The following is a 70600-nucleotide window of genomic DNA, read 5'->3' on the forward strand; positions in this document are numbered from 1 at the left end:
TATATTCTCCATATTTCCTGAGCTCGATGCTTGCTAGTGAATCTGATTCTGAGATAGATTGGATGATCGTTGTCAGAATATTGATGCCGAGCGGCCAAAGTACTCTTACGCTTCGAAGAGTCGAGCACAAGCCATTGCTTTAAGTTTCGGTGATGCGGCAGCGAAAGATGAGTCTGCGCACTGTAGTCGCCATGGTCAGCTGGTACGTCCATCAGAAACAACACATCCCCACCACCTCTCCGTTCTTCTTCCCACTGACGCAAACGAACAACTCGTGATATGTTCTTGGGATGAGGGTGCACACGCCCCACCAAAACACCACCCTGAGATGGACTGACTGTATCTGATGCCTCTCATCAAGATCTGCTGGCCATAGTTTTGGAGTTACTGAAACCCCTTCTTGACAGCATCTGCGTTGGCGCACGTGACCTACGGATGGATCCAATTGTACTGTACCCATCTTGTCGTTGGTTCTTCGTTCGATGCATGGAAGGGGTCAGCATCACGACACCCAATAATTTAAGCCTATGTACTGATCGCCCTTTCCTGTGGCTCACATCGTTCTCAGATCCTCTCCTCTTCCAATTTCCATGCAGATGTCAACGTTTAACATGTCAATTCTCATTTGATCTCCTTCGCAGAACCTGTAAATTATATATATATATATATATATATATATATATATATATATATATATATATATATATATATATATATATATATATATATGCTGTTGTTTTGCAGATCTTTAGATAACTCACTGCGGTTTCCGAAAAAGATTCAAATCATTAATGCCTTGTTTGTCACTGATTGGAAGTATGCAGAGAAATTTTTGTGGCGGGAGGATGACAATGTGTCCAAGTAAGAGGAAGAGACCATCACTGTTATATGCTAAGACTGATAGATACTACATTAATTGTAAGATGAGGTCCAGTAAACAAGAATACACTTCCGATTACAAATACTTAACTGTTTGATATATGATATATGATGAGACGAGGATTGTCGCATGGGCAAATTCTATTTGGTATCCCAATGAAGACGAGATCTTTGGTTAAGCGTTCCTCATGCACTGTTCTGTTCTTATAGAAACTTATAGAAAGATGATGAAGAAAAGCATATATTCTCGTTATATAAATTGTGCCATGTTGGTATCTACTCATTCCAACACATTATTCGGCCTCGTCGTCTCAATTATCAAAATTATGCTAATCATAATATCCAATGATTTGATAAATTTATGATGAAATAATGATCGATAATTCTATTATTTGACTCTCACATTAATAACCGCTTACTCTAGTTCATTACCAGAGATTTACTATATGTGAATAATATATCTTCTATTTTTTCGAATCTATTGATTTACTTGTTAGCTTAAGCATCGTATAAACTTTATAGGGTATGTCCCAATATAGTTTTTTAAAAAGGTCTTGTCGAACTACCTTAAACTCTATCTTCTTGGTCTTGGATTGGCTCCGAACCCCTCAACGTATCATACAAATCATAATTTATAATAACTATGATAGATAATTAGTAATTAAGTGCTTATATTTTGATTTTAACATTATGATGAGAACACATGCCAAAGTCAACTCTAAGTAGAAATAAAATTGATGACTAATGTTGTCAACTCAGCTCTCATGCACCCAAAGAATTAACTAACCTGATGATATGTAATCGGACCCCCGAAAGTCATCATTTATCTTCACTAGTTTGAACATGAAGGTTCATGAGAAATTTTCTATGTTGGATAAGTCCATATAGTTTTAATTTTTGGAGATAAATCTTAAGAGACATCTTCAAAAGTCAACGATGACTTTGGGAGTTATAATACTTTTATTGTGGTACTCACTCGATTTTTAAAAATATCGAGATAAAATTTAAAATCCTCGTCTTATGCATCTATGATCCTTCGAGACTATATATCATATTCTGATGAGTTTGACACATCCAAATGTGGTGTGTGAAGAAAGAAAAACTCCATCACGAACGATAATTAATCATGTTTCCATGAGTTTGACACATCCTATGGAAGAAAGAAAAACTTCATCTCACAAAGGATAATTAATCATTAATCATGTTCCTATGAGTTTGACACATCCAAATGCCGTGTATGAGGAAAGAAAAATCTCTATCATGAGATTTGTTTGTGATATGATTTGGAGGATCCCGATTGGGTGCATTGAACCTGTCACGGATAGGATACGAGATGAGGACGAACGTAATGTGGTGGTTTTTTCTTCGTTTAGTACTAAAAAGAGAGTCGACATCGCATTCAATCATCCTCAAAACTTGTTCGATTCGGATCGAAGAACACGCAACAGTTCAAATCACGATGAGTGCGAAGAATGAGTAGGTCTTGTCCCTTGTTCTTGGTTGGATGCATCGTGGAGATGAACGTCACGCTCCCGAATAATGCCACTCCCACCCCAATATTTTATGCCTGGCTTTTCGGCCTCTCTCATGCTCGTATCGTGTGGCTGGTTGTGACTCTCGCCGTGGCTGCGCCGACAGCAGCGTTGAAGCGAGGTGATTTCTTTTTATTAGAGTTTTCTCGGAACCCCAAATGGACAAGCAACAGTTAGGTTTTGATGACAACAGATTAAGCCGATTCTTTTATGTATTTAATTTTTTTACAAAATAAATAATGAAGATGAGATTTGATTTATCTTTAGATAAACTTTTTATCATATAAACTAGTTAATATATTTTATTTATTATTTGTCATCGATGATGCGAACACGCAAGCATAGTTTTTTAATTGATGTCCTAAATGTCTCTCATGGATCTTGAGGCATTCATCAACGGTAATACCGTGCTGTTATGGGATTGATTCTTGGGAGATAATGAAGACGATTATGAAGCTTCATCAACGATAATGTCGTTATGTCATTGACTTAGTTAATTTTTCCTAAGTCATGTTGCACCCTTGTGTATTCATCCGCAAAGATTAATCTTCCCGAAACCTCTCATGGTCCCTTAGGACATACAAAAAAGAAAATGGGTTAGAGAAAACGTCTCACTCGGGATCCACAAGCAAACATTCCAGAAAATACTTCATGGACAATGTAAATTACAAACAGACTTTACAAGCGCTCTGAACGATTGCACAACAAAAGGTCAAAATGATACATTATAGATCGAAGAAAATACTTCATATACAATGTAAATTACAAACAGACTTTACAAACGCTTTGAACGATTGCACAACAAAAGATCAAAATGATCCATTATAGATCGAATATCCTTCACAAATGTCCACATGACATAATCTTTATTTACAAACCTAAAAAGACCATCAAATCCAATTAAAATAAGACTTTTAAACCTAAGAAGGCAACCACAACTTTCTTTCTTTCTTTCTTTCTCTCTCTCTCTCTCTCTCTCTCTCTCTCTCTCTCTTTATTTTTTATATTAGTTTAAATTAAAGAGAAGTGAAGTTGACTTTCTGGAAGTTACCAATTCGAAGAAAGTTTGGTTTTCAGTTGATGTTGATCCCAAATTATACCTATATATATATAGTCAACTATTTGCTTGATCATCTTAACCATCACCATTTGTCGTGCCACATTTATTCATCTATTCACAAGCAGACCTTTCCATGCAGAACATTTGCATGGAAAGCTTGCTAAATGTAGATTACACGAAGAATCATACCAATGTAACATTGAACATTACAAAAGGTGCCATTTCGCCATTCCACTTGAAACATTTTGCCTGCTCCAAAAACCACAAGAACAACAGAGGCACAAAAATAATAATGTACAGCTTCAGGTTGCTCGACTCCTCGGTCAGTCGACACTCGCAATACTCGGCTGTCAGCAACTCATATTCCTATTCTTCTTCTCTCATGATGAGTTTCCTTCACATTACAGTATCGAATAGGCACGGACCACCTCAACGATGGGCGCACGACACAACGGACACTTGCCACCACTTCGGATTAATTCATTAGCACATTTCCAACAAGTGCACATGTGCCCACATCTGATGAAGCAGAAGGGGGGGGGGGAGAGGGGGGATTAACAGTAAGTTGCAACCAAGATGCATATACCCAAAGGATGTAAGCGAACCTGTACAGAAGGGAATCTATCTGACTATCACAGCAGATACAGCAGGTGCCCTTCCTAACTTGACTCCATTTGGATCCATCATCGGATGACTCCTCACACACACCTGAAAACAGACTCATTTCAGTCAACAAAATATCAGAAAAGTGCCAAAAAGTTCTCTATTTCAAGCCAGAATATGCTGAGTCAATCTGAATATTCTGAAGGGAAAAAAAGACACTCTAAAAACGAATCAATCTACAAATATGCTACAAGAATTTTTTTGGTCTAAAAGAACATATTCTGCCCATGATGAAGGCCTCAAGTTGACAAAATATAAAGACGAGCATAACAGAAAACACCAGTACTGAAGAGGGCATAATGACAAAGTGGACAGACGGTTGATCAAGGGCATTTTGATGCTTCCACATTATGATAACCTAGGCTATTTCCAGTCGTACAGTCATGGTATAGCGTTGGAGAGAATTGAGCATGCTTTTATATGAAGCAGAAGAGAATGGCAGTGATTTGATCATCGGCTAAATGGGAGTGGCTATGATTCGACAGTTAGCTATGTGGCCACGGGCAGACATGTAATCCATACTGAGTGCAGTAGCTACATAATCTAGAATCCATATGTGAGACATTCAGAGATATTGATTAGAAGGAAAAAATGCAACTGATTAAGAAGGTGGATGTATCGACAAGATGACATTTGGATTTAAGCACCACAGATATTTCATTAGAAATGCAAATGATGATTTCAATGAAGAAGTGACATTGACCTTGTCTTCCAACAGCACGATTCAAAGCGGCAGAAACTTCCTGTCTAACAGAACGCTGCAACTCTAGTTGCATGTCCATGCAAGCCTCCAACATTCTCTGCATATTGCTCATCCCTTGTTGTAGTCTAGCCATGTCAGCCCTTAAATCACTAATAGCATCCCACTCCTGCATCAATAAAGCAACTTCAGGTAGGAAACAATACCATAATATATAGAACAAGCATGAGTAAAAATAGGACAATATTAGACATGAAAATATAGATCAAAATGCGTCAATGTGTTACTCTCAGATGAGGTACAGTTAGAAATTACTTAGCTAAACAGTCCAACTTCAGTGGCTACACAGATGAGTGAAATGTGGTAATTAAGCAATAAAATTAATAAATTTACATGGTGGTAACATCTTGGAAGCATCTCAAGAGATTTTGTACTTAAATTAAGAACGAGGAAACTATACATAGTAAAAAGCGTAATGACTTCTTAAGTTAGTTTTGAACCAGTCTATGCATCGAGATTCATCTTTTAAAATAAAAGGAATTTGATTGATAGCAGGCTTTAGGTGATGAATCCACATGTTACGGGCAAGATAGCGCACAATTTCCGATCGATGCATGTTTTGTCTGGACCAATTGTTGTGATGTAGGCCTGTGCGCCATATAGGTTGTCGGGGCGGCAGTGGTGGAGGTGGAAACACACTTTGAGGTCTGTCTACAACATCCTGAATTTCCTGATTTAGATCATCATCTTGGTTGTCCTCATCTTCTGGTGAATTCGGAGAAGGCAAGCTTCTTTGCAGATCCCAATCAACAGGAGCTCTGCCTTGCCGTTCAATGTAGGACTGTATCAATTGGTCTAGGCTTTCACGAAAACCACTATGAAGAAGATTAGAAACACTTCTCCTGCAAGGTAGAACAACTGATTCAGCAAATCATAACCGAATAAGAAAAAAAATTGAAATTAGCATGAAATCAAGCTCAAATCTTTAAGATAACCAAAACTACCTGCTTAGGAGTTCCCTGAGTTCCATGCTATACACATTTTCATCATCAGGTGGAATAAATCTACTAACTCTTCTAGTTGGACTTGATCTTGGATCTCTTAAATCATCAGACTGTTCATCATGCCAGGTCTCTTCAGTATCATGAGATTCATCTTCATGCCATTCCTCGTGCACTTCTGGAAGATGGCTGTCCTCTTCATCTCTGTTCTCTGATGTGTCATGTGACCAGTCTTGGACTACATTTTCCTGCCTGTTTCCATCAAATTCATCTCCAGCATCTGCATGCCACTCACTGAAACCAACCTCAGTACTTGCTTCAGAATCTCTCGTCTCCTGTGCTGCTTCTTCGTGTAAACCAGCCAACTGAGTACCAGATTCCTCCATGTTGATAGTATTACCGGTACGGCTAGTCTCCAATTCGGTTGTTGCATGTGTTTGGATCAGTTGATGCGAATTAATGTCCTCAGTTCTAGATTGGTTCTGGTGCTGATTATCATTAGGTAGCTCCAGGGTAGTGCCTTCTTGAGAATGATCAGTTCTAGCAGTAGCAAAGTTCTGACTTGCCAAAGCATCATTATGGCTGTTTGCTTGAACACGAACAATGTTCTCTAATCTGAAGCGAAAACCCTCTCTACATAGAAAAAATTGTATCTCTTACTATTTACACAATTCAGAATAGATCTTTATAACAAAAGCAAAACATGATATTCATAAAAGAATTCTTCTTTGAAAAATGAATAATTGAGCGATCAGCAATAAGAACATGTTAGATTCGCAACCTTATAGCTTTAATTATTATTGTTTTCTGATTTAAATGTGGATACTAGAACATCTGGACCATTTCTAATAATACAAAGTTCATGTGTCCAGATCTTGACAGGATTCAAATGACATATGACAATCAAATAAGAAAATAATGCATGGTGTCATGTTTTCTTTGCCAGATGAATATGATTTATAAAATTCCAGATCTGCAGAAACCAGTGCCCAAAGATTGATGTTCCACTTAATTGATTTGGAGATTACTGCATTCAATCACAACCAAATTAAAGCAAAATTAGAAATTAATATACAAATACAAATTAAGTAGACAAACAGCTAGGGAAAGCAAAATTGCTTGGGAGCAATAAGAAATTTGCTAAGGAATGCAAACACTTTAACTTCATCATGCATCATACTGAGAAAATAGAAACCGAAATTTCTTCCAAAAGGGCAGCCCAATGCAGAATTTATCATTGATACAAGTCTTTCTCTATCTGTACACACTCACATTAGACATCTAGTTCTGAACATTGCTGCCTTCTTGGAACCAAAGTCTTAAAGGGAAAGATTAAGTTTTTGTTTCAAGATGTGGAAATCCCCACTCACTTGATAAACTCCAGCAGAAGTTAATTGTTACATCATACCTAATAAATCTGTTACAACTAATAATTGCAAGTATTGAAGACCCTACAGGTTAATTGGTCCTTCATATATTTTCCCAAGAATTTGCAGAAAATCCTATATGGTCCTACTTCCACCTGCCAGGAGGCTAGTCGAACATCCCAGTTTATGACACAGATCAATTGAACATAACAAAACCTGAGCACATGTAAGAACCACACTTTGGTACTTACAAACACCAACATGTATTCTTCACTCATATATTGCAAGGCAAAATATCTGACACCTTGCTCCAAGTATGTTTGTTGTGCAAATGATACATACCCCATATTGTGATGATGGTCCCACATTCACAGGGACAAAAGATATTAAAATGAGATTTCAAACAATAAAATATTAAAGAGAATTTTCACTGATGTCAACTACTCAATCCAATAATTTCTCTCATGTAAGTTAGATATGCCACATATTATTAATAAGAAATGACTAAGAGGCACACCTTCAATCACAACTCTTCTACCTATAGCATACTTCTGTGCATTAGATAAGGTGATCGTTACATGTTCTTGCTTAGCTTACTCCACCTTTTTACTTCAGAATGTTGCCACCAACATATCTACTATTCTTTTTCTCTCCTAAGTAATATTCTAAGCTATCATTACAGAAAGCTAAAATCAATTGGACTAGCAAAGAGACCTTAATTCACCATGGTAACAAAATAATTGTAATTAAAATGGTTGAAGAACACATACCTTAGACCAGATACACGATGACGTTGTCTGAGCTGACCTATTTCTCTTGCTGCTACTGAAGGCTGTCTCTCTTCATCATCCTCACTTGGCCTTTCATTTCTTAAGAATCTACCTCTGAGTAGTGACTGGAAGAAGTAAAAATAATCAGACTTCTGCACCATTGTCATAAAAATAATATTTCTTGTGATTCATCAGATAATGTTTACAAACTCAGTTACCATTATAGGGCAGAAAATGCATAAAGAAAGATGCTACCATTGTAGGGAACATGTCTTAACTTTGCAGTAAATCCCAGATGGAGATATACGTAAAGTTGGTTAGTATACCTTTCATTGAAGTCTCTATGGTATAGAAGTTCAATGTTTCTTGTTAAGCGGTACTGAAAAATATTAAAATCTTGGAAATTGAAGACAGATTTGCCAAACTAGAACAAGGTTTCTCTGCAGAAGACCGTCTGCATTCAGGGAATACAGGCAACTGCAAGACTTATGTGCATCACTTGAATTTGAGTAACACAAGGAACAAAGGAGTCTCTGAATGTTTACACAACACACAACTTGAATATTCACAAATATAAATGCAGTAATACTTTCTTATTCTTATTTTTCTCTTGCACCATTGATCTCAAGCATATTTTGTACTTGCCTTTAAACTACATAAAAAAAATTTAAAACTAAGATAAATCAGAAATAGAACTTGTTTTACCTGGGGACATTAAATGAGGGCAGTACATAACAGCAACTGCAAGATATTTTGGTTATTATTACCTACTTTGCCTTCATTAGATCCACTGAATTAAGACTAATTAATATTATGCAAGTGAACTCAGATGAAATACCAACAGAGTTGAAATGAATCAGGTGAAACCCGTGGCATTTATAAACTCAACTCAAAAGTGAAAAAGAAAAGGGGGAAAGAATTGAAGCCCATTAAGTACTTCAAACTCCAAACTTGAAGTACGCAAGTATAACATAAAATTGTTACAGGAGTCCACCTAAACCAGGTCAATCGACATCTCAACTTAATCTAAAAGAGCAGTTTCAAGAAAAATTGGTGTTGTAGTCAATTTATTAAGTTCACATCCTTCTCTTAATAGTATACACTAAGATGGACTTAAATTCTTTTGGAAGAAAATAAAATGAAACATGTGTGCCAATTTCTGCTGTTTAAATGATAAGTGAATGAATGCATGAAATACAACTGTCTAACCTAGGATCCCAACACCATATTTCCAATTTCCAGTAAAAGGCAGATTGATTTAGATTGATATATTTGTTAAACTACAGAAGATCTACTCTGGTACCCAGCAATTTTGGGTGCTTACTTGAATACGACTACGATGAGCAAATTCGGAAACTGCATGATGCTCCGACAAGCTCTGAAGCTCCCTCTGCCTCTCTGCCATCATCCTCACGATCAGCTCAAGTCGGGCCTGCCGCCCTCGCAGCCTCAGCAACTCTCTTTGGACATGCTCTGGCTGGCCGTCCTCATGATCCGTGACTGATCCATCATGATTCCTCTCCCTCTCGCTCTCTCTCCTGCTAGTCCGAGCATCTCTCTGCTGCTGGCTGGCCATCTGCACCCACTCCCTCACCAACCTCACCCTCTCCCTTTCAATCTCCCCAAGCCACTCAGCCCTCTGGGTGTCGTTTCTCGGAGAGATTCTTGATTCGGTGTCCGACATCCCGCTCTCTGTCATCCATCCACGAACGATCTGCCTCACTCTCTCCCTCTCGCCATCCCCGAGGTCAGGTGATTGCTCCCTGCTCGACCTCTGATCGTCCTCCTCCTCACCCGGCCGTCGCGATAAATCCATGCCCCCATGAGTCCACCGGTCGTAACCGTTATACTCGCTCTCGCTCGCGGCCGCCGAGCTGCCGCCTAGCTGCCGGACGTCGCCGCGGCTCCGATCGCCGTCCACAGAGTCCGTCGCGGCATCCCTCCGCCCCCTTGCAGAAGCCGTAACGTGCTCCAGTTCGCGCCACATCTGGAGGATGGACGACGCGCGGGCTGCCGCGGGACGCTCCACCGGAGACGAGGAGGGGGACCGCCCTGGCTCCCGGAGGAAGGACGAGTCGAGCATGGAGACGGTGTGGAGGCCGGCGAGCGCCATCAACTCGGTCTCCCGGTTCCGCTGCTCGATGGTGGTGATCATCTCCTCGGCCTGGCGGGCGGCCCAGCGGCTGAGGATGCGGGAGTGCCGGCGCGCCGCCGCGGAGGACTCGGCGAGCTCGTCGCCGTCGAGGACGGAGCGGCGACGCCGCCGGACTAGCTGGTCGTCGTCGCCGACGCAGAAGGAGGAGGAAGAAGAAGCGAGGGCAGCGGCGGTCATACATCCGTCGAGGTGGCCGCGGACAAGCTCCTCCAGGAGGTTGGAGTCCAATTCCGCCATTGCCAACGAGCTGTGAAACGACTCCCCCTCAATCGAGAAAGGAAGAAAATTACCAAGATCGAACCCTAGACAAAGATCATTGAATAAGGGCCATGAGGGTTTCTGGTGGCGTGGGAGAGAGAGAGAGGAATAACAGGACGAAGATGACGAAGAAAACCCTATTAATAATTATTTAACAATGATACTATTATCATCATCTTTGTAGCTTTATTAAGGACAAACAATAAATTAAGACTGTTGTAGCGGATCCTAAGAGAAAGGGAATGAGATCATTTGCCACGAAACGTAAGCTTAGTTGAAAGAAAAAGAGGTGACTCCCAACTGGATATTTGTTCACCTTATTGGTTTCGATGACCTTACAATTCGCACATCATTCCTTCACGTGTCGGGTACTTGGTACAGTCAACGGAGGGTGGGCGTCTCACCATGAAAAAGTCGGTGCGAGTGGTGCCTTGGATGTCACGTCACCGATTTGGATGAGGACGCGGCGGGAAGCCACATGGACTTCTAGGTTTCGTCTCCCTTTAATAGGATCCCTCCGTCTCTGGTATTCGACAACGAACTCACGAGATTACCCCAGGAAGAGGGCGCCAGAAGAAAGCATCGGAGTCCAGATGGCGTCGATCTGACGGTGAATGGTATGAAACCAACGATGGATACTAAAAGAAGAAAAACCGATGGTGATGCGGTCATCGTTGCGTGGGCTTTGGGGACGATGGAAGTCCAACGCCCTCAAATCATCTAAAGGAGACAAGTAGAAGAGAGAGGAAGGTGAAGATTTGTCCGACTCCTCGATCTATTATTTGGCTGGCACAAAGGAAGGAAGGAAGGAAGGAGGAGGAAAGAAACCGTGACTCAGACTAAGAGCTTCGTACCGACAACGGAGTATGTAATATATTCGTATAACGGTGCGCTATTTAACCATCGGTGATCTGAAACCAAAGGGAGATGGAATTGACAGTACCGGGTAGCCGCGCAGTCAGTCACGGGTCACTTTGGCGTTCTCGTCCCAGGATGCTGTCTTCTCGCATCAGAAGCCGGGAACTCATTGCTTCGGAGTTCGGATTACTCTGGGCTCACGGTGCTCGATGGGACGATCATGGCGGTTAGTGTAAACAACTTTTTAGTCGTGACATCGGGGCCGACGTGGCTTGGTTCGGGTCCGGATGACGGGTCACCGATTCCTTCGGGAGGAGGTTCCTGGCCAACGCGCCCGGAGAGAAACGCCTCGCCTTCGTCCCTGCACACAGATCGGGACGAGGGAACTCGACCCGACCCCTCCGACGATCAAGTCAGTAAATAATCGTGGTGGGGTTGTTTGTTCTGTCTCCTCTCTTTTTCGTTAAGAATGCAAGGGTATTTATAGGGGAGTTCGGTGTTACCTGATGTGCCTGCCCGTAGGGGGTAGGATCGTACATTCTGATGACGTCTGACATTGCTATCGACGTAGCATGTGGAATCGAACCTGAGCGGTCGTTAATGGGCCTCGGTTGGCGTTTTGACCCGTGTCAGTCATGCGGTGTCGGACTAACAGGGGAGTGGGACGTCAGCGGGTGTCACGCAAGTCTTATCGTAATTATTACCCTCATCATTCTCCCCCCCAAAGGAAGCTATGCGTTAGTTGCCGTAATGGGGGGGGTCTGAGGCATGGCTTCAGCTTTAAAGAGCTTTCTTCGTCGGCCAAAGGCCGGTACGCCGCCCTGTGCGTAAACTCGTAGTGCTTGGCGATCGAGGAAGGTCGGGTGAGCCGTCACGGCGCTGGGTAGTGAATGGCCGAGGAACCTCGAAGAGCGACTCACAGGTCGGATTGGGCTCGGCCGTTGGGGCGGTAGCTCCCTCGAGCTAGTAGGTTGTGTGGGCGCAGTTTCGGATGTCATGAGGCCGAAGATCACGACGCAGGTGGCCGCTGCCGAGGAGCTAAACTCGGGCGAACAGGCCGCACGGGCGTGGTTTCGGACGTCGCAAGGCCGAAGAGCACGACGCGGGTGGCCGCTGCCGAGGAGCTGGACTTGAGCGAACAAGCCGCGCAGGCGTGGTTTCGGACGTCGTGAGGCCGAAGAGCACGACACAGGCGGCTGCTGCCGAGGAGCTGGACTTGGGCGAACAGGCCGCGCAGGCATGGTTTCGGGCGTCATGAGGCCGAAGAGCACGACGCAGGCGGCTGCTGCCGAGGAGCTGAACTCGGGCAAACAGGCTGCGTAGGAGTGGTTTCGGACGTCGCGAGGCCGAAGAGCATGACATAGGCGGCTGCTACCGAGGAGCTACTTCGATTGGAGTTGTTACGCTGTGTTGTGGGAGGTGTTGGTGGCCGAGTGCCCTTCGGTCTGTTCGGAAGTCCAGGGGTCGAACCTTTTTGTGAATCGCCAGTTTTCGAGGAGACCGACGACTCAAGCTCGCTGGTGCCACGTGTAACACGCCTGTCGGTCACTCTGTCAAGTTGTATTTATGACGGAATGACGTTTGTGTCATCCCGATGCGACGTGCCTGAGAAGAGAAAGGGTCGCTGTTCTTGGCGGGATTTTGTCTATAAATAGTGCGCGGCTAGCCCCTCGAATGTCTCCTCACTTGTCTCTATTCTGCCGTTCCGTACTCCACCGTTTTCGTTTGCGCCGATCGCTCTTCTTCGTTTCCCAAAGGTCGGTAAGGATGGTGTCTTCTTCCCCTACCTCTTCACCCTCTTCCTTGGCTAAAGATGAGCGAACGACGGTTGTGTCGAGCCCCAACTCGTCTTCTGACGAGAAAGCGACCCGGGCCCTTGAGGCCCTGATGTTGCCACACGACCTCGACTCCACCGTGAGCGAGTTGTCGCTCAGTCGTCTCCGGGACCTCTATGGCATCCCGGAGGAGTTCGCCCTCCATGCCCCGGAGCCCGGCCAACGGGCGTACGATCCGATTCCTAAGGGCTTCGCCCTTACCCTTGATGCTTTTGAGGCCGGGTTACGTCTCCCCTTGCACCCCATCATAAATTCATGTATCTCATGGTGGTGTATCTCCCCGTCTCAGATGGCGCCGAACTCTTGGCGCTATCTGGTGGCGTTCCTGGGGGAGTGTTACTATGCCGACATCACCCCGACCCGATCCCTCTTCCTTTCTTGTTTATGGCTTTCCAAAGGGTCGGGGGCTACTATCTGTCCGCCGGGTGGGCTTCCGAGTGAGCGGGGCTCCTTCCAGTAATAAGGGATGGAAGGGGCGTTTCTTTTTCGTCAACCGCTCGGAGGACTGGGGGTTCGGGCTTCGGTGGGCGGCGCGCGTGATAGACAACACCGCCCTGGGTCTGGATGATGGGGAGTACTGAGAGCTCCGGAGGCTTAAAGAAATCCTCCCAACCTCAAGAGCCATCCGGAATATGTCCAAGCAATGGTTGGCCGAGGCGGGTCTTAGCCCGATGCCTCGAGGTATGCCCTGAGGGGTAGCTTTAGGGTTTACTTTAGGGATCAATTTGCCAGCTGACCAATGTTGGTGTTTTCGTGCAGAGATGGTGCTTCTCCGAGACCTTCGTGGGGGCAAGACCTCGACGGCCCTGTCCACGTGTCTGCCGGCCGAGGCGAGGGCTGGCTCGAGGGAGGCCCCAGTGGACGTTGAGGTTGGTCGCCCTCGGAAGAAAGCGAAGACCTCGGCAAAAACCTCTGGGGGGTCATCGGCCCAGCCGGCGGGGGCTGTGGTTGTACCGACCGGACGGGCCGGGAAAAGCCTCGGGCAGGGCGAAGCCGACACGAGTAGGGATGTGGCGGGGAAAGCCCCTCGAGAGCCCTCTGTCCACGAGCTTTGCCGCCTCCAAGCCCGGGGGGAGGACGAGCCCTACCAGGCGCGTGCGATGGGCGATCTTTCTCCGAGCGAGCCCTCCGACCCGCTGACAGCCCATTGGGAAGGCCTTTCCCGGGGCAACCGGGTGTGGGCCGACAGGGATTCCGCGGTCGGGTTTATCTGCGAAGGGGTCCATCCCGACATAGCTTGAGATCTGTACACTCTGCCCTCGGAGGTTCTTCTTGTTAGGTCGGCTAAGTCGCTGCTATGGGTGAGTGTCGTTCCGCTGGTTCGGTTACGTGTGTCTGGGTAGCTCTTGTTCTGACCCGTTTGTCTGCAGGGCACCCACTATGCCGCGGCGCTGATGGACCGCGTTCGCGACGCGGGGCGAATCATCGACCTCCTGAGCGACCGCAATGCCGACCTCCGGAAGCAGGTGGAGGAGGTCCGAGCCGGGGCGGCTCCTGAGGTGGTCGCGGCGGCCGAGCAATGCGCCTCGGATTTGGACGTAGAGGCGACGCGCCTCCGGTCCGAGCTCAGGGCATCCGAGGAGAAGAATAAGGAGCTTCAGATGCATCTGAAGGCGTCGGTGGCCGAGGCTCATTCGACAAGGGGGGAGTCAGTCGAGCTGATCCGTCGGTTGGAGGAGTCGCGCGCCGAAGCGCGGGGGGCTGTCGAGGCCCTATCCATCGAGATTCGCCAAAGGCCGGAAAAGGACAAGAAATTGATCGAGGACTATAAAGCATCCTCGGGCTTTCAGCTTGGCCTTGTTCGGACCGGGCGGGTTTCGTATGAGTATGGGTACCGAATTGTCCTTGCTCGCTTTAAGGCGTGCCACCCCGACCTGGAAGTCACGGAGGATCCTTTCGAATCCTTCCCCGAGGACATGGACGTCGACATGCCGGACGAAGTCCCTTTTGACGACAGCCCCGACGCTCCAGAGGAATAATGTAGGCTCGTCTGTACATGTTTTTCCTTTTTGTTGTTTGGGTGCGAAATGTAATGGAAGAAAATGGTATGACTGTTTTTATTCTCATCGTGCTTGTTTGTCTTATGGTTTGCCTAACACGTTGTGTTTGTACTAACTTATGTTAACGTAACTTCCGCTTTGTTACGTCCGAACTCATTATATTACGGAAAAAACTTTTTGAGGTTTTGTGAATTCCAAGTCCTTGGCAAAGCATGGCCTTGCATTGTCGCGAGTCGGTACGCTCCGACCCTAACGACTTCGATCACCCGATAAGGGCCTTCCCAATTGGGAGCTAACTTCCCACGTGCTCGGGTTGGGTCGCTAACCTCGACCCTGTGTAAGACCAAGTCATCCAACTTAATTGGCCGAGGCCGCACCTTGCGGTTATAAATTCTAGCGACGGCCCTTTTATAGGAGAGATCTTTCAGGTGCGCATTAGCGCGCCGCTCCTCGAGCAGATCGAGATCGGCTCGCAGTCCCTGGGTCGAAACTCGTTCGTCATAGCTTGCCGTCCTCAGGGTGGGGAAAACCATCTCGGGAGGCAAGACAGCCTCGGTCCCAAACGAGAGGCTGTAGGGGATTCTCCGGTCGCGACCTTGGGAGTGGTTCGCAAGGACCACAGAATACTGGGGAGCTCGTCCACCCAAGCTGACTGGGCTGCTGACACCCTCCTTTTGAGTTCGTTTAGAATAGATCGATTAGTGACTTCGGCTAACCCGTTTGTCTGGGGATGGGCCGCAGAGCTGAACCTTAGCTGAATCCCGTAGTTCGCACAGAACTCCTGGAACCGAGCGCTGGTGAACTAGGGTCCATTATCCGTGATGATGGCCTCTGGCAAGCCAAATCGAGTCATGATGTTCTTCCAAACGAATTTCTCCACTTGTCGTTCCGTGATTGTCGCTAGCGGCTCGGCTTCGGTCCATTTGGTGAAGTAATCCACGCCCACGATGATGTATCGTCGTTGCCCCGAGGCCCGTGGAAAAGGGCCGAGGAGGTCCAATCCCCATTGAGCGACGGGCCATGCGCAGTCGATGGGGGACAAGGGGACCGCCGACTGCCTGGGCGTTCGGGCGTGCCACTGGCAGGGCCCGCACCACTGCACGTAGTTTCTAGCGTCTTGAGACATGGTGGGCCAGTAGTATCCTTGACGAAGGATTTTGTAGGCCAAGGTTCGAGCAGCGATATGCTCCCTGCAGATCCCCTCGTGGACCTCGGCGAGGACTGCCTTCACTTCGCTAGGCTCGAGGCATCGCAGCAGGGGCTGTGAGAAGGACCGTTTGTAGAGCCGTCCGTTCACCTCGGAATACCATGCTTGCATTCGGCGAATGCGGCGCGCCGCGGCTTCGTCGTCGGGAAGGACCCCGTTGCGTTTGAAGAGCAGCATCTCCTGTACCCACGTGGTGCGCGCTTCGGCCAGAGCTACAGACAAAACTGAGATGGCGCGGGATGGGAGATCTTCGATCGCGGGGCGGTTTCCGTGGTCCAGTCTCGAAGCCATCTTTGCCAATTCATCGGTTCGTTCATTTTGGTTCCTCGGTACCTTGGATAACGTGAAGCGGGAGAAGTTGGAAGCTAAGATTTTTACCTCTGCTAGGTACCTTGCCATGGTTGGTTCTCTGGCTTCGTACCCACCGCTAAGTTGCTCGGCGACGAGCTGCGAGTCAGTGAAGATGTGAATGACGTCCACCTGCATTTCAAGGGCCAGCTTAAGTCCAGCCAGGAGCGCCTCGTATTCGACTTCATTATTGGTGGCCCGGAACCCGAAGTGGAGGGATCGTTCGAATGAGCGTCCGTCGGGAGCTGAGAGTACCAACCCCGCGCCGGCGCTGCTGGAGGTAGCCGAGTCGTCCACGTGCAAGTCCCACGCCTCCTCCGTCTGCTCGGGGCTTCCATTCCCGCCATCGGCCAGTTCTGCGATGAAGTCGGCTACGGACTGGGTCTTGATGATAGTCCTTGGAACGTAATGTATGTCGAACTCTCCGAGTTCTACCGACCACTTGAGGAGTCGACCTGCGACATCAAACTTAGACAAAACCTGCCGGAGCGACTGGTCAGTGATTACCTCAATCGTGTGAGCCTGGAAGTAAGGGCGTAATTTCCGGGATGCCAGCACAAGTGCCAAAGTGAGCTTTTCGAGCGGCGGATACCGCTCCTCGGGCCCGTTCAGGATGTGGCTGGCGTAGTAGACCGGTAGTTGCTCCCCGGAAACTTCTTTGGTTAGGACGGAGCTGACCGCATGCTGGGAGGCGGCCAAGTAAACGCTGAGCTTTTCCCCGAAGACGACCGAAGCAAGGCGGGGAAGGTTGGCCAGGTGCCGCTTGACTTGTGTAAAAGCCTCTTCACACTGCACCGTCCACTGGAAGTCCTTGGGGTTTTTTAACGCCCGGAAGAAGGGGAGGCAACGATCACCGGACCGAGACAGAAATCGGGATAAGGCAGCAAGCCGTCCGTTTAGTCGCTACAGGTCTTTGACTGTTCGAGGAGCCTGCATATTGATGACCGCCTGCACCTTTTTCAGATTCACGTCGATTCCCCTTTCATGCACGATGAATCCGAGGAACCTTCCCGACCCGACGTCGAAGGTGCACTTTGTCGGGTTTAACCGTAGGCCATACTTCCGGAGTGTAGAGAATGTTTCAGCCAAGTCGGTCAGGTGGTCTGCCACCATGCGACTTTTGACGATCATGTCATCGACATAGACTTCGATGTTCCGCCCGATTTGAGCGGCGAACATTTTGTTCACGGCCCTCTGGTAGGTGGCGCTTGCGTTCTTGAGCCCAAAGGGCATGACTTTGTAGAAATACACCCCCAAGTCGGTGATGAAAGCCATGTGTTCTTGGTCTTCAGGCGCCATTCTGATCTGGTTGTATCCGGAGAAGGCGTCCATGAACGACAAGCGGGCGTGCCCGGCTATCGCGTCGACCAGCTGATCGATTCTTGGGAGGGGATAGCAGTCTTTCGAGCATGCCCGATTGAGACTCGTATAGTCAACGCACATCCTCCAGTTCCCATTAGATTTTTTCACCAGCACTACATTAGATAGTCATCGCGAGTACTTGATTTCCTCGATGAAGCCAGTCGCTAACAGATGCTCCACCTCTTCACGGACGGCGAGCTGCCTATCGGGGGCTTGTCATCGTGGTTTCTGTTTTACTGGTCGGGCGTCATGTGATATATTCAGGTGATGCTGGGCGGTCTCAAGGTCGACGCCGATCATGTCGGATGGCGACCAGGCGAAGACATCTGCGTTCTCCTGTAATAAACCGACGAGCTGCTCTTGCTCTTGCCCGGGGAGTTCCGACCCGACTCGGACCGTCCGATCCGGGCGATCCTCCATCAATGGCACGTCGCAAGTGGGCGCCATCGGCTCCGGGTGTGGCGTCGGCCGCTTCTCTTCTCTCGGGTCTTCAAGAGGCTGGTCGGTCCTCGCCTTTTTGTGCAGCGAGACCGCCGTCAGGTAGCATCATCTGGACTCTCGGGGGCTTCCTCAAACTTCACCTATCCCGGCGGGGGTAGGAAACTTCACCGTTTGATGATAGGTGGAGACTACAACTCTGATTTTGTTGAGGGTGGGGCGGCCGAGGATGGCGTTGTAGGCAGCAGGAAGATCCACCACCAAGAAGGTGGGCATCACCGTCTTTGTTCGGGGCGGCGCTCCCAAGGTGAGGGGCAAGGTGACAGTCCCCAATGGCGAGATGGAGTCGCCGGTGAACCCCGTGAGCGCCGAGCAGATAGGCTTTAGGGATTCTTTTGTTAACCCCAACTTCTGGAAGGCGTCCAGATAGAGCACGTCGGCCGAGCTTCCGGTGTCGATCATGATTCTCCGCACCTGGGCGTTAGCGATTCGAGCTATTATCACAAGCGCATCGTCGTGCTACGGTGGCTTGACGTCCTCGGGAGGGAATGCGACCTTGGGGTCGGGACCACGTTGGGGAGCGTCGATCCTGGCGGAACGGGCATATGCCTTTCTCCCCGATATACTGGTTCCCCCAGCCGCCGGTCCTCTGGAGATGACATCGATGTGGCGCTCCACGGGGCCCTCCGGGAGAGGCGAGGACTCCCCGTTACGTCGGATGTACTGACTGAGGTGGCCCGCGCGGACGAGCTCCTCGATCTGTCACTTCAGTTCGCGGCAGTCTTCGGTGTCATGCCCATTTTGCCTGTGAAAGCTGCAATGCTTGGACTGGTCGGCGAGCTCTCACGGGTTTTTCATCGGAACGGGAGCCCTGAGTAACCCTCTCTCTTTTATCTGGAGAAATATCTCCGTTCGAGATGTGCCTAGGGGGGGCAAAGGAGGCCTCGGAGTGGGTAGGTCGGATTGGTCTAGCCTGCACCTAGTCGCGGCAGGCTGTTGCCCGCGAACCAGCTCCGATCTAACCCTCGTGTGCTTTTCCTGCTTTCCGGCCATCCAAGCCTCAACCGCGATGAACTGGTTTGCCCGCTGAAGCATCTCCGGTACCGCGGAGGGGGGTCTCTCAACGAGGGACCAGAAGAATCGGGAATGTCGTAGTCCTGTCATGAACGCCTGCATCAACAGAGAGGGGTGAGCGTCGGATAATCCCCGGATCTACGTGGCAAAACGGTTCACAAAGTGGGAGAGGGACTCGTCCTCCCTCTGGTGTAGTCCGAGAAGCAAGGCAATGGATGGTTTTGGTCGCGCGCTGGCTAGGAAGTGGAGCTCAAAATCTCTAGCGAGCTGGTCGAATGCGGCGATGGTCCCGGTTCTCAGGCCGCCGTAGCACGTGCGGGCTGGTCCCCTTAGTGTTGTGGGGAACGCCTTGCACATCAGAGCGTCAGAAGTTCCATACAGTGTCATTTGGGTGCGGAAAGCGGCTATGTGGTCCGCTGGGTCGGTGGAGCCGTCATACGTGTCGAGAGAGGGGAGACGAAAATTCTGTGGGACCGTCTGATCCCGTATTTCGGGGACAAATGGGGATCCATGATGTATGTCCTCCCCGAGCTCTCCTCTCGACCTGCGGACCTCTTTCTGTACCTCGTCAAGCCGTTGACTGACGAGGAGCAACTGGGCTCGCAGGGAGTCCGTCGAGGCCGAAGGAAAGGCCTCGGGTTGGGTGTGGCCCCTCCGGTCCATCGTGACTCGATCAGTGAGCGGGGACGATGGGACCCGAGGCGAAGTGGGAAGCTCCAGGGGCTACGCTTGAGCCTGAGCAGGCGGCTCCTGCTGTCGCACTGGTTCGGTGGACGGGGGATGCAGCATTCCTGAGACGAGTGGAATAATGGACTGTATCATACCGGTTAGAACTTGGACCTGATGGGTGAGGTCGAGAAAGGCTTCGGACGAGACGAGCGGTGGTTCAGTGGAGGGGGCGTCGGGCGGTAGCAAGCCCTGGTCGTTGAAGATTCGCCAATAGCGCTCTGAAGTTGCAGCGGGGTATTCGCTACGGAGACCTATCTGCGGGGGATGTTCCCCTGGAACCCCGACCGGATGCGCCCCCTCGACTGCAGCTTCGGCTAAGTCGGCTTGGCGATCCCTCGACATCGACCCTCCTTCTAGCGCCATTATGTTAGTGTAAACAACTTTTTAGCCGTGACCTCGGGGCCGACACGGCTTGGTTCGGGTCCGGATGACGGGTCGCCGATTCCTTCGGGAGGAGGTTCCTGGCCAACGCGCCCGGAGATAAACGCCTCGCCTTCGTCCCTGCACACAGGTTGGGACGGGAGAACTCGACCCGACCCCCCCGACGATCAAGTCAATAAATAATCGTGGTGGGGTTGTTTGTTCTGTCTCCTCTCTTTTTCGTTAAGAATGCAAGGGTATTTATAGGGGAGTTCGGTGTTACCTGATGTGCCTGCCCGCAGGGGGTAAGATCGTACCTTCTGATGACGTTTGACATTGCTATCGGCGAAGTGTGTGGAATCGAACCTGAGCGGTCGTTAATAGGCCTCGGTTGGTGTTCCAACCCGTGTCAGTCACGCGGTGTCGGACTAACAAGGAAGTGAGACGTCAGCGGGTGTCACGCAAGTCTTATCGTAATTATTACCCTCGTCAATGGGGTAGGCATGCAGGTAGGTCGCTAGTGGAGCCTCTTTTTCTCTGAGTTTCTTTCTCTCTTCTGTCTGCATCTGATGAATCGAATTTAGTGTAGCGTGGGATTAGGAGTTAAACAGGAGGTCTCCCACGAATTTGTTCTGCCTGGGGATTGAAAGGGATAGCATCGAAACTCCGGTAAGAACTGTTCGGTAATCCAATGGCAGTCCATGATATTGAGGATATAGATCACGACGCATTCCTGATGGTCCCTGACATCGTTCGTTGCGAGCGAGCGCATCCATGAGGGTTTTTAGGTTCAAAAACGTACTGCAACTTGTTCGAAAGATCAAGATCGAGGTGCATTGATGTGTAAACATATCCTACCACCGCAATTCTAGTTAACAACTGTCGATAATGAGAACTTTAAATGTGTCGAGCATTCAAAGCTGACGTTAAACACCGACGAAAATTGAGTCTGATCCAAGTTAGTTGCCCGTCAATGTTATGTTAGTCATTGATGAGTCCATCTGATTACTTTAATGAGTCGTCACCTGGATGACGGCTACTAATATGCTTGCAATTTGTGTCCATCGACTACAACCGTACAGTAATTATTGCTTGTGTTAAAAAAGTCTTTCTTCTTCCGAGAGAAATTTTCTGTTAGATTTGGGTAGGGGCCGCGCGAACGCGAATCCCCCTCTACCACAAATTATGACATCCACTCTCCCACTTGGGGGAGATGGTAAGCCAGCGATCCTCCCACGTGCAATAGAGGCAGCTGGCTTAGGCCACGAGCCTTCTTGATCGCCCGTCGACCCTGTCCAGGTAAGTATGGTTTCCTGACGCGGGGGGCTCCCTATCTTATACACCTCTCGCCCCCTTACTGCATCTAATATAACCGATGTGGTACTATTTGCATCTCACAAGCACACCATTCTGAACTCGAATTCTTTTCCAAGAACACTTGCATAAACCCAAATGGTATCACGTCCTTTATCGATAAATTAAATCCAGAACAAACCACAATAACATCCTTGGAAGTATTTATTTGTTCTGACAAGCAATACTTGTTGTACTATTAACCATAGGTTTCAAACATATCAGGTAACTAAATCTACACTGAAGTCCCACAGTTTCTTCGCCAAGTCCACATCCTTGGCTTTTGAACTTGGCTCAGCTAAATTGCTGTCGCAAAAGTACCTGCCACTCACCTCCTTGACTTGAGGATGCAGCGCTACGTAGCATGTGGTTGCTGCCCCCTGTCAAGAAATTGATTGAAAAAATCACCATATAATCCAAATTAATAAATCAACTGAGTGATCTTTTTATGCTTCACTTTCTATCAAATGGACAACATGAGATAGTGATGACTGATCACTTCATATATCACAACGGAGTATCCATGAAACTGCAAAACTAAATCCGTGGATGTGCTTGTTTTCCTTTGTTAGATATTTTTATTTCTTTTCCAGCTTTGTTGAGTGTAAGGAACCTGGCTAATGATACTCGAGTCCTTGGAATGAACCAGATAGTGATCAGGAATGGATTTGATCATCTTAAAGTACTTCAAAATTATTCATCTCACACAAGGATTTATATAGAACAGAGTAGGCATTACTAGTAATTTATATTTTTAAACAAAAGAAAACACAGGACTGTATTCCTAACTGAGAATGTATATGAATAAGACAGTTGCAAGGTCAAGAAAGATCCTTGTCCATTGGACTGTTTGATGTTATAGAAAACACTTGCAAAGAGAAATGCACAACATGCGACTCATGATGTACATAGATTTCAAGTAAAATGACATTGTAAACTATGACAATACTTGATGAGCAATACATGCATATTGGTGTGTGATACAAAAATTTAACAGTATTCTTGATTAAAATGATTATAAAAATTCCTTATCAGATTAAAAAAATAAAAAGCTAAAAACTTAGATAACTAAATAACTATAGTAGTCATTTGAGTTTTTCATTTTTCAATTCGACTGTGTTCAAGGTAAGAAATGGATGCATATTAAGCTCCTTGATTAGTCAAAGCAGGTAATAAATAATCTAGAAAATCAAATTCTAATTGATAATCACATTTTATGCACCGATAACATGAAACCTCAAGCTTCATGTTAAATAAATTCTATAAAATAGCATAATAAACTCAAGTCATGGTTTAATATTATGCCAGGCGAGTGCGAGGTGATTTTATTGACTTATATCTACAAAAATAGATGTTGATCTAGTAATTCCATAATCTGGTGATCTGCCTACATAGTCAAAGTGGCAGAACCAAAATTTTGATACCAGCATTGGTACCCACAAGGTTTGTGTGTACCAGTCAGTATGGTATTGTATGCCCATATCAATCAAAAATTGTTAATAGATTACTTGATACGTCGGCACCAAAAGACATGGTATGGTCCATAAATATGGTATCAACATAGGATCACCTTCACCACCAGTCCGCCAGGTCCTACTTGCTTAATAATTGACAAGAAGAATGCTATCTTTTGGTTTAGTTTAAATATGTCAAACATGCATTAATGTGTGAAGATGACTCAGATGCTAGATAGCTATTGTTTATTGTTTGTAAGGACTCGACTCACTAAAAATATAAACAACACAAACATAAAAAATACCTGCTGCACATTTTTCAACACTAGCTTCCCGAGCGTACGAGCAATGACTGCATTAGATCAAAAGAAGATGCACTGTGTTAGATGAAACATCAAGGACTCAAGCTTACATTTTAAAACTGAAAACTTCTTAGATGAACTTAAATGCACATATTTGGTTTTGGATTGTGAACTAGATTAAAGCATGAGTAATGTCAGAAATTTGCCTGTGACCATCAGTTCAATCAAGTACGCTCAACCAGGCGTTACACAAATCAACTTAGTCTTCATTTGGTAACTACTGATGCATAAATCATCCCATAATACAATTATTGACAAAACAATAAAGATCAACATTGGAATGGTGACGAACCTACTATGCAAGATTTTCATCATTGTGAATTAAAATAATCAATATACATGATAAATATATCCTCTAAGGCCAGAAGTCTTATCAGAAAAGTTGAATGTCCATGATTGGTCACAAGATGAGATTAATGTCGTTTCTCACTTGAGGCTGTCTTGTATATCAACAAAATAGCTTTCTATTCATCTATATGATACAACAAACTGAAAAACAGTTTCGTAACCTGCTTTGCCACACGTTATTAAATACTCATGTCCAGAACCATGAATCAAGTACAAGCATTCTCATGTCCAATAAATCAAATATTGCAAGAAAAACACATGGAGCTCTATTTGTTTACCATCTATGAAACTGTGGTAACGAAGAAGATTTGTGATAATCGATCCAGGATGAAGAGAATTGGCAATTATCTCCACCTTCTCTTCCTGTTGAGACAAATAAAGAAGCCAGCTGATAATGTTCCTCATATATGCATATCAAAATCAATAGGAATAATAGCATGATACAAGGAAAAACTCCAAAAAGCTTGTTGTCAGTTAACAAGTATTACACGACCACAAGCAAAATTCAGTTCACTTTTGGCCCACTATTGATGGCTATAAATTTCCATTAAGCTAAGAATCTGTGAAATTTATACTCCTGATAAGCTTACTTCAGTCTCAGCATTTATATTTACATTATCAAGTGTAAATTGAGATGCTTCTTTTCATTATTTATGGTTTTCATTATGCAGAAAACAAGGATCCTATTGTCTTTACAGATTATGGAATCTTAAGGAATGTATACCTCCATTTATCTTTAGACCATGGTATATTGGGACCAGGATCTCAACATCACAGTCCTTCCTCTTCTAGTTACTTAAGCTATTTTTTTGTGATATAGTTATTGTGCAACTTTTTTTTAAATGACAACACAGAAATAACTATTACATAATGACAGTCAACATAATTTTAAGACCATCTATGTCCATATCAATGTAATATGTAACAACGACTATTGTCTTCAAAATTTTTATTTTCAAATTTTGAGCAACTTATCAGAATTGAAAATTGGTTAGCACCTAGGAACCTTCATGAGTGACAAACGGAGCCAAATAGCACCCAATAGCTTGTTCCCTGACATGGTAACAGTTGAGTGCCGAGCTAAAGAACCAATTGATGCATAAGGTTCTTAACAATTAGAAAATTGTAATGCCTATTTGAGGACATCTGTCATATAAACGCAGTAAATCAAGCTTTACAACTGATGAAGGATATGTTCCAAGAAATAACTGAGATATTCACACTAGATTGTGAAAAATGAAAATTGTGTTATAATAATAGTTGCAGTCTCTAGCAGAATGAACCTTGAAGCATTTTGCAAGTTCATTAGCATGCAATATATTCGCAAGCTTTGACTGCCCATAGGCACCAATGCTGTTGTATCTGCAAGGAAAAAATTATAAACCAATAAAGAACTTCTTCCTGTTTCATCTTGTCTAATATAACCTGAATTTAGACCAAAAAGAAAATAATAGTACAGCATACAAAAGATCAGAAAATTTTGGCCGACTAATCACAGGAAATCTCAAGTTAATATATTCAGGAACACACAATTCCATCGTACCCTGACTTATCATTTATTTTATCAAAACGAATTCCTTCACTGTATGCAAATCTATGCCCCTCTGATGAAACATTAACAATCCTGCCTTCTATTCTGGATGTACGGGATGCATTCTTCATATTGTCCAATAGAAGGTAAGTCAGAAGAAAATGGCCTGCAAAACATTAGACTGAACTTCAGACATAACTTTGGCCATTAAACACCAAATTGGAGAACATAATTAATGTGTAAAACATAAAAGGTTGAAAATGTCCAAAATTAAAATGTAGAAGAAGGTTCAATGTTCCATACAAGCAGCAACAGTAAAAATTTGCTGCTCCCAACTGAATTATTCAATGAGCCATCAAATCAGTTCTTATTAACTCCGATAAAATAATCTACGGTCTTCTGTGACCATCCTGGTTATATTAACCCAAAATTTCCCAGACTACGTTGTCAATATATTCCTGATTCTTCCATGGGCATGACAAAACCATGTTAGATGATTCTTCCATGTCTATATTCCATATTAACAGCATGCATTCGTGCATACATCTAAACATCCTCATCTCTTCAAATCTTTGCATAAGTCTTTCCTAATCGTTAGTCACCTACAGTGCTTCCTTTTCAAAAAAAGAAATATAAAATGCTGAATATTTTTTTTTTTTGGAAGAGAATAGAAGATTCCCATATATTTAGTTGTCATAAAAAAAAATTTAAATGCTTCTGCTAGTGCATACAAAAATCTCAGAATGGCCAAGGCATCGGAGCTCATACCAACATGGTTAGTTGCAAATTGCAGCTCAATACCATCTTGAGAGAGTGAGAATGGAGTTGCCATTACCCCTGCATTGTTGCTTCCGATGACAATAAAAAACACGAAGACAAACAAGCGAAAGAGTTTAGTAGATGTTGCAAACAGAATTTTGTGTATCTCAAGCAAAAAAAATAACTCGTAGTTGGGTCTCTTACATAAGGATGTTCAGAGGAAGATTTAAGGAATTGAATTCAGAGGCAAACTTTCTCACTGATGCCATCGAAGTAAGATCCAACTCCATGACATCAACCTCGGCAGCCGGAATTTCCTTTAAAATCGAGTCCTTTACTGTGACACCTGACGACAAATTCCTAACCGCCATAACTACGCGAACACCTCGAAGTGCAAGAACCCGGGCTGTTTCAGCACCAATTCCACTCGATGCTCCTGCAACCATAAGCATTCAAGCAAATATCACACAAGGATCACTAGTTCACTACCTTGTACAACTAAATATATCAAGGAAAAGGTCCGCAATTAGCTATAGAACTACTTCAAAAATATTTTAAATCACACAAAAGGAACTGTTGTATGCTATATGACAGCGTGGTTCACAGGATATAGCAGATATCAAAATCAAAATTCTCAGCACCCCCAAATCAATCTTGCAGCTCAATTAGAGAGCAGACCCAACAATAACAGCCGCTTAATTGAAGACCACGAACTCTATTACGACATATAAGGCAATCTTTCCTCGTCCTATGATACCCATCCCGAACAATTGAGCATTAGGTCCAAAACATCGAGGTATGTCTAACGATTCTCCATGTCATCGTAGCTTTGATTGTTTCTCCTCTACGATGGCACTCCATAATTACTTCATCCTACGAGATAATCTGATACAAACGCCGCATCAAGAGAGAGCGAGAGAGAGAGAGAGAGAGAGAGAGAGAGAGAGAGAGAGAGAGGTCTCGAGAGAGTAGCGAAGCTAAACAACTTCCGAATCAACAAAAAAAGAAAGGGAGATCTGGCGGACCTGTGACGACGGCGGTGAGGCCGCTCCCATCTAATCCTTCGGTGACCTCCTCCGCGGTGGATGACCAGGAGAACCCCGACGCCCCCTTCCGGCTGAACGGCCACATCTCCCTCTCCGTCCGTCTCGCCCTTCTCCCCTTTTGGTCTCTCTGTCCACGATCTTGCCGACAAGGTTTTGGGGATTATATCGGTGCTCCGATCTTTTGGAGCAGAGCACCGAGGAAGGAACGCACGAAGCCGCATCATCCCACTTGATGTGTCCACGAGAGAGCGAAGACTAATGTGGCCGCATCGCGACGTTGTCATCTGTGTCGGTCAGCGTGATCGGACCAGATCGGAGTGGGTGGGCATTGGTTTCCGGTGGCCGAAGATTCGTGTTCTCTTTCATCCGACGGTGCAGATTTGATGAAACACCGGAGGATGCGTGACGTCATGATTACGCCATCCTGTGGAGAATACTACCCCTCAAACACGACGATGTCGTCGAATCTACATTTGTAATTGTTTGAAGAAAATCTTTAAAAAAATGAATTTTTATTTTTTAAAATATCTAATAGCCATAATCTCATATCAGTTTTTAGGTCAAAAAATTTAAATGACTTGTTATTATTTTTGAATGATTGATTTGAATAGAATTGGATGATAGACTTACGAACAATGGTATTGTAATGATGAAATAATATTATTGGAGATGATGTTAGGTTTTGACTTCTTAGGAAATACCCAATTCCTCGACAATTGCTATTAATTTGAAGCTTAGCAATTAATCCTAACTCGAGTATTCATTTTTCTATCCAAACATAATTCAAATCTAAAGGAAATGAATCCGATTTCATTGGGTAAAGTAAATATAGATTGACATTTAATAGTCAGAATGGAAACGAACATGATACAAAATAAATTTCATTTTATTATCCTAATTCGATCCTTCCTTGATATATTTTTTCTCTTCATCCAATCTAGTTTTAGATTTGAATCAAGAATTCAATAATATGATTTAAGTGAGTGAAGAAAATCCAACTATACCCCCCCCACCATAAAAAAAAAAACACTAAAGCCATATTCTTTTTGGCAAAGCACATCCACAAGCATAATATATTCGCACAAAAAATATAGTTACCTAAAATAGGTTTTTATTTTTTTTTATAAATCTACGTTCATAAATGAGTTTAGAGGGTTCGAAAGATAGCACAGAATATTATATGCTTTTTTTTTTTTAAAGACAAAATTGTGAACCTATGACTTTTATAATTATTGTAAGAAAAAAATTAAGAAAGATAAAATTTTAATTATAAAAAAGGGCTAATTAAATGCTATCCCTTATAATTAAGTAGACCCATCCTAGTGTTTAGACTTATAAAATTTACATTAAAATTTTTATAATTATGAAAGTGAAACATCTAGTTCTATTTATCGTAATGTCATCAGTTTCATCGACGAAAATATAAAAAAATAAGTAAAATAATAATTTTAATATTCTAATTATATTTTCAATGGTGACGAACGATAATGTTATTGGGAGTCATGAGTAATTATTGTCAATGCTCTACATTTGAGTTAGCGTTGGGTGTCAATTTTATCGGTACTAACATACAGGTAGAGCGTTGATATCTACATCGTCGTCTCACCTCTTGTCTCTCTTCTCATTCACAATAGTATCATCATCGTCTGTCATCATCGAAAACATAATTAAAATATTAAAATTATTATTTATTATTTATTATTTAAAATTATTTTTTAAATTTTAAAGATCAAAACGATAAAAAATCCAAGTCCAATGAGTAATTATAATTAAACCCAAATAAGATTGAATTTATCTAACATAAAAATATATATTTTTTATGTTCTCTGGTCTACGTGCAAATAAATGCTTTCTTTTTCAAAACAATCATGCAGAAAATCTTGCAGGTGTCTGTCCTGTGGAGAAGAACGTGAAGAACAGTGGGGTGTCTCAAAGAGCAGCCGAAGAGGCATAGAACACAGGTGTGGCAGGTCATCCTCGTCGCCAAAGACCGTGCCCTGAAGAATCCCAAGTCCCAAAGCTTTCAGTTGCAGGCAGAAGCATCTTCTTCGTGCATGGCCTCATCCCACCAAAACCCGTCTGCTTTGCCAAAAGGAACATGGGAGGCACTGCTTTGGACGGATGGGAAAACCAGGCTGCCAGAACCACACCTTTAGCAGCAGCCCCCATGTAGCAGTTGGCCTACCACGCCGCTCCCATCACATCCCACCTAAAGGTTCTCCCCATCACCCACCATCATCGTCCATCTGTGCCAGCACCGGCCACCATCATTGCTTTGAGAGTATGCCACTCGCTCGATCTTTCTTTTACCTCCGTCCTTCCCTTGTTTTCCATTACTTTATTTCACTCCAACTTTGGTGAGATAAGATGAAGATGTTAATAAATATATGCAAAGAGATAAGGTTTCCCAACAAGAGAATATGCTTCGGAAGCTGGCAAACACCACATACTTAGATTGAGAGACACAACGACATGCATCAGTACTTAATTTACACTCTTGATCGACGACCACAGTGCTGTGCAAATCACAGTTCTGGAACACACTCCAAGCCAGAAACAAGCCATGATGAAAGAAAGGCACACAGAATCATGAGACAGGTGATTATGAGAGGAGATGGAAGGCTCTCTCAGGGCCTGCTCTTGAATGGGATCGCCCTGATGACTATCTGGTGGTAGATGGCAGCAAGAGCAGCTCCAATGAAGGGTCCAACCCAAAAGATCCACTGAGACAAGGAAACAGGACAGTTAGTAAGTAGTGTCATCTGAGGCTTGTGAGGGTTCCACAGACACACTTACATGATCATCCCAGGCATGCTTCTTGTTGTAGATGATGGCAGCGCCAAGGCTTCTGGCAGGGTTGATGCCGGTGCCGGTGATGGGGATGGTAGCCAGGTGGACAAGGAACACGGCAAACCCAATGGGGAGGGGAGCCAAAATCTGCACAGATCCGTAACACTTGTTAGATCAGATCAACCATGGTCAACATCAAGAACTTGGACATGTACTCACGGGAACATGAGAGTCCCTGGCGTTTCTTTTGGCGTCAGTAGCAGAGAAAACAGTGTAGACGAGGATGAAGGTGCCGACGATCTCAGCACCCAGGCCATCACCCTTGGTGTAGCCAGGAGCCACGACGTTAGCTCCGCCACCGTTGCTCTCATAGAGCCCCTTCTGGTACCCCTTGACCACACCGGCACCGCAGATGGCGCCCAGGCACTGCATCACCATGTAGAACAGAGCCCTGGTCAGCGACAGCTTCCTCGCCAGGAACAGCCCGAAGGTCACCGCGGGGTTGATGTGGCCACCTGACGATTTAGCAGAAGTGAGTCGACCAAAAGGTTTCATAGACCCAAATGGAAGGGAAAGCAGATCCCTTACCAGAGATCCCGGCGGTACAGTAGACCAAGGCAAAGATCATGCCACCGAAGGCCCAGGCAATCCCTTGGATGCCCACCGTGGAGCACTTGCTGTTGGACTTGACCACGCCCATGACCGTGAGGATGGTGATGTAGAGGAAGAGGAAGGTAGCCATGAACTCCGCTATCCCAGCCCTGTAGAAGGACCAAGAGGTGAGCTCCCCGGGCTCGAACAAGGGAGCCGGTGGCGGTTCCTTGTAGTCCTTGTCGCTCTGCGCTGCCGTTCCTATCGGCTGCCTCTCCGAGAACTTGTTTGCTCCCAACCTCACATCTTCCTCTTTCCCTTCCATCTTCCTGTTTGCTTGTGGTAAAGGGCACGACAGACTCGTTGAGTGGAGGAATCAGGGTGTTGTTGGGACTTTATAGGCGTAGAGGCGGGGTGGCGTGGTAGCAGATGGGTTGTGCTGTCTCGCCACGAGACTAATCGGAGATGGAGTACAGTGCTAATAAGATAGATAGGGATGATTCCCTGATGGCAACATGGCGTGCAATTGTGGCCTCGAGGCTTCTTTCTTTACCATCTATCTGCTTTTGCTTTTTGACCTGCTCCGTAAAGCAGCTCGGCTACGTCGAGGTTAAGAATGGCAAAAGCTTTTCCCGACGCTCGGCTCGAGGCGAAGCGGGTTTGCGTTCCTCTTTACGTCGTCCCGTGGGTGAGCTGAGGAGGAGGGAGGACACGACAAAAGCAGGGATGATGAACGAAACTTCGCTGCGTCGGAAGCGCTTCCCAGTGAGAGACGACCGTTGCGGCCTTGCGGAGCGAAGGGACGACGTGCGTTTAAAGTTGGGATTCGCAGACAACGGCTACGGATTCCACGTTGGCTGTAGCCATAATGATTTATATTTTAAATTCTAAAATTTAATTCAAATTATCGGGTTAATATGTATATAGGTGATTTTTTAAAATTATTTTGATAAATTCTTGGATAACGTTTTAAGTTTTAAAAAATTTCATTGATCATCTCGCAATCAATTTATTTTTATCTCTCTCTCTCTCTCTCTCTCTCTCTCTCTCTTTTTTTTTTTAATCTCGTTGGACTTAACATTACCTTTGTAAATCATTATTATCCTTATCTTACAAGCTTTACACGCAAAAAAGGATTTGATGGGGTTCACGAAGGTAGAGACAGTTCTGGTGCAAGGAAAAAAGAGGTGTTGCGATGATAGCTTTTTTCGTCCTCCCTCGCTTGTATCTTTTATGCATAAGGAAGGATTTGATAAGATCATTGCCATAGCTGGCTGCATAGGGGTAGCGACAACAAGATTGATCGAGGCAAAGAATAAATAATTATTTATAATTTTTTTTAAAATTTTTTTGAATATATATATATATATATATATATATATATATATATATATATATATATATATATATATATATATATATTGGACGTGAAATAGGATTCCTACCACTTCGTGTCACACTCGACCGCCTCACATGTCACAGTGGCCACTGATAGCAATGTTTGGCCGTCGTCAAATACACTAGTGTATTTGGCGGTGCAGATGACAGAGTCGTCTCGTGTCGTGTCTTCCTCGTGGAATTGATGGTTGATTCGATCAACAAGAACGTTCGATTGATATCAGACAAATGCTACCTTGATCGCCATGTTTGATTCTTCATCTCGCGTTGATTAACCTGCGTCACGTCGTAAAGGATTGCATTATTACCAGGAGATGACCTGCTCTTTACGAACCGTCGCAGCGAGCCAAAGAAGAAGAAGAAGAAGAAGAAGAAGAAGAAGAAGAAGAAGAAGAAGAAGAATAATAATAATAATAATAATAATAATAATAATAATAATAATAATAATAATAATAATAATAATAATAATAATAATAATAATAATAATAATAATAATAATAATAATAGTTATTTTTATAATGATAAATGAATAATTATTGCAAGTCGATGATTTAGATTAAGTAAACTATTTGTTCTCAATAGATTCTTTGGACCATTCACTTGCAGACAAGAAAAGAAGGTGGAGATGACATTGAAATGTCAGCATATTGCCGACGCAAGTATTCCTCCTCCCACGGATTGAAGAAACAGCCAAAGGTTCTCTGCTGGCCGCGAAACAAAAACCACACACACAACCACCACTCTACGATTAAAACAAACATTTCCACACCGCGGTTGGCCCACGAGTTGCCCTAATAGGACCTTTTGCGGTCGTGCCACACGTCGAGCATAAGGGCCCCAACAAGCACGTTTCCTGGTTGCACACACAGTTACGGTGATGTTTCGAGGAAGAAGAATTATTACTAACGCCTAACGAGGAGGAGGTAACCTCCGAACGAACATTAATATGAATCTTCCTCTTCGAGGTTGGGTTTGTAGGGCAGGCGAGGGACCTCTGGCAAAGGCAAACCTTCGGCCTCTGATAACATGACCATTTTATAATATATAATAGATGGTTGCCAAACGACAACAAGATGCTCTGTCATGTGGCAGCATCGATAAATCATGCCATGTAAAATTAAAAAAAAAAAAAACGAAAAAGAGGAGAAAAAGGTGTACAAACAAATTCGACCATTGCACTATGATGGGAAATCTGAGAGAATCTAGAAATTGACATTTGGAACAAACTGAACGGGAGAACAATGGGAGCAGATTATTACAACATTAAACTGCGCCTACAGACTACCAGTCTGCCGGAAACAAAGGAGAGAAGCCTTGAAAGTTTAGACAAACATTTCCAATTACTTCTGCCCAAGGGACATAAAATAACAGAAGACCTCTGCTAAAACTGGTGCCTCTGTGTATAGACTGCATCTTACACTGAAACTGTACCCATTATTCCACCTCAATCTACTCACCTAAAGCAGTACTCCGTTGCTTCGCAACATATTTTAGTTTGTAATTTTTGTCGGGCTTTGTTCTAAATTTAGGCTTGGATGAAGATTCGATCAAATCCATTCCAGGCACCCCACCTTTTTCTCCGCTACCAAATTTGCCATGTCCAAGGCAATCATAAGAATGTGGCCTTTCCTCAGAGCAATCATACTGGGGATTATCACAGCTATCATATGCTTCAGTTTCAGATGGTAGAACTAGCTTCACATGATCTGCAGCAATGGCCTCCTTCCATCCTGCATAATATTATAAGCTTATCAGATTCGTACACTATGATCAATACAAAACAATGCACACCTAGTTGATCACCATGCATAAAAAAGAGACTCATTATTTTTTTCACTCAACATTGCTGTACAACAGATATGGTTCAGTTCACTTGTTCACAGAGATTAAGTTAAAGAGGGTACGGATCACATACTTCAGAAAGGAGGGACATTAATGAGAGAAAATTCTTACTCTCTGTGAGAAAAGCCTCTGCAATTTTGCTTGAGAACAACAATGGCCCTGCACTTGTTTGGGCTGCCAAAGAGTCCTGCTGTGCCCCAGGAACACTGTCTCTCTTCTCAACTAAAGCAAGATGGGTCTCGCTGGGAGAAACTTGGTCAGAATTTTTGGCCAAAGACACATCCAAGTTATAGTCCTTCATATCAGATATAGTTGTCAATTCATACCCACTTTCATGGCATCCCACGGGTTTCCACAGCATTCCTGTTGAAGATTTGACATTGTTGTGTTTAGTACAAGGCTTGACCAGCTTCCCTTGAGAAGATTTAGATCTATCACTGCTTCCAAGTGCTACACATATTGAACCAATTATAACCTTCGAACCATCAACATAAACCGAATGATCTGGATGAATCTTGTCCATTCTGTCATATGGCATCTCCTCTCGCCTATTTTTCTGGGTCCAAATCTTATAACCAGTGGTTGATGAAGCGGCCTTTGTGTCCTTATAGAGACCATTTTTTTTTGGACCTGAAAATTTTGCAGCAGGGACCTGAAATGTACCAAAACCATTTTTAATGGTTTTTTTTGGTTTGGAGAGTAAATGCTGCGTGGAAACAGGATGTTGTTTGTCATTCATCTGATTTTGAACAATATACTGAACTGCAACCTCAGTATCCACATGCATCCTGAAGTCGGTAGCCATAACAGGGTCCAATGATGGAGTAAAATGATGGACTTGGTTTTCTGATATTGCTGGGGTATTCAAATCTGAATGAGATGGAGTCCTTGAACTTGATCTCCCAGGGAATTCTGTTTTGCCGTCTGTACTTCTAATTGAACCGATCCTATTTTCTACACCAATTAAGTCCTTTGTTTTCTGTTCTTTCTGCCTAAGTTTCTTCAATCTTTTCCTTTCCAGAAGTTCAGCTTGCCTGTAATCAACAAGTCAATTTTTCATCAAGAAAAAGACAAAGATCAAACCTAGGTACTCTGCAACCATGAATGATATCCTTTCTCATGATTATTAGATAGCCACAGAAAAGAAAAAATATATATATATATCTACAGAAAAAATTAGAAAGCAAAAAAGAAACTATTATCACTATTAGTGTGTGATTCTACAATAAACTTAACCAAAGGGTACATACAGAACACACTTAAATTCACAACATGGTTGCTTCCTAGTACTCTAAAATCATGAGCTAACTGGTTCCAACTGTTATCAACACAAAGTTTATAGTTTTCATTACATCACTGATACATGCCATAACGAATCAGCATTTATGAGTCAGGATATGATATGCCATCTGTCAGGCAAAGGTTGGTCTACTGGCTGGCATGAAAAAACAGCATTTGATAGCAGTGATAGTGAGAAAGTAACAACGTTAATTTGAATCTAAATTGCCTGCATTAGTTACATAATTAACATGGTCCGCACAGATAGTCACAGAGGGATACAAGCCCAACATTGTCAGGGACTATACAAAACGCCTTTATAATGCAACCATGATTACTTCCAGATTGAATTACAGTAATAATCAATTCCGCAACAGCTGAAAGCGTGACCTTGAAGTGCAAATATGATTGCTAAATTAAATTGTGAAAGATATTCAAATCCAATTAGCTGTTTCTACAAACAGAATCATTTGAATGACTTCTTAAATTCACAAATTATCAAGTTTCATATGACCATTTTACCAGGGTGCAATCATTCAGGAATGTTAAGAGGGTCGACCAAGGTATAGGGAGCACTTCAAGGCTGACAGAAAGTAAAGCCGATTTACAAAACTCCAATTTTACAAACTCTTCTCAGTCATAATTCCAAATTATTCTACATCTAGTAATAGCTTGATTTGATGTGTTGAGTTAATTGTAGAAACGCTAAACGAGTTATCTAAAGCAGGGCCTTCTAGCACAAATTTTCACCCATAACTATTTTATAAGAAAACTAATGATCAAAGACTCTGGGGTACTACATAACTTCATATGTCAATGAAATACTTGAAACTCTTCTTTGCAGCATTATTAAAAAAATTTTACAAAGAACAGACAGGAAGCAAGCATATGCATTTTTTGTCCTTTTTCTTTAACCTCTCAACCTGGCATGTGCACAAAGAGTTCAATTGTAGTGAAGCTGCCACAGGCAAGAACTACATGTTATCTGAACCACAAAATTGCTGATTAACTGATTAATAAAACAAGAAATGAAGGTAGGACTCCAATCTTTAGAAAAGGTGACTAAATTGTCACCCTTTCACCATGAGATTCAAAAATAATGATTAATGCAAACCTTTGGTAATGGTCTGTTAGAAATTGCATTATAACCTAGAAAGGCATCTTCATGAATGGACACAAAAATTAATAATTAACAAAATAAGAAAGTCAAATCAGATCAAAAAAATCTACCCAACATTTTTTTTTGTTTAATCAGATATGTAAGATCACTATAACAACGTTGGTTCAGTCACATGTTAAATCACCCGATTACCTTCTCTGAGCAGCTTCCTCTTCCTCCATGAGCAACTTATGGCATCTTAAAGCTTCAGCATCCTTGTCAGCAACCCATGATTTGACCTGTAAATTGGATCAATTTGGTCAAGACTTTTCTTCTTCCCCACAACAAGTAAAACGATAATAAAACATGAAAATATGGAGGACTTCACCATACCAGTTTCTGCTCAAGCAAGAAACTAATACAAGCAATGAGGTTTTTCATTTCCAGTGCAATCTTTGATACTTCACCGTCAAACACAAACTTCTGCAAGGACACAGCTGTGCCAGTGCACAAAAAAGTATTTTCACTTGCATCATCAAGGATACTAAAGAGTTTCTTGGAGCATATCGGTGGGCTGGCAGGCCTTGCTTGGATCACATCCTGCAAAATCATCATAGTTCGATGATGGTACTTGTGACATGCAGATAAAAATGCATAGAGAGCCTGCTATAAGTAGATTATGCCCATTACCAATAAAGCAGATCCAGCCTTTGCATATGTTTGCGGTAGAGAATGAAAGAATGGCTTTCCAATCCATAATGACAATACCCTTATGATTGAAGCACCACTAACCTCCTGAAAATGTGCTATTTATCAGAGTCCTCTCAAGAAAGCCAGTGCATCATCAGCATGCATCTTCTCAATTTTCCAAAATGACACAGATGATGATGCCCAATAGAGTTCATTTAAAGTGACTATGGAATAAACTAATGTGCATCTCAGTAGGTGCAAAAGGGGAGAAGGAAATTTTTTTTGTTATGTAATTGATTTTATTTATTTAACTTTTATTTCCTTTTTTGTTGTGGAAAGTGATAGGGTTTGCTTGTCAAACCCTGCTGCTAAATTCTCACAGTGGAAATTTGGAAAGGATGATTTTGATGTAGTCACTTTTATAAAGAATAAGATTACAACTAATGCAATCATGTCTTTCACAATTTAGATTTATATATCCATTTATTTATCATTAAAAAATTCCATAAAAAGGACCTTTAAATTATTATTTAATCTGCAGAGTACGAGTCTAGATGGTCTGACATTCTTTTTTTTGGATGACAGTGTCCAAGTGAAAACTCTGTTGGACTTATACATCTATGCACCTCTACTAAAGGTTTATGTAGACAAAAAACAAGAAAAACATTTGAATTAATTTTTGTTCTTTTCAAAAGGTTGAAGTGAAAACATCACCTCTATGGACATGTTTGTGAAAGAAAGAATTTCTTCAGCCTTATCCGAAGATAGCTGAAATTACAACATGCAAAGAAGAATTAGTGTCTGAGAGAAAAAAGGAGCAAACTAAACGACAGTTGCATATGGCTGATAACTGAGCATGATCCAAGACCAAATCCAAGTCCAACCACTCGTATGAATAGGTGCCTTCAGTGAAAGTTCGATATTATGCTTCAACTTGCTTAGCCGTATTTACAGTTTATATTCCAAATTCAAGCAAAGTATTACCTTATCCCAGAAGGCACCCAAATACTCCCTGTTCCTTGGAAAATCCTACAAAATTGTAACCACCCATAAACAAGAAAAACCATATGCAAAAGTTAGAAGTTTTAAAAAATAAATAACAGAAATGATATCTTATTATGATGTGAAAGAACAAATTGTTCCAAGGAAGTTCATATGATCAATTACATGCTCAATTCTGGTATGTTCATAAAACTCAGTCAGAAAAGAATAATGATAGATAAACAAATGGTTCATGCAATACCTTTTAGCAGGATTCTTTTGATAGAAAACCTGTGGATGTATAGATAGATAGTATAGGACTCCAGGCAATAATGCAAATGACCAAAGAATAGGGGAAAATGGAATTGTGAACTATTTGCAGATGACATCTTAATTTATAACTTCCACAAATGCTCGAAGAACAAGAACAGAAAGACATACTGATTTCTTTTTGGAAATTTATAAGTAGTTTAATTCCAAAAGAACAAACGATTAGTTATTATTATAGGCATCCATGTTCAGGTTAAAGACAATAATAATGCTTTAAAAGGAGATCTCGTTAATGAAGGCCATGCTGCGAAAGGGAGATAGGGTGGAGAATAAGACCTTATCAATCTTTAAGGTACGCCTATGCACAAGTATGTGTCTTCTATAATTTATCATAGAGCAAAACTCTCGAGAACACTTTTCACATTTCTGCAATTGCACCTTAGCTGGTGAGAACAAAGGCCATCCTGGAAGATCTGGCAAATTAAGATAGGGTTCATCTATAAACTCCATGAACAAACCCACTTTGATTTAGCAAGAATTATAACCTATCACTAGTTATATCCAAATACCTTCTTTAGAGACTTGACATACATTTTTCAGGCTCACCGTTTGCCCTTGCAGCAGCTTGAGCAAAGGCTAGAACAGCTTCAGGAATTTTGAGTGCTTGCATCTGTTCAGATGAGGTTTTAGTCCCCTTGATAGTGCTGCCACTATCCTTTGAAGAACAACTATCTTCCATAGCCTCACTCATGCCAGCAGTCTCACCTTTGAAAAGTTCAAGAATGCTATCCTTTCCTCCTACAAAATTGTCCAACAATTAATCTTTAGAAAAATTGCTGCTTTCCTACTGGTCTAGAGCATTGGAGTAAATGAATCCAGTGAACAAGATTATCACCAGTTCTACAGACTGAAAGAAGTGTTTCTTTATCAATTGCTTGTCTAATGATGTTGTTCAGGGAGTCCTGCCCTTCCTTGCCTGGTTTCATCTCCCCAAATCCACCACAAGCTCTTGATTTAGCAAAAAGAAGTTCAACCTTTGCAAGAAATATGCTTCGTTTCTGTTTGTAAAGAATACACAAACATAAATCAATGTGAAATCCAAGAACTATATCAGAAAACACAACGAGGCATGTCAGATGAATAAAAGAATGATCAGCCCTTGAGAAAATCAGAAAGAAATCTAAGTAAACTATTGCTTACTCGACAAAGAGGTACTGCTGTCAGTGCTTTGATACAAACTAGTTGGCAAATTGCAATGGCTAACCACAAGAAAGGAGCTACAAGACCAAGTATAATTAACAATGAAATGGTTCTAAAACTTGCAGTAGCTATGTTGCAAACAGAATATAATAGCACATTGACATACACAAGCAGAGCTCCAAGATCACAGAAGTATCAAAAGAACATATAAATTCTTTTTTCGTCTAATAAGTATTTGTTGTCACAATAAGCATTACCAGATAAACCCTGCTAAAGTATCAAGCATCCATTCATTGAACTAGACACGACTGTCAAGAATGATCAGATGTTTTAGACGAAAGGAAATAATATAATATACAACAAACGAATATATGAATCAACAATTTCTGATTGTTGATATTGTCGACAATATTTTAGATAACACAGGCACTAGACAGACAGCTAAAGGACCATATACTGCTATCTCGATCTAGGTAACTAGCCAACTAAATGGCCGCATACAACCAATGCCCACATCAGTTACAGTGGCTTTAGTTAAACCAACAGAAGCAGTAGTTGTTGCCTTACAACTGCCAGATAATGCTGAGAAAGGATCTCAGATGAGTGTGCCTTTTCCAACTCCACTGAGACAATAACATCTAGCATCTCAGATGAGTGTGCTGACATAAGTTCACAAGTATTTGCAAGTTGCATCATGGAGAAAGAAGGAACAAGAAAAAGAAAAAAAAAAAAAGCAAAAGAACTGTGACATGGAGATCTCTGCATTTCTCATCTTCTTCCCAACCTAAAATATCTTTCCAGATTTAGGCTCAAAACACAATCTACAACTTAGATAACAAACTTCTAGGTAGGTAATCTTGTTACTATCTAATATCCAAATTAAGTAGCAAGAAAAAGATGTAAGAGAACAACAAATGGATTATTTACTTAATTCCAGATCATAATAATTGCCTCTACCACTTTCTTAATTTATCATGAGTGTTATTTCTCTTCTTACCTTGTGCCCATTCTCCACTAAATGCCATAATGACGTACCCTGTCTACGATACAGAATGAAAATGTATGCACTTCACAGTTTGCATACAGTACATGTTATCTGAATACATAACAAGTTACTTGAATGTAAGCTATATAATTAATAAGTATCTCAATATTCTTAACTGACAGACTTGTCAACTTTATTGAAGAAGTGTCAAATTTGCTTCAAAATCTAATTTAAAAATACTACATAAGTTGTCATTTGATAAGACATACTTTTATCAATGAAAAATTAGCTGAAGACTTTAACCAATTATGCAGCCATGAAAAGGTTATAAGGTTACTTAGAAAAATGTTAATTATTTCAATTAGCAAGGAGTGTAACAGGGATAAACAATCATGATTGTGGAACTGTTGCATTACATGTGTCAATGCAATCAAATCTAGAATCTCCAAAGAAAAACCTGCTTCCCAAATAATTACCTAAATATCAACCTCCAAAAGCACTTAGATTCCGAAATTTATTGCCAATTACACGACATTTTATACATAATTATCGAAAGCAATCATTGACACTGCACAACATGAAACTGAAACCGAGCTAACATCGGATATGCATCCAAAAAGACATCAACTGGTGCACAAATCACAAATTAGGGCCCTGATCTGGTACCAATACATGAACCCAATATTACATATCATGTCATAATAACAAATCAAACGTCTTGACGTTCGACACCAGGCTAACCATTCGGAGTTCAGCTCCAATGTAAAAGAAACCAAAACGATGAAACTAAGGACAAACTCACCAAGGTCAGAAACTAAAGACGATAGTTGTAGGAGATCAATAACGATCCAACTTGGGAGAGACTCCGCAACGCCTTCGAACCGCGAGATCTCGGATCGCCGCAAGAACGATCAATGTGAAACAAAGCGGGCAGAGGGCGAGACTTCGATGCGGATTCAAGAGATCGGCACCGGTAGGAGGAGGGCTCGGCCAACGGGGAATCGGGGAGATCGGAAGGAGGCGTCGCGGGGAAGACGAGGGCGGTGGAAACCCTAGAAACGCGGTTGTCGATGGAGAATTCTCGAAGGAGACGACGAACTGGGAGAGACGGGCGGGATTATATACATAAATATACATATGTATATATATGTATACATATACGTAAGTGTATATATATAGACAGATACATATGTGTATATATACATATATATATGTATATATACATATATACATATATATATATATATACATATATCCATGTATGTATATTGTATTATCTATGGTATAAACAAAGGCACGATGGGGCAGATGATGAGTATAGGTATCGAGAAGTCTTGGTCATTGATGTCCGTAGACGTGAGCTTAGAGAGTTCGGATCTGTTATAGTAGTCGAACGTTTCTAGATGAGGATTCTCGATAGTTTTATCGGATGAGCAAGAACGAGAAGAACTATCAACACATCTCACAACTATTCATCCAATTGCTGGTGATCGATATCTGGATTTATGAAATTGTTGAGATCAGTGGCATCTAAATCATAATGGGATCGACATCCGAGATCTGTTAGCGATAAGAAAAACTAGCAACAGGTAGACACATTAAGTTTGTCACATGTTATGTATTTGGCTCGATGTCCTACTTAAATCAATGCTATCTCATTGATCATAAACGCATCGAAATCCGAGTCAAGCAGTAGCCCAAACTTGCAGGCTGAGTTTTCTCTCAGCCGCATGAAATATTAGTTCCCATCACTGCTGATCGCCTACAAACAATGGTTATAAAAAAGAATTTTAGCATGCAAAACTTGCATCACAAACGTGATGGAAGATTTAAAATCGCAAAACTTACTTGCATGACCAGAGCAACATTATCTAAGAACGGGGGATGAGTAATATAAACTTCTTTACATGACTTAGATTTCTTTCGTTACTGATGAAAATGCAATCTAAGCAACAAAGATTGTTGTAACTAAAGAAAAAAGGAACACTTTCAGCTTCAAATTGATCGATATGAACTGTGCAGTGTGTAAAATCTTTAACATAGAAGCATGCTACATCATACACTACTCAAGAAAGTACAGTGATTTATTTATTAGATCTATCCATAATATCTGATAAGATTCCTCAAACGTCGGTTTTGTAATAAATTCACACACCCATTGTAATTGAACCGTACGCCACAAATAGTAGGGGAAAATCTCCATGGATACTGCTGCTGTGAGCGTCCTCACGTAGTGTGACATCCAGTCACTCTACAAAAATGCAAAAGTTGCATTAGTTGGCCAAATAGAATGGTGACCATGGCAGTGTCATTCTATATAACATAGCTAAAATTACTAAAACAATAACTCATCAAACAACAAACTCTGAAATTCCAGATTAAGAGAATAAGCATGAAAGCACTGATAACATTGCAAAACTAAAAAGTAGAATGAAATCAGTTTAAGTAGTCTAAGCTCAAATGCGGAACAAAAAAAAAAAAGCAGGTTCAATTATGTAACTTTCCCTGTTTGTGTAAACCAACTTCACTCTGAAAATCCATAATGCTTATATGTACATAATCATTGTAAAAACAGTCCAGCTGCGAAGTCATGTCTCATGGGAGTTATTAGTAATTAAAATTTATCTTTCACTTCATCTATAGCAAAACTCTAGACAGTAGAACCTATACATTGCAAACCCAAAAAATAGACATTCTCCAAATTTCAAAAACCAAGCTTCCTTTGGAAGCTTAGCTGATGATGATCCAATAATAGCAAAGGAGGGAGACACTTGGTACTTTGGCAAGAAGTTTTGATATAGTGAAAATAACACCAGTTGAGAGAGAGAGAGAGATGCAGTTGATGTTGCCTTAATTCTTTAGAAAGTAATATTATGCCTTATTTTACTTGCATAAGAAGTATGACAAAGCGGGCGGCGGGCGCGGGAGGGAGGGGGGGGGGAGGGGAGGGAGAGGAGGTGGTGGGGGTGGCGCGGTTTTAGGGTTTTGGGGGTGTGGGGAAAAAAAAGGAACATAATAAATAGACAGAAGCCAATATATAAGCAATATTAAACTAAAATGAAACTCCTAGAAGTTAGATCTGCAAATAGGTTTATTCTAAATCTCCATTGAAATAGATGATCAAAAGTACTGCTAAACTCAAAAGATTGAAAGAAAACAACAAATACTATCAATATAAAAAGAAAAGTCAACTAGAAACTCTGATTTGCACAATAACTATGTGACATCCACAAGCATCTTGATGCAAATGGTTATTAAATTTAAATCTCATGATAAGTGATCATTGGTAGGCGAGCCAAGGATGACCCAATGAAATTCGTAGGAGAGCCTGATCATCAATGCCCTGAATCCTAGCGTCACTTATACCAATACCAACTTTCGAAGAGTATGCTTGTTGGGCAACCTAAAAAACAGTGGGTAGCTCACTGCAGTTATCCATGGCTAATAATCCAGCACCATGGTTAATGCTGTACGGACCATTTTTCAGTCAAGATTAAAAATAAAATGCAGATTATACCAGCAACTACATGTTCATCTACACATATATGAAATTAGGACTTACATTGTCCAACTGGCACTTCTTAAATCAGAGGAATCCATAACTGCATGAGACCAATCCATCCTTCATGGTCCACAACCAGACTGATGAATTGGTGCTCACTTAGATCAACCCAATAAGCTAAGAAAGATTTTAGACTGAGATGATATTAGACAGTAATACCTATAGCAAATATGTTAAAAACAGTGATTTAAAAAGCGCTAGGCACCAAAAGGCGCCAAGGTCCAAAAACGCCCGAGGCGCTAGGTGCTCGCCCGAACGAAGCGAGACGCTAAAATATTAAAATATATAATATAATTAATAAATATAATTATTTAATAGTATTAAAATCAAAATAATATATCATTAATCTAATAAATACAAATACATTACTGTTACTAGTATACTGTTAACAACAAGGTTCGCTATACTGTACCGTACCGGCGTTTCGACCCGGGCTCGGTACGGTACGGTACGGTACCGGTGTACCGGGCGGTACATCAGGGCGTACCGAGCGGTACACTCTGGTGTACCGAACAATTTTTTATTTTTTTCATACTGTAGCATATAGCGGTACCGAGCGGTCCGCGTATCGGTAACCTGTCGGATCGGTACGTACCGCCCAGTACGAGCGGTACGCTTCGGTATGGCAGACCTTGGTTAACAGTATATAGTATACTGTTAACAGTATACTTTCGAAAGAGGAGAAGGAAGAGGAGTGTAAGGGAAGACCGAGGGTGCAGCGACAGCGGTAAAAGTGAGTAGCGGCAGCGAGAGCGGCGACAGTGGCAATGGCAGCGGCGAGCAGCAGCGGGAGCGGGAGCGGCGAACGACGACAGCGGGAGTGGCGACAGCGGGAACGAGCAGCGGCAGCGGCAGCGAGCAGCAACATCGGTAGCGTGAACGCGAGCAGGGTTAGGGTTGGGCAGCGGTTGCTGATATCGGTGCTTTAGTTGGTTCGATTGAACCAACTAAAGCATCGGAGACCGAACCAGACCTAAAACGTTGGTTCGGTCGCCTGGTTTAACCCAGGCGCTCGCCCGAAGCGCCCGGCGCCTGGGCTCGGGCGAGCGCCCAGGCGGCGCCTCTTTGAAGCGCGCCACCTGGAAGTGAAGCGAGGAGTTCGGACCTCGCCTCGCCTCGCCCGAGCGCTTGGGCGAGCACCCGAGCGCCTATTGAAATCACTGGTTAAAAATATCTAATAGATATCCTTCAAAGTCTAGAGTCTAAAGATTTCTGATGTGAGGTTGTTTCAGCAGGCTTTGCAGCTTGCAGCAGCAAGGGCTGATGCATAGTTGTCTTTGCTTCAGAGTCCAGATATTCAAATTCCATAACAATTATTAATATGAACTCTAGAAGTTTACCATTAAGATATTTTTTTTTTATTGCTTGTTGAACCAAAAGTATAAAACATTAGATCTTTCAGTTCCATGGATATCATGGTATATAATTCCAAAAGTAGAAAAGACCCTGATTCCTACTGAAAGAGCACAAACTTATCATACTCTCACTTATGGAAGCTAAGGACATCAAATTAGGGTGGCAAGAGAATGTTTCTGGACCAGTTGACCTCCTGGGTTGATTAGCAACACAGCATTGCCCAAAAGAGTGTTTCTGCTATGTCCTGCAATTGGACTCGTACTATGCCCAAAAGATTGAGTCAGGCCGATCATAGTTCACGTACCAATACCAGAAGACAGTGCCCAACTCTTAACTTAACAAACATGATCAAGCAAATTCATTACCATAGTTCTGGTCAATATTTGCTGGTGATTTATTAAATATCATAGTAATGGCAACTTCACACGACATGTTCCAGATTGCATTAGCTCAAAATGTAACAGATATTTTCAACAAAATACCTTGATAAGCATGTCAAAGATAACTCTCATCGAATTCCCACCTTACAGGTCAATAGGCAGTGAAGCACAAAATTTCAATAAAGAACTCGATGGATGTAGTCTGGCACCAGAAGATAGGTACACAACAAGACAACATAATTTAAGTTCCTCTTTGTTGATTTTGCTCTTTATTCTGATTTCTAAAAGCAAATGCATGAAAACAGAGACATAAAACATGTTTACTACCACCTCTTTCTAACTTTATTTGATGAAAACATTTACATTGTTTCCAGTATTCAAATTAGTCCAGTCACCATCATATTGCAAAAAAGGCCAAAAGTCCCTAGAAAATAAGAAAGAGCTAGTTCAAACCTACTTAACCATGGTTTGAACTCTTGGGCTGCATCACAGAACATCCATCTCCATGGACCCAGGTAACCGAACAGACACCTCTTTGCCACCCAAAAAGACATCATGAATTGTTATCTTTTATCCAATTCCGTTGAGGAGATGGCTTGATTAACCATTAAAAACAAGAAGCAAAGTTTTATTTATCTGAAAACAAGTTGAGTTTCCTTAATTTTATTATTTTTATCATAATTCGTGTCAGTGGTGGGCACTTATATTCTTTAATGAGTACTTACATCCTTTAGTTCAAAAACTAAAATAATATTTGTTATGATTAAGGTTTCGATTGCTATTTCCTACCAAAGTTAATGTACAAATTTCTTGATATCAAATTCAATTGGTTGTTACTACTCCAATGATTCAAGCTGAACTTATAGCCATGAATTTGATTTAAAACTTTAAGGCTCTAATTAAAAACCATCCTTAATAAACTTTAGTGCTATGACAAGATAATTGCTTATACTAACATTAGTCCATACACATCAATCACCTAGCAATTAAATTTATACCCTCCAAAGATGCAAGAAAAGATACATGCCGTGTCTATTCCTAGCTATTTACTAAATCTCTATAAACATAAAATTTGCTCATATCCTGCATTTTTCGAAGCTTCTCCATATAGTGCATGCAGTAGTATATACAGTTGCACAGATTTCTGAAAAAAAGAAATTTATTGTCAGGAAGTACAGCCATAAAAACAAATAGTGAAGTCCCAGTTATTTAGGGTAATCTACATGGATCTTCTTCCACCATAGAAACAAATAGTAAAGCCATGATGCCACATTTTATTGTTTATATGGCAATAAATCTTCCTCTTTGATTCACCCATGATGTATCTCTAAGTCTCCTTTGGTCATATTCATATCATATCAAGCCTCAATACCTAATTTCATACTCAATCAGAAACACCTTAATTGTTAACAAATAGAACTTCTTATGCTACCTTTCTAGTTACCCAAACATCATAAATTGGAAGTATGTAACTTAATACCAAATCTACATGTAGGACCTACTTTATATTGTAGATAGGTAATAATAATCTATTGTCAAACTATGAATCTATTCAAGCCTGAAATTTTATCATAAGCACTTAATAAGCTATTCGAGTGATAATAAAAAGGAATGGAGCACATTTCAAAAAACTTACAGGTGATTTTACTATGAGCCATGTGTTATAGCATGATAACAATGATGTAATAGTAAAACCAATTTTGAAAATTGAGGAAGAAGGATGTATCATTTGAGACTACAAAATCCACATGCAGCTACATCTTCCATTTGCAAACAGCATATGCGGCTGCATGTCCACGTGTGAACTCTGATATTCCATGCAACCATTGAGCACATATGCCATTTCAATATAGTTATATGATCACATTTTTTCTTGGACTGTAGTTTACAATACTGGCCAAATATATTGGCAACCTACCAACCTAAACCAAAACATTAATCACGAGCACAATAACTTTATATTGTAGGACCTGTCAACTTCTCCAAGCTCTCTATGTTGTATAGGTTCAATAATTTTCCAATTTTAGAAATTATAAATGTCTTATTTAACTTAGTTTCATCTAATCGTATGCAACAAAGACTAGAAAAATCTAAAAGCCAAACCGATGGAGATTCTGATTGCAATTAAAATTGTTCAGTTCTATATATACGAAGATAATGGTATGTTGTAGTCTAGCACATCTGTGAATTGTTAAAGACACAAAACCAATATTATTAGAAGCTAACCAAAGAAATATTTCAATACAGATTTGTTATGCAAAAGATCGATCACTAACCACAAGAGAAAATTAAAAGCATTATCTAAAATAACAGTTAGTGATACCAACCGCAGGATGCTAAAGATTTATATGGCATCAAAAGATTATATCTTCATCCTTCTCAACACCAACAGTGAGCAAGTTGTGAGCTGAATTTATTGAGATTCCCTTCTTCAGCGAGATCTTCTCTGCATATTGTTCCTCAGCAAAATTCTTTGCAGCCTGTTGCTGCCGTTCAATCTCACGTTTCTTGTACCCTTGGATCTTTTTAAGACGGAAGAAATCTTCTCGTTCAAGTTCATCAAGCTCCCCCTTGATGTAGTTAATTGTATTTTCAAGCCGTGGCTTGACAACATTCTCAAGTGCATTGACCCTCCTGTTGGTAGTCTTAATGGCCTCGTCGAGGGTAAGGAATGAGGTCTGAAGGGAAGCAAGCTCGACAAGGACCTCTATTGCCTTGACATAGGCCACACGACAAGCCTGAATCTGTTGGCCACCGCGTGCCAGACCAGTGAGGTCCGACTTGGCATCCCCAGCGCCATGGTCGACAAAGTGTTCAAAGCGCGGTAGCTTGACGCCAGCAACATTCTCCTGGCGGGACCGAACTCGGAGGGATGCAGATTTAACGGACTCAAGCACCACATGCTTGATATTGTCTCCTGCAACGTACTTGACCTCGGTGAGGGCAAAGGAGGAGTTGCGCATGATCTCACCCATGGATTCCTTGGTGGAGACAATTTTCTTCAAGATCGAGCGGAATTGCACCGTAAGGGCGTCACTCTTCTTCTTGAGAAGGGCGTGGCCTCGGGTAGCGCCGACGAGCCGGGCCTTCATCACCCCGAGCATCGTCACCGTCGGGACCACAGTCAATCTCTGTCCTTGGCCGGACATCCTTCCCTTATTGCCTAGGCTTCTTCCAAGGGAGTAGGGTTAGGGTTTCTTGCTGAGGATCAAGAGTCTGGCTTCTGCAAGGGATTCCGCAAGCATTAGGGTTTCGTTGAAGGTAAATCATGAAGAATTGCGTACTTAGGATTCCATGTAACCACAGATCATCGTTGCATCTAAAATGAAAGATAAACGAAGGAACAAATGGGCGAAATTCGAGGAGATTGTGCTCTTTTAGATTGAAAGAAGGAACAGCAAGATCCGGTGATATTGATCGATACCACGAGATCGATCGCGGACGGAGTGCTCTGGGAACCTCCTCGGCGAAAGAGCTCTCTGTTGGTCTCCCCTCTCTCTCCTCGGATTCGCTCTTTCGGAGGCAACCAGTCTCATCGCGAAACCGGAAAAGATATAATTGGGGCACAAATCATTTGTTGTCTTCGTGGACAAACTTTGGCCGTCCGCAAGATTTGACGGGCCTATCTCGACCGTAAGAATCACGTAACAAAAAGATGGAACGATCTGATTGGGTTTTAAAGCCTGTGATTTAAACGGGACCCAACACCTGATCCGTGATTAATAAGACGGGAACTAACGGGACGCTGATTGGATCCATTCGGACCGAAGTTAAACGAGTCACTTGCGTCGCATTCCCCGTCGTCCCGCTGCGAACTCGCAAGCCATCAAGCTATGGCCATCGCTCTTTGGAATGCCGACCACCTGATCCCTGTTTCTCCTAAGGCCACGTTTAATTCCGAGTAGAGTGCTTTCATCATACTTTGTGATCATTTTTTCTGCATTCCTCTGTATCAGACTCTGTTCCTCGTGGGTTAGAGGCAAAACATTTCCTGTAGACCTCTTTCACGAACTTTTATAGAGCCTCATAAGACAAAAAAAAATACATTTTAGGTTTGTGGAGAGATAAAACTTCATGAAATAAGCAGGCAAAGTACTATCAAGCGATAGACATTCAAGAAGAAAAAGGATGCCGTGTTCATTGTATTGACAAAAAGTAGCTCGACTTCACAAGCAGAAGAAAAGAAGATTTGCTTGAAGTATGAGAGGAGGACAGCATTCATGTTAGAACAAATTAGAAACAAAAAGGCTTATTATTGTTGCTATCTTTGCTTCAGTTCAAACGCCAACGTTTGGAAAGGTACAAATGTACAAACATCACAACTCATTTTATGTACCAGCAATGAACATTTTTCTTCAACTTTAATGATGCCAGAGAAATTATGCGGTTAAAAGAGCTAATCGATGCCTTCAGTTTTTCTTCTTTTTCCTGGAACTGTATCAGTTTTGCTGTTGAAGCCATGCTTGAATTGCAGAACGAAGGCCGTAATTGGGGATTAGCTCGTGATGAGAAAGCCTGAGGTTCGTCATCGGTGATGTGTCTCCGCCACCACGAAGCCATCCTTCAATAGCCTCGGCTTCATATGTGAAGCCATCTGCTGCAATTTGTGGATCCCTCATAATCTCCTGCAGTATCATTCGTTAGTAGGAAATCAAATTTAAATGGTAACCACAAGAGATGCTTCTACAACTTTCACTAATAAGTAGATAGACAAAAGGATGTAATGCACATATTGGGTAGTAATGCTTATGACTTGAATGAATTATCTTACGAAAACTCAACTGTCGAACATAGATTTTTTGAGTACAAAGTTCAAAGAATTTTGGAGTAAAAACTGATGTGATTCAAACCATAATAGCAGATTTGATCCATGGTAGTCAAATTTCTTATCTGTGAAAGGCTTGTACAAAAGCACAATATTACATATTATCAGAGTGCCTACAACTAAAGATACACGCACATAATGTGAAATAGCATACCTTAAATATTGGACAGATGAAGTAAGATGGAATGCTGCTGCTGCTGACTTCTGGGACTAATCTAATCGATGAAGTTGATAACCTGACAAATGAGACAGACTTCATCAAGGGCTCGAGTGTTCTCCATGCCTCTTTTGCATCTGGACGGTTCCTCGTATTCATCTCACAGCACTTTAGACCCAGTTTTGCCAACTTCTCGGCCTGCACGTAAGGCCAATCTCCCGCCGAAGCATCAAATATCTTATCCAAACATTTCATATCCAATGCCTCCTGTACTACTCTGCTGATTCCAAGTGCAGGCCTTCCCGTCAGAAGTCGTAGTAGTATGACTCCAAAGGAGTAGACATCGGACTTTGCTGTGATTTCTCTGGATGTCAGCAATTCAGGGTCCATATAAGCAAATGTCCCCTTGGGCTGTCGTGTGCAATGGTAGAGGATGGTGCTGTTAATTGACTGGATGAGCAAACGCCAGATGCCAAAGTCACCAAGCTTGCTCACAAAGTTCTCATCAAGAAGTATATTTGCAGGCTTAAGATCACCATGGACTATATTGGGAGGTTTACAGGAGTGGAGGAAGACGAGAGCAGAGCATATCTCCACAGCAATGCGAATGCGGGTTTGCCAGGTGAGTGACGGAGTGTTGTCCATGCAAGTAAGTCGGTCTTCCAAGTTTCCATTAGGAAGAAACTCATAAACGAGAGCCAATGCTTCTGGGCATGCTCCTATGAGAGTGACAAGGTTCGGATGTCTTATATTACTCAAAGTATCCATCTACAGAAACAAAGTCATGTCTATTTAGGAAACAACACTTTTGTAGTATTAAATGTATGAAAAATTATGGGACAGTATTTACCTCCCGCTGAAATTCTGTCTTTCCTTGCATGCCTCGAGGATCCAACCTCTTTATTGCTACTGTCGTGTGGCGAAGGAAACCTTTATAGACGCATCCGTATCCACCTTCACCGATCTTCGATGATTCATGAAAGTTCTCGGTCGCTTGCACCAACTCCAAAAGGGAAAACTCTGAGAAGGTTTCTGCTCTATGAGTGCAGATTGTTGCATCTCCTTTCTTCTGATGCAGCTTTTCATTTTCTCTAACCGCATCGTCTCGCTCCTGACAGATAACCTCATGCACTTGTCGGATCGAATTGAGGTGATTATATGCCTCAGACAATTTTCCTCTAGCATCCTTGAGAGTTTGCTCAGAATCAGAAATCTGTGGTTGTAGTTCTTCCATCTTTTGACGTGCTTTCTGGAGTTCTTCATGGATTTCATCTCGCTGTTGTTTCAGTGTTAGCAGTTCCACTTTTTCTTTTTCCAGGGTCTCTTCAATTTCTTTCCTTAGTTTGACCTCTCTGGTGTACAAAATCTCAATTACTCCGACCTGCATAATCATGTGTGAGATGACAGGACTATTATTTTTATTTCATTTGATCTCTTTCATTTAAATTCTACGTGTCTTTGAAAATCATTTCTGAAAGAAGCATGACTTTGTTAGTGGGCTCCAATTATAAGGCATATAGATAAAAAAAATTAATTACAGTCCAATCTGCAGCTTGGAACCCCAATATATTTGTTAGATGTAATTCATAAAGTTGACTCATGAAAGCTTCTTTAGTAATCGAACATCTTACCTTCTGCATAGAGTTGTTGAAATTTTTTTCAGCTTTCTGCCGTTTGAAAAGCTCTTCATATGCTTCACGCTTAGAGTCTTTAGCTTCACCGAGGGCAGCTTGCAACTTTTTATGCATGACCTCGTCCACGCCACGATCTTGCTGCAATATATAATAAATTTTAGGAAAATTTTCCTCCTAAAGACAGAAAATTTTACATTAACTTCATTGTCTTATTTACTAAAAAAAATATTGTGCTTGTTCATCCATCCATCACAACTATTCCTATATGGCAATTCATTGGACATTGCCACTTGACCTAGTATGAGCTCTGGATGCAGACCCTACACTAAAATTTATGTGAACTCCAACTGAGAGCTCTGTTTGGTTCCCTTTTCAAGGGGAGAGGGGATAAAGATCAATTGCTTGGGCTCCATTTCCATAAAGATCCTCTTCAAAATGATGATGGCAAACAAAATTGTTAGTCATTTAATTATTTCTTCAGAGAAGGTAATAAGAAAAAAACACAACAAACTATACCAAGTCATGTTGCGGAAACCGAAACAGATCTTCTCCTGAAGGTAAAACGAGCGACCCATCTTCTTTATCCACATCCTGGGGTTTCACTGGCAATGAAGTCATTCTTCCAGATGCTTCAGCAAACTCTGAACCCCTTGAAATATCATCCCACGGATCAATAACGCTGCCTTCTATGCTCCCAGATATTGACGATTCGACGAGTCCTTCAGCGGGCGAAGCTGACATTGTCAACTCTGGGCACGGTGTAAAATTTGTAGATCTTGACCTTTGTGAAAATAGATCTTGCATCATAGGTGTAAGACTTGAAACATTCACTCGCTTCCCCTGTGCTTCATGTAACAACAACCTTGATCTCTGCATTTCAGATTGGCTTGAGATGGAATTCGGGGTTCCTGTTGGTGATTGGGTTATAATAGGCCCATCAAGAGAAGCATCCCTATGAATAAGATCCAAATGTACGATGACATCAGGACATTTTCTAATGATAGTGCAAGGAAAACCACATTGATCCTCTCTTAGTATCTCGGATTACATTCCCTATATCATGATTTCTGCTTACGAAGCAGGAAACCGGAGCAATATATGACAAGTATTAATCAGTTTTAATATAAAATTAAGAAATTCATGGCTCTTCAGCGGCAGTAATTCTTAAAATAGATGATTCTTTCCTTTTTAATTCTGCGAGGAAATTCACCTCGAGAAAGGAAGAGGAAGGAACTTGGTCAAGCAAAATGATGCATCTTATGAACGTTTGTTATTACAACAAAGACTACAACCTATTGGAAATATAACTATCTTTCTAAGAGGCCATTACTGAAAGAAAGAAAATAATAAGCAGAATCATGGATGTGTGAGTTATAGATGCCACCATTTATGATGAATTCCTACATTTTCATCAGAAGGAGGATAAGCCAATTCGTTGTTTGCTCTAAAAGATAATGTACCGATGAGGATGTGGATGATCAAAACAAGGACTTTGTTATTAGGGGAAAGAAAGGCTGCAGTTGGCAATGTGATGAAGGCAATATCTATCATTGGTTGAACTCAACACAAGGCAATATCTTTCGAGTACAATACTGAAAACTTAGTTTACACGTTTAAATTTGTCATGAATTGGGATGGTAGAAACTTGCAAATTTTGGTTCATACATTCTAAACGGTGTAGCTGATCAGTTCATTTGGCTGATTAAAAGAGACCATATATTAGTCCGACCATATAGATAAAACCTGGAAAAACGGTTTGCAAGGATGAAAACAGGCCAAATTCAAATCAGAAAGTTTGGATTTACCTTGTACAGATTAGATTTCCTTTGCAGATGTACCAGATCTTGCATGACGGATCAGCCTGCTCTTGCACGGCAAGAGCTGTCTTCGACTTTGGAGCCTTCATTCTCCTGTGATTCTAAAGCTTTAGATTAGTCCAGAAGTTGACAATAGCACAAGCTTATCATTAAAAATAAACAAGTCAACAAGACAACCTGCAGTCTTCTTCGTTGCGAAGGAGCTGCTCATTTGAATCTTGGGGGATGTGTTTCCCTTGTTTGACATTAGAATTTTAAAAGTTGTTCTTCCACCACTATTCTTAAGCAAGAATAATAATAAAATAAAGAAAATACAACTTAAAGAATGGTTTCCATCTCGTGTCACTTGGTCAGATGAACTGAACTTGGGTTCTGAGTACTGCATATAAGTAGCACCAGAAGTCTCAATCGGTTCCAGATCAAATCATGCATCGGACAAAGAGTCGGTAGCAGAAATCAGCTTTTATCAATTGAATTGACAGAGGTGCAGATATACACTTTGTCATCGATAATATTTCTAATTGAAATGGCTCAAGTGGTTGTCTGAGCATAAATCTCTCAAAAAATTCACTTGAAGAAGTAATCTCTTTTCTGGTAGAAAGCCTTGGGAATAATCCCCTATTCAGTGTCCTAATTATTGAAGCCACATGATCCTTTACTAAAAAAGCAATTAATGCTTAAGATTTTTCTTCTCTTCCGGTCGAATATTTAAGAATCTTATAATATCAATGGAGAATTTGCATTTGCCGGCCATACCTTGAGTAGTATCTGTCTTCTGCTGCTCCCATCACAAGCTTGGTGATACCATGTAAAGCTATGAGCTCTACCAATCCTTTTCCGACATCATCCCTCTCGATCACCAGTTTCTCAGCCTTCTGAACCTATAAAATCGAAGAGGTTGCTCGACGAAATTAACCATGATCCACTCTCGTTTATAACAGAGATGATTCTGTTAATCTCACAATTTACCTTTGTTTTTTCATATAATCAGAGAGATAAGATGATCGGGAACCAAATTTCCGTAACAAGTCAACATGAAATGTTTCGATGAATAATTGATTATAAGTTAAGAACAAAACAATTGATGATCACTATTCCTAGTGAAAAATGGAAGAACTGAAGATAGTTGCGGAGCAGCAAACATACCTTTACACTTGCGCACATGTTTAGATACTCATCTACACATTTATGCATCTTCTCTCTTTCAATGTTTCTGTATGCAGCAACCTCCTGCTCCTCTAGCTGGTTTGCAGGGAACCAACCCAGTGCTGCAATTGAGATTGGAAGAGAGAACTTGAGCTCAAATGCAATGTTCTATTGAATGAAATAAGAATGCTCTTCCTTTCACAAGAAAGTTCACATGTAGGTTCGATGTGAAAGTGAATGACCGACCCCCCACCCCTCTTCTTCTCTCTCTCTCTCTCTCTCTCTCTCTCTCTCTCTCTCTCTCTCTCTCCAATGGCAATGGCGAAATGCCCTAACAAGAATTCTAAACAATCTTCTTAAACAAACAAGAAGAAATTATCATGTTATTTTACTGAATTGTGTACAATTGTGAGACATCAAATTAATTGGAAAAGCCAAAAAAGATCGATCTTTGGGTTCAGCATTCTTGGAGAGGAAGGAAGGAAGCGAGCATACCCGTAGGGACCTTCTGAGCCGTGCGGTGAACGTGAACGACGGTGATCTTCCTCTCCTCAGCGGTGTTCTGCAGCACCCATACGAAGTTGGCCCTCCCCTCCCTCACGTCCTTCTCCACCGCCACGTACACCCTGTCCTCATCCTTCATCTCCCCGTGCGGCGACGCGGACGACTCCATCGGCTCCTCCACGATCTCCCTCAAGCTACCCCGCGACGACCGTGCGCTCCGGCTTTGCTCGGAGCCAGCCAGCGTCGTCCTCGGTCCCTTCCACGGCTCGCCAGCGTCGTGACACGGAGGAGATCCAAGAGGCTGCTCGAACGCCTATTAGCTACCATTTGGGGAGCAGAAAGGGGCGCCCTTTATCCATACCGTGCGGAGATAAGTTGAGGAACAGATGTGAAGGCAAAAAGCACGCAACGTACTCCGAACTCCTCCCCCACTCCCCTTCCTTTATGCCACCTGTCCTCATTTTGCTTTCTCTTTCGGCCTTCTGATGCCTCCGGTCGCAAACAAGCTGTCTCAAATTGGAGATTGGACGGTGGAAGGGACTCCCGATGGGAGCCTCGACTTCGTCAGACCTCCGAAGGAAGTGATGTGTACTGACAGCGTATCCGCGTGTTCCGTCAACTTTACCTGCTCTTGCCATCTTCTCTTTGTCGTCTCTCTCTCTCTTACTAGAACTCTTCCTTCATAGTCCAAGAACATGCTAGGTCATTTCAAGCAAGATTGCAACACAGTTGGCTTTAGATAGATATATCTACATTCTTATAACACCTTCAGCAACTGCTCCTTGCGATGGCAACACAGTCAGTGCCAACATCTGAACGTGCAAATGTGTGACGACTGGGAATCATCACCCTCTGCTTCTCTTTACTGCAAAGAAGGAGACAAATCCGAAGACTATTGCCCAAAGGTGGATCAAGTTCTATCAGTGAACAGACGAGTCAAACGTGGACAGAAAGGCGTATCATTGTCTCCTGTAGATCTCCCATTGCCGTGTCTCGGAGGGCTCCGGACGACGGATGAGAACACCACCGAGTCGAAAGAAGAACGATGTGTCCTCGCTGTAGAGACTTCAGTGGCGTCGTCCCCATCACTCCCAGTATGCATTGAACTGTGATTGGCCAAGTTTGTCAAATCAAGACTGAAACCATGCAATATGCCTGGCAAGTCACGCCCTCTTTGGTGAGAAAGTAGCCAAATGGTACATACGGCCATTCAATGAAAGCTGCCTCCTTGCAGCATCAACCCGATGAAACAGTTATATTTTCCTCGAGGAAACCAAAACGCATCAAACTTGGAACATGTCATGCATTAACTTCATGCTGCTGCGTGAGTGTTAAGCAGGTCGCAGATATAGGAAGCATGATATGTCACTTCTCCCTCCATCAGTCAGCTGCACTTCATCCACGAAGAAAAAGTTTTTGGATCAGCATTCAACTGAGTGAATGTGGTAAAGTACTCGAGCATTTGATCCAAACAAATACGTAAAAAGGAAATAAAAACACTTGTTTTTCCCTCAAGAAACCTTACTTTTGGGACTATCATGTCACTTTATATTGCATAATTTGGCATTCTTTTGTCAAGATCAATCTGATACGGTGCGTTGCATATATCAGTGCAGATTCATATATAATGATTTTGGCCAACCTAAGAACAGGTTTTGGTTCAAGAAAGGATGCAAATGTGGTCTGGAAAAAGAATTAATTGCATTATTCTGGGGAGATAAGCATATTATTATTTGCTTGCTTCTGCGGCTCCAGTTGTGCAGATAATGAAAGGATGTCTTCTTGTAAGATTTTGTTTCGTTCTCATTCGGAAAGGATGGTGAATGGCCCACCCAATCGCCTCATCAAGACAGAGAAAGTCAGCAACCCTTGGCTGTGTTCTTCAACTATGATAGAGAAGTAGGTGGGGTTGAACATGTTAATATCTAATTCATTGTGGCATTCATATAGAATCTTGTGATGGTATATAAACTTGGAAACTTAGGATATGCCATGGTACATGCTCCAAAGGTCTGCTTCCCCATGACGAGTTACAGGCATTTCTTGTGATATAAAAAGAATCAGTCAAATCTGTCATTAAACTCCAGCTAATATAGTATGTCACTGGAGATCAAGGAAAGGGACAATAAAGATGAAATAAAGCTAAGATTTGAGTTTGTCCTCGTGGACTTCAGATGTAGTATGAAGAAGGATGTCGGACATGATTTATAATGTGAAATCAACCTTTCTATGTGTTGAACTTCTATAATTATATCATAATAGTTATGTGAAAGTATTTGGGGAGGAGTAGAAGAAGATAGAGGAGCAGGAGAAGGAGATTGGTGGAGGAGGAGGCAATAATGAAGTGAAAAGAGGCTGAGACAAAAGCGGGAGGATGAAAAGGAAGAGAAGACAAGAAACAGGAGGGGACGGAGGTGGATGAGGAGGATGTGGTCGAGGACGAAAAGGACGAGGAAAGTTCGATTAGAGGTTTAGAAATATTTTGATCCAAATTGGATCATTTAATGTAAACGGTAAGAGCGTTTATGTTCAAATAGAAAAAAGGGGCACCCCTCCTAAAAACGAATATAAGGGTGTCATCCGATAAAAATCATTATGATTTAAAAAAAAAAAATTTTAATAGCATCTTTTTTTGTGATTTAAAATATTTTATTTTAAAATTTTAATATTGTTAAGATATCTCTTTGTAAATGGATGTTAATATTTTCAACTCATCAGTTACTTTCAATAAAATCTTTTAAATTGTTTTATATTTCTTTTTTATTTCATTCTTCTCCTTCTTCGTAAATGATTGGAGTAATCGTTATGATCATAAAGTTACTAAGAGAGGGGGAGTGAATTAGTGTTTTCAAAAAATTTTGATTTGAAAGTTCGATTAATGAATCCGTATCGAAAATGTGATTAACAAAAAGTGAAAATAAGGATTGCTTAATAAGTAAATCAGTATGTAATAATAAATTAAGACAAAAAAAGAAATATAAATCGATTTATAATGGTTTGGTTGTCCCAACCTACGTCCACTCTCGATTCCTCTTCGTTCAAACCCATTGGTTTTCACTATCAATCTTCTTTCAATGGGCGAAAATCAACTATCTTTATTATAACTCTTTCTTTTTTTATAGATTTAAGAGAGAACCTTTACACTTCTCTTTTACAAATAACCTCTCACATCCCTTAGAATAATTTTTAGACTCAAGGAGTAAGAGACTTAACACTTTTCAAGAGTTTATAACACTTAAAAATCATAAGCTTTTCATATTTTGTCAAGCAAATATGAGAGGGTATTTATAGGGCCCCAATAGCTTCATAAATAAAGTCAAAAATTTAAATTCCTAGATTTTTGAGGTACTAGCAATACCACCATCTGTATTGGGCAATACCACTATCTGATAGCTTGAGCACTGATGGTACCATCGCTTGCCGAGGTGGTACCACCGCCTAACATAGCTTGGGAGATTGTGTTTTGGTGACACCACCTCGAGTTTTCTAGAGAAATATATTTCATACTTTCTAACATGCATCATAATATCAAATCATAAGTTAAGATATTATTGTATGTATAATTCCAAATCATCAAGTACATCAGAGTTAAGATATCATTATATGCATAATTTTAATTCCTCAAAATTTTAAATAATCAAATAATAAGTACATTTAATTATCCCCCTTTATCATCAACAAAAATGAGAAATGTAAGAGTTTTTATTTTTTTTGTTTCTCTTTAAAATATACAAGCTAGTAATTCTTTGCTTCTGTTTGAAATGTGTAAGCTAGCAAGTTTTTGCTTTCCTTTGAGATGTGCAAGTTAGTAAGTTTTTGCTTCTCTTTATGATATGTAAGTTAGTAAATTTTTGCTTCTCTTGAAATGTGCAAGCTAGCAAGTTTTTGCTTCTCTTTGAGATGTATAAATTAACAAGTTTTTGCTTCTCTTCGAGAAGTGTAAATTAGTAAGTTTTTCCTTCATTTTAAGATGTGCAAGTTAGTAAGTTTTCGTTTCTCTTGAGATATACAAACTAGCAAGTTTTTACTTCTCTTTGAGATATGCAAACTAGCACTTCTCTCTCTCTCTCCTTTGTCATTATCAAAAAGAAGAGAATGATACAATGGTGTAAAATTTACATCAATGTTTTAATCATAACATGAAAGATATTAATATCAAAAATAAATTTAAATCATAAGAGATCAATCAAGTCATAAATAATGAGAAATTAAGATAATAATTTATTTAAAAAATTATATAAGAAGAATTCATGCGTTTGGAAGATTCGACATGTTGAATTATCTTCTAATAAAATTAAATTATTCCTCTTTCAATGGATTAGTATAAATATATGATAATTGATATTTTATGTTAATAAAATCTTAAGATATATTATAATGATTAATATGATCCCTAATAAAATGATGTCTAATATCAATATGTTTGGTTCATGAATGCTGAATAGTATTTTTTGACAAGTAAATTGCACTAGTGTTGTCATACTTTATATGAATATTTTTCAAGCATAGTCCATAATCTTCTAAAGTAATTTTCATCTAAATTATTTGTGCATAACATGCATCTACCACTATATATTCAACCTCGGTTGTAGTTAATACAACAAAATTTTATTTCTTAGAAGACCAAGAAACAAGTGCATGATTTAGAAGTTCACACGTTCCAGAGGTATTTTTTCTATCTATTCTATATCTTGCAAATTTAGCATTAACATATGCAATCAAATCAAAATTTTTAAATTTTGGATACTATGATCATAGATTAGGAGTTCTTTTTAAGAATGTAAAAATCCTTTTAACTTCTTGATAGTGAGATTGTTTAGGATTGGATTAAAATCTTATATAAAGTCCAATACTAAATATTATATCAGGTCTAATTATAGTAAGATATAGCAAACTACCTATCATACATCTACAAGTCTTTTGATCAAAATATTCTCCTTCATTGTCCCTATTTAATTTAATAGAAGTGCTCATTAGTATGTTTATGACCTTAGCACTATTTAAGTAAAACTATTTTAGTAGTTCCAAAGCATATTTAGTTTGACTAATAAAAGTTCCATCACATAGTTGCTTAATTTACAATCCTAAGAAAAATATCAATTCATCCATTAAACTTATTTCAAATTCTTGGCTCATACTTTTGACAAATGATTCACATAAAGATTTATTTGTAGAATAAAAAATAATAACATCAATATAAATTTAAATAAAAAAATATTTTTAAAAATATTTAATAAATAATATGGAATCGACCTTGTCTTTTAAAAAATTATTCTTAATAAGAAATAAACTAAGTCTCTCACACCAAGTCTTTAGGGCTTACTTTAATCTATAGATAGCCTTAGATAACTTATAAACATGGTTTGGAAAAAGAATATTCACAATTCTGGGTGGTTGCTTAACATAAATTTTTTCGAAAATAAAACCATTAAGAAAAGTACTTTTAACATCCATTTGAAATAACTTAAAATTTTTACAATATTCATAAGTAATGAGTATCCTTATGGCTTCAAGTTTTATCACAGGAACGAAGGTTTCTTTATGGTCTATACATTCTTCTTGGTCGAAACATTTGGTCACTAATCTAGCCTTATTTCGAACTACGATACCTTGTTCATCTTGCTTATTCCTAAAGACCCATTTAATATCAATTACGAGATGATCATTAGGTCTAAGAATAAGTGTCTAAACCTTATTTCTCTCAAATTGATTTAATTTTGCATGTATTGCAAAAACCCATACCATCTTTGAGAGCATCGTCAATGCATTTAGATTCAATTTGAGAAAAATAAATAAATAAAGAATGAGTTTAAATATATTTTGATGTATCTCCAATGATTAGCTCCTTAGGATATGCATTTATATACTTTCGTTCCTTATGTAAGAATTCTTTAAAAGTAGATGCATCCAAATTGCTTGGGAGAGGAGAATTCTCATTCAAATTCAATATATCAAATTCAAAATCATCATTAAAATTATTTTTCTTAAATTCAGGAGACTCATTAGAAACAACATGGATAGATTTCTCATTAACTAAAGTTCTTTTATTAAAAATTCGATAAACTTTAGAAATAAAGAAATATCCAAGAAAAATATCTTTATCGGATTTTGCATTAAATTTTCCTAAGACATTCTTTTCATTTAAAATAAAATATTTATAACAAAAAACTTTAAAATATGAAATGTTGGATCTTTTATTGTTCTACAATTCATAAGAAGTTTTAGATAGTAATGGTGTAAACGATTTTGTTCATGACATAGCATATTGTGTTAATGGTTTTGGCCCAAAAATATTTGTGTAGGCTATGTTCATTAAGCATGGTTTTTATCATCTGTTGTAAACTCCTATTTTTTCTCTTAATAACTTTATTTTATTATGGATTTCTTGGAGTAGAGAAATTATGATCATACCCATTTGAATAATAAAATTCTTGAAAATCATGGTTTTGAAATTTACCATCATGATCACTATGCATATAAGAAATCATAAAATCTTTTTTATTTTAAATTTATTTATAAAATTTCATCAAACATTTAAAATAATCACTTTTATAAGTCAAGAAGTATGTACAAGTATATCTAATATAATCATCAACAATCATAAAAGCATATTTACTACCTCCTAGACTTATAATATCAATTGATCCAAATAAATCCATATGAATTAATTGTAGTGGTTTAGAGGTATTTACTTGATTTTTAGGTTTAAAGTTACTCTTTATTTATTTATATAGTTGGCATGCATCACAAACTATATCTTTGACAAATTTAATTTTAGGCATTCCTCTTACATATCTACAAGAAATGAATGTTTGCTTTAGGTACCTATTTAACTTTGAGTTCCTCATCATTAGATCTATCTATCATAACTTTTGGCATTAAGTCATTTATGGCTCATTTAGGAATCCAAACTAATTTATACAAGCTATATTTTTTAAATAAATATTTATAAGCATAATGACCACATCTATCATAAAAATTATATTTAACTTTAGGGGAAATATGTAATGTGGGTACTTTTACAAATGTAGTTGGCTTTTGTTGAGTGTTACAATTCATGAAGTTGATTCTTTCCTTTTTATATACATGACCTTTATTAGCAATAATCTTGTTTAAAAATTTGTTATTAATTTTAAAATTTTCTAATATTTATGGAAATAATATATTTTCTTTTTTGAATGAATCTAACTCTTTATATTTAGTGTAAGGTGTTAACAAGTATTTATTATATTTATTTTTTAATTTATCAAATTCGTTAGAGAGAGATACATGATCCTTTTTTTAGTAATTTCTATTTTTTATCAACTATCTTAAGTTCATCATACAAATGCATTAAGTAATTGATTATATGGTAAACAAGTATTTATTGGTTTGCTATTCATCTTTTAATGCACTTGATTCGTCTTAAGTTGTCTTGAGTATTTTTTTTTTTTTTTTTTGTGCTAGCAGCTTCTTCTTTAGTTATGGATACTCATTTTTGAAGTGTCCTGACTTTTTATATTAATAACAAATGATTATATCCTTTTTAAGTTCATTTTTATTCTTAGAGTCTTGTTTTATAGGATTTGCTTTATTCATTTTTATGAACTTTTTAAATTTCCTATTCTTTGAAAGTTATCCTCATGTTCGTCATGTGCCTTGCAAGTCATTTCACATATTATTAATAATCTTATGAGTTCTTCAAGAGGAAAGTTGTTCAAGTCATTTGCTTCTTGAATTGTAATTATCTTTGGATCCTAGTTTTTTGGAAGACATCTTAAAATTTTGTTAACCAGTTTAAAATTAATATAACATTTTGTTGGAAAAATATGCACGACATCATATATGCAGTAGAAGAATAAAAAGAAAAATCCCATATTTTCACTAAAAGGATTCATCTTCATGTGAAGATTGGTATGCAAAAACCCATGAAACTAAAAACCATATGTGAGATAGTTGTTTTACTTAGAGAGATCGTATTTCCTATAGATCTATGGAAAAGGATGAAGGAGGTCAACTATCCTCTCTAGCGATGATCCACACGATAGGGGTTGCGAAGACGATCCTCGAATTGATATCCAAATCTTCGCACACCCCAAATAAGGGCTGCTCACTGAGAAAGAGAAGGGAAGAGGAGAATAAGAGGTGGCAGCTAAAACCTATGACCCTTTAGTTCTCTCCTATTTATAGAGGTCACTTATCAATTTAACCCTAATGGATCATGCCCTATTTAGGTATTGGATCTCCATCCAACTACCCAAGCCTCTTAGATTATTGGATCTCTATCCAATAATATCTTATTGGCTCTTATTGAATCTTATCCATAGGATCCAATAATTCAATGGCTTATTGGATATCCAACAATACAGGGGCTCCAACAAATATCTCATATCCGAACCTCTACTCGTCGCGATACCTACCATATATGTATGACCCTTTAGGCCTAATATCGAGCTGACCGTAAGTCATACTTGTCAGAACTCCTTCTGGCTCAATGAATTATTATCTTTATAATAATTCACTAGACTCATCGACTATGGACGTACTATGCCACTACGTCATAGTCCCCAGACGATATAGGAGAATCTAATCTTTTGGACCTATTTATCCTTAGTTACCATGTACCTATAGTCTTTCATCTATCTAATATCCCAAAAACTATATACCGGGCATGGTGCTATTAGGCTTATACAATTTCTACTCTAGTATTGCTCTAATCGGATTCTTCCAAAGAACTTTTTCTCTCTCAATCCGAATGACCATAGATAAGGATTTGCTTGAGTAAGAATATATAGAATATTTCTCTTATGATATCGAGAGCTGATGATCCTTTATCGACACTCAGTAACCCTCATAAGATTGACTACTACTCCCGATGACCAGTTGTGCTAGATCTGAAACTTCCAAACCTATAAGTCTAGTATCAAAGAGTGGAGTACTCATACAGGACTTCCTTGGTGTCTCAAGTCTAAAGACAAGATATACCACTAGGACGACGAAATCACTGTCTAACAACGAGGCATCATCAACCATCAATTATTCTGTATGTGGATCAATCAATGAATTCATTCTTTAATGAGTACCTGCACTGTATCCTTAGTGTTTTCACATAAGCATTTATGAGACCAGCCACCTCCATTATATGGATGAGTGTATAACATACTAGTCTATTCGGTCATCTTGATGTCCCTCTCGAGTGACATATGATCGGGATCATTTAGAGTATATTTAAAGACGAATCGGTCTCATTTTCGTGATCTCATCATGATCCGATTTCTAGTACACAGATCCATGGACATTGCAATATACATATACAATAAGCAATATAGAGTAAGAAAATATCATAATAATAAGCAAAAAAAATATATACAATATCACACATGTCATCACTCACGTGATTGGTTTATAGGGCACCTATGACTAGCAATCTCCCACTTAACTTAAAGCCAATCACTTATGTGTCTAATCTCCATCAGACTCCTGTGACGCCCAGATATAATATGAGACAATAGTTTTATTAGTGGATTTGTGATGTTATCTTCGAATGAAACTCTTTCCATTGCTACATCTCCTTAGGCCACGATATCTTTAATCAGGTGGAACCTCTTCAGAACGTGCTTAGACTTATAATGAGACATAGGTTCCTTTGCTTGAGCAATCACCTCGTTGTTGTCACAATATAAGGGAATTGACTTCTCGTTGCTTGGCATGACTCCCAAATCTATAATGAACTTCTTTATCTAGATTTCCTCCTTTGCTATCTCTACCGTTGTAATATACTCCGCCTCTATGGTCTAGTCAATAGTAGTATCTTGTTTGGAACTCTTCCAACATATTGCTCCTCCATTAGTGTGAACACGTACCTCGAATTAGACATGCTGTTATGGACATCAGACTGAAAACTCAAGTCTGGGTAGCCCTTAATCTTAAGGCTACTATCTTCATATAATAGTAAAAGATTCTTAATCCTTCTCAAATACTTAAGGATACACTTTACTACTTTCCAGTGCTCCAAGCCTTAATCTGCCTAATACCTACTTGTGATACTTAGAACATGTGCTATATTAGTCCTAGTACATAGCATGACATATATGATAGCCCCTATCATTGAGGCATAGGGTATCCTATCTATGTTTACCTTTTCTTCAGGAGTCTTTGGGAAGATGCTCCTAAAAAATTATATCCCATGTCTCATCGGTATGAGACATCTCTTGAAAATTTTCATGTCAAACATTTTGACAATGGAGTCTATATACTTGGACTAGGATAAGCCAAGTATCCTTTTAGATTTATCTCTATAGATTTGAATCACTAAGTGACACGGGAGTGTCTAATTTGCTATAATCTGTTCATATGGACCATGCTGATAATATGATATTTTTCTTCAGCCAATAATATTGCCACATAATCTTCAACTCAGCCTACTCAGATACGACAGCTCATCAGGATGTTCCCTGCACAAAGGAATACATTAATGGAGTTGGTTGGCAATTGTAAAGCTGCATCATGGTGCTTTTCTTTATGGCTAAGGAATATATTAATGGAGTTGGTTGACAGCTGTAAAGCACTTAATTTTGAAATTCCCTATGCATGAAGGGTTGTTTCATGCAATAGTATTTATTTTGGGGTTTACGTCTTAGAAAGGACTTTAGAAAACTGAGGATATTGGCAGAAGCTCTCTTGGAGTGCTCTTTTGAACTCTGTATCTCTTGGATGTGTCCTTGAGTGGTGAGTCTTTTGCTTTCAATTCTATATCCTTGTTTATTGTCATTAGGGTGGTGATCTTTCTGTATCCCTTTTGATTTTAAACTTGGTGGTGAGCTATTTTTCGTTTTACCGAAGTTTCTTCAAGAGTTCGTTCCTTGCCTTTTGTGACATTTTCTATCTGAACAACTATTCTATTGGTGTTCTTTCGAAATATATTTTGTATTTTTTACCCTCCCCGGTATCACTAAGATATATAATATTTCTCCTAAGTCCTTCATGGAGAAATGTCCAGATAGCTAAGCCTTTACTATGGAGAGCATTCCTACATCATTCCCAATGATTAAGATGTCATCCACATATAGCACGAAAAAGGTGATAGCGCTCCCACTTATCTTCTTGTACTCACAAGGCTCATGTTCGTTCTTAATGAAGTCATAAGATCTGATTGTCTTGTCAAATCTTATGTTCCAACTTTAGGAAGCTTACTTTAGTTCATAGATGAACATAAGAAATTTACACACCTTATCTGAACTTTCTTTGGACACGAATTCTTAAGTTGTATCATATATACCTTCTTCTCGAGATTGCTGTTGAGGAATGTGGTTTTCACATCCATCTGCCAAAATCTCATAATCATAGTGTATTGCAATATCTAATAGAATTCAGATGGATTTTAGCATAGCTACGGGTGAGAAAGTTTCATCATAGTAAATACTTTGCCTTTGATGATACCCCTTAGCCACTAGCCTCACTTTATAGGTCTTTACATTTTCGTCTATTTCGATCTTCATTTTGAAGATCCACTTGCAACTAATGTGTACGATACCCTCGAGTGCATCAACTATATTCTAAACCTTTTTTGAGTACATGGAATCCATTTTAGAATTCATGGTTTCTTACTACTTTCCAGAGTCTACACTTGTAATAGCCTCATTGTAGGTCTAATGATTAATATCTTTAACATCCTATCTATTGATATGTCCTATATATCTCTCAGAAGGATAGGTTACTCTATCGGACATATATAAAGTCGGAACTTATGTGCTAAGTACCTGAACAAACTCGGGTTGTGGAATGATGCTTGAGCTAGGTTCTCTAACCTTACTCAACTCTATCATGCTTCCACTGTCTTCACCAAGAATATATTCATTATTAAGGAATACTATCATTTTGGCTATAAAGACCTTTTGGTCCTCGGGGTGATAGAAATAATACCCACGAGTTTTTTTAGAATATCCCATGAACTTACACTACTCCGTCCTATATTCTAACTTGTCAGGGTTATATCTCTTAACGTGGGTAGGAAAGTCCCAAATTTTAACAACATTAAAATCAGACTTCTTCTATTTTCATATCTTATATGGTGTAAATACTACCGACTTAGTTAGAACTCTATTCTGCGAACTCTAGAGTGTATCCCTAGAATGAGACTAGTGTTGAATCTTGGATTTTGATGATGAAACCAATTGATAAGTGTTTATGATTTGATCTACGTTTTGAGTGATGTAGGATGCTTCGATTAGAGAGAGACAATTAAAGCAGGAAGAATCATGTTGGGCCGGAGGAAAACATGTCAGATGATTGGATGTCGCGTCGAAGGATCGATCGACATATCGGCAGAAGGCTTCGGTCCATGGATTCAGGCATCGAGCTAATAAGAGTGGATATTATGTCAAGGATATCGGAGTTGTGGAGGTCAACTGGCCGATTGGGCAATATACCGTAAGAGAGGACGATGCGCCGAAGAATCGAACGAAGCGTCGATGGACCAATGACATGCCAAACAACATGGTTCATGCTTAGTAATAATTGAATTATATTTTATATATGCAGGATTAACTACGATAGCAAGACATAAAGTAAAATGAATTCTCAGAGTCAAGAACGCGATTTCGTTGGGAGTTCGAGAGTTCATCAAAAGTCTAGATGTTCGTTAGAAGTTCTGTCGGAACTGACTGAGAAGTCCAGGAGCTTACCAAAGAAGCTCGTCAGAACTCTCCAAGAAGATCATTGTGAAGTCTAGGAGCTTGCCGGGAGTCCGCTGGAACATTCCCGAGAGATCATCGGAAGTTCGCCGGAAGCTCGCTGGAAGAAACCAAGACTAACCGGACTTGATTTACTTAGAATATGTCATAAGAATCATAGTTAGCATATAATTAGAGTGTGATTTGGGAGGTAATCCCATCAACTCTATTAGGGGCCAACTAAGCCAGAAGTTAGGCTAGTTTGGGTCGGATTCAAGGCCCAACCAGGATGCTGGACCTTGTTTGGCAGTGGCACCGTCAAACTAAGGTGGTGACACCACTTGGGACTCTGTCTCCCATGAGCTTTGGGTGGTGGTACCACCCAGTGTTAGTGTAGGCAGTGGTGCCACCAAACTAGGCGGTGGTACCACCCAATGCAGTGTGACACGGGAGTGTCTAATTTGTTACAATCTATTCATATGGACCATGCTGATAATATGATATTTTTCTTCAGCCAATAATATTGCCACATAATCTTCAACTCAGCCTACTCAGATACGACAGCTCATCAGGATATTCCCTAGACAAAGGAATACATTAATGGAGTTGGTTGGCAACTGTAAAGCTGCATCATAGTGCTTTTCTTCATGGCTAAGGAATACATTAATGGAGTTGGTTGTCAGCTGTAAAGCACTTAATTTCGAAATTCCCTATGCATGAAGGGTTGTTTCATGCAATAGTATTTATTTTGGGGTTTAGGTCTTAGAAATGACTTTAGAAAACGGAGGATATTGGCAGAAGCTCTCTTGGAGTGCTTTTTTGAACTCTGTATCTCTTGGATGTGTCCTTGAGTGGTGAGTCTTTTGCTTTCAGTTATGTATCCTTGTTTATTGTCATTAGGGTGGTGATCTTTCTGTATCCCTTTTGATTTTAAACTTGGTGGTGAGCTATTTTTCGTTTTACCAAAGTTTCTTCAAGAGTTCGTTCCTTGCTTTCTGTGACATTTTCTATTTGAACAACTATTCTATTGGTGTTCTTTCGAAATCCATTCTGCATTTTTTACCCTCCCCGGTATCAGTTTGACATCAGAGCTAATGGCTAGAGATCATGGCAAGGCAGAATAGAAAAGATGTAGTTGGTGAAGGTAGCGACCATGAAGATGACGCTGAGTCGTTGAGGCTGCAGCTACGAAAATTGCTACGTAGCCTACAAGAAAAAAAATGAAATAATCGACGAACTTCAAAGTAGACATAACCAACATGAAAATGAAGCTCGAGAGTTTACTTCTGATGATGATACACCTCTTCCAAGGGAGTCGAGAAGATGTCGGAGAAGAAATGGAGTCCAAGATGAGTGGCAGAATAAATATAACCCCAGATTAGATATTCCATAATTTGAAGGTAAAATAGATGTTGATGACTTTATCGACTGGCTTAACACAGTAGAAAGAATTTTTGATTTTCATAAACCACCAGAACAAAAGAAGGTCAAACTTATGACACTCAAACTCAAGCGGAATGCATCTTTTTGGTGGAAAAATATGAAGAAACAAAGAGTGTTGAATCTCGTATTTTGATGATGAAACCAATTGATAATTATGTTTATGTTTAACTGCATTTTGAGTTATACAGGTCTACTCGATCAGGATTAGACAATTAAGGCAGGAGGAATTGACGTTGTGCCGGAGGAGATCACGTTAGGATATTGGATGGCAAAAGGCTTCGAACGTCGAGCATCGGGCCAAGAGTGGAATTGCGCCAAGGATATCGGCATTACAGAGGTCAACCGCTGATTGGGCAACAAGCCGCAAGAGAGGACGATGCGCCGAAGAATCGGACGAAGCGCCAACCAATGACGTGCCGGGCAACAGAATGTCAATTCGCTTTATAATAATTGTCTAGATCGAAGTAGAGTTTTTGCTTGTGTGTGCAGGATTAACTATGATAACGACGAAGACATAAAGCAAAACAAAGTGTCAGAGTCAAGCACGAAGGAT

The 70600-nt window shown here is 40.8% G+C and overlaps 6 protein-coding genes and 2 non-coding genes across 15 annotated transcripts; all 8 read right to left on the reverse strand.

Moving 5' to 3' along the window:
* Positions 1-3546: 3546 nt before the first annotated feature.
* On the reverse strand, positions 3547-10521 carry LOC135623148 (uncharacterized). Of its 2 annotated transcripts, XM_065125763.1 has the most exons (7): positions 9297-10505; positions 7973-8097; positions 5839-6468; positions 5433-5736; positions 4838-5003; positions 4077-4179; positions 3547-3990 (listed from the first exon to the last, which is right to left on the reverse strand). In XM_065125763.1, the coding sequence occupies exons 1-7, from the start codon at positions 10362-10364 to the stop codon at positions 3873-3875; spliced, it is 2514 nt and encodes an 837-aa protein (XP_064981835.1). In that variant the 5' UTR covers positions 10365-10505; the 3' UTR covers positions 3547-3872. The 2 variants fall into 2 exon arrangements, with proteins under 2 accessions (XP_064981835.1, XP_064981827.1); XM_065125755.1 differs by lacking the exons at positions 3547-3990; positions 4077-4179 and having other exon boundaries at positions 4844-5003; positions 5410-5736; positions 9297-10521.
* A 5359-nt stretch (positions 10522-15880) lies between these two features.
* On the reverse strand, positions 15881-17965 carry LOC103992979 (uncharacterized). The gene is made up of 2 exons (XM_065151593.1): positions 17588-17965; positions 15881-17536 (listed from the first exon to the last, which is right to left on the reverse strand). Exons 1-2 carry the CDS (start codon positions 17963-17965, stop codon positions 15881-15883), a joined length of 2034 nt encoding a protein of 677 aa, XP_065007665.1.
* A 3775-nt stretch (positions 17966-21740) lies between these two features.
* LOC135639352 (U1 spliceosomal RNA) lies at positions 21741-21903 on the reverse strand. Its single transcript, XR_010496901.1, has one exon. It is a non-coding gene; the product is annotated as a U1 spliceosomal RNA (small nuclear RNA).
* Positions 21904-22039: 136 nt separating this feature from the next.
* Positions 22040-27728, reverse strand: LOC135623180 (short-chain dehydrogenase TIC 32, chloroplastic-like). The gene is made up of 8 exons (XM_065125818.1): positions 27429-27728; positions 26608-26839; positions 26413-26492; positions 25657-25810; positions 25397-25475; positions 24392-24476; positions 23709-23755; positions 22040-22329 (listed from the first exon to the last, which is right to left on the reverse strand). The coding sequence occupies exons 1-8, from the start codon at positions 27532-27534 to the stop codon at positions 22171-22173; spliced, it is 942 nt and encodes a 313-aa protein (XP_064981890.1). The 5' UTR covers positions 27535-27728; the 3' UTR covers positions 22040-22170.
* Positions 27729-29870: 2142 nt separating this feature from the next.
* On the reverse strand, positions 29871-31584 carry LOC135623186 (aquaporin PIP1-1). The gene is made up of 4 exons (XM_065125830.1): positions 30828-31584; positions 30459-30754; positions 30246-30386; positions 29871-30172 (listed from the first exon to the last, which is right to left on the reverse strand). The coding sequence occupies exons 1-4, from the start codon at positions 31153-31155 to the stop codon at positions 30077-30079; spliced, it is 861 nt and encodes a 286-aa protein (XP_064981902.1). The 5' UTR covers positions 31156-31584; the 3' UTR covers positions 29871-30076.
* A 1835-nt stretch (positions 31585-33419) lies between these two features.
* On the reverse strand, positions 33420-41690 carry LOC103973377 (uncharacterized). Of its 7 annotated transcripts, none has more exons than XR_010491281.1 (11): positions 41376-41690; positions 39284-39446; positions 38995-39186; positions 38725-38861; positions 38122-38166; positions 37852-37905; positions 37138-37242; positions 36841-37047; positions 36661-36746; positions 34182-35104; positions 33420-33958 (listed from the first exon to the last, which is right to left on the reverse strand). It is a non-coding gene; the product is annotated as an uncharacterized LOC103973377 (transcript). The 7 variants fall into 7 exon arrangements; XR_010491278.1 differs by having other exon boundaries at positions 38980-39186; positions 41376-41689; XR_010491289.1 differs by lacking the exon at positions 41376-41690 and having other exon boundaries at positions 38995-39058; positions 39154-39186; positions 39284-39386.
* An 852-nt stretch (positions 41691-42542) lies between these two features.
* LOC135623189 (V-type proton ATPase subunit D-like) lies at positions 42543-49454 on the reverse strand. Its single transcript, XM_065125839.1, has 3 exons — positions 49296-49454; positions 48199-49094; positions 42543-42824 (listed from the first exon to the last, which is right to left on the reverse strand). The coding sequence occupies exon 2, from the start codon at positions 49018-49020 to the stop codon at positions 48226-48228; it is 795 nt and encodes a 264-aa protein (XP_064981911.1). The 5' UTR covers positions 49021-49094; positions 49296-49454; the 3' UTR covers positions 42543-42824; positions 48199-48225.
* A 650-nt stretch (positions 49455-50104) lies between these two features.
* LOC103973375 (U-box domain-containing protein 33) lies at positions 50105-56502 on the reverse strand. The gene is made up of 9 exons (XM_009387925.3): positions 55946-56502; positions 55451-55572; positions 55061-55185; positions 54293-54397; positions 53004-53439; positions 52485-52625; positions 51704-52234; positions 50851-51621; positions 50105-50496 (listed from the first exon to the last, which is right to left on the reverse strand). Exons 1-9 carry the CDS (start codon positions 56121-56123, stop codon positions 50311-50313), a joined length of 2595 nt encoding a protein of 864 aa, XP_009386200.2. The 5' UTR covers positions 56124-56502; the 3' UTR covers positions 50105-50310.
* Between the last annotated feature and the right edge of the window lie 14098 nt (positions 56503-70600).

The sequence above is a fragment of the Musa acuminata genome, chromosome BXJ1-3, assembly GCF_036884655.1.
Source record: "Musa acuminata AAA Group cultivar baxijiao chromosome BXJ1-3, Cavendish_Baxijiao_AAA, whole genome shotgun sequence".
Classification (NCBI taxonomy): domain Eukaryota; kingdom Viridiplantae; phylum Streptophyta; class Magnoliopsida; order Zingiberales; family Musaceae; genus Musa; species Musa acuminata.

Coding starts and splice junctions, on each gene's coding strand:
- LOC135623148 (XM_065125763.1), bottom strand. CDS start 10,364: ATGGCGGAATTGGACTCCAACCTCCTGGAGGAGCTTGTCCGCGGCCAC. Junction 8,098..9,296: donor CTCATCGTAGTCGTATTCAA/GTAAGCACCCAA, acceptor TACTTCTTCCAG/TCACTACTCAGAGGTAGATT. Junction 5,737..5,838: donor CTCAGGGAACTCCTAAGCAG/GTAGTTTTGGTT, acceptor TCTACCTTGCAG/GAGAAGTGTTTCTAATCTTC.
- LOC103992979 (XM_065151593.1), bottom strand. CDS start 17,965: ATGGACGCCTTCTCCGGATACAACCAGATCAGAATGGCGCCTGAAGAC. Junction 17,537..17,587: donor TCGACGTGAATCTGAAAAAG/GTGCAGGCGGTC, acceptor AAAGACCTGTAG/CGACTAAACGGACGGCTTGC.
- LOC135623180 (XM_065125818.1), bottom strand. CDS start 27,534: ATGTGGCCGTTCAGCCGGAAGGGGGCGTCGGGGTTCTCCTGGTCATCC. Junction 25,811..26,412: donor ATTTGCAACTAACCATGTTG/GTATGAGCTCCG, acceptor AATGTTTTGCAG/GCCATTTTCTTCTGACTTAC. Junction 24,477..25,396: donor AACTTGCAAAATGCTTCAAG/GTTCATTCTGCT, acceptor TTGTCTCAACAG/GAAGAGAAGGTGGAGATAAT.
- LOC135623186 (XM_065125830.1), bottom strand. CDS start 31,155: ATGGAAGGGAAAGAGGAAGATGTGAGGTTGGGAGCAAACAAGTTCTCG. Junction 30,755..30,827: donor CTGTACCGCCGGGATCTCTG/GTAAGGGATCTG, acceptor CTAAATCGTCAG/GTGGCCACATCAACCCCGCG. Junction 30,173..30,245: donor AGCATGCCTGGGATGATCAT/GTAAGTGTGTCT, acceptor TCCTTGTCTCAG/TGGATCTTTTGGGTTGGACC.
- LOC135623189 (XM_065125839.1), bottom strand. CDS start 49,020: ATGTCCGGCCAAGGACAGAGATTGACTGTGGTCCCGACGGTGACGATG.
- LOC103973375 (XM_009387925.3), bottom strand. CDS start 56,123: ATGGAGTCGTCCGCGTCGCCGCACGGGGAGATGAAGGATGAGGACAGG. Junction 52,626..53,003: donor GGTTTCCGCAACATGACTTG/GTATAGTTTGTT, acceptor TATATATTGCAG/CAAGATCGTGGCGTGGACGA. Junction 50,497..50,850: donor TCATCTGTCCAATATTTAAG/GTATGCTATTTC, acceptor ATGATACTGCAG/GAGATTATGAGGGATCCACA.